The 70025-nt window shown below is 34.8% G+C and overlaps 8 protein-coding genes, 1 non-coding gene and 2 pseudogenes across 10 annotated transcripts; 6 read left to right on the top strand and 5 right to left on the bottom strand.

Annotated features, from left to right (window-relative positions):
• LOC148578736 (uncharacterized) overlaps positions 1-3518 on the top strand; it is a 4133-nt pseudogene extending 615 nt beyond the window's left edge.
• A 7527-nt stretch (positions 3519-11045) lies between these two features.
• On the top strand, positions 11046-11153 carry LOC148578735 (small nucleolar RNA R71). Its single transcript, XR_015903960.1, has one exon. It is a non-coding gene; the product is annotated as a small nucleolar RNA R71 (small nucleolar RNA).
• A 5342-nt stretch (positions 11154-16495) lies between these two features.
• LOC107614050 (transcription termination factor MTERF8, chloroplastic-like) lies at positions 16496-17760 on the top strand. Its single transcript, XM_016316278.2, has one exon. It carries the CDS (start codon positions 16584-16586, stop codon positions 17754-17756), a length of 1173 nt encoding a protein of 390 aa, XP_016171764.2. The 5' UTR covers positions 16496-16583; the 3' UTR covers positions 17757-17760.
• Positions 17761-18175: 415 nt separating this feature from the next.
• On the bottom strand, positions 18176-18815 carry LOC148578734 (uncharacterized; annotated as a pseudogene).
• A 5673-nt stretch (positions 18816-24488) lies between these two features.
• LOC107614038 (transcription termination factor MTERF8, chloroplastic-like) lies at positions 24489-25756 on the top strand. The gene has a single exon (XM_016316252.2). The coding sequence runs from the start codon at positions 24580-24582 to the stop codon at positions 25750-25752; it is 1173 nt and encodes a 390-aa protein (XP_016171738.1). The 5' UTR covers positions 24489-24579; the 3' UTR covers positions 25753-25756.
• A 142-nt stretch (positions 25757-25898) lies between these two features.
• LOC107638329 (acyl-CoA-binding domain-containing protein 5) lies at positions 25899-30130 on the bottom strand. Of its 2 annotated transcripts, none has more exons than XM_021104788.2 (17): positions 29692-30130; positions 29523-29601; positions 29296-29436; positions 29125-29202; positions 28916-29020; positions 28735-28801; positions 28594-28655; positions 28336-28475; positions 28131-28257; positions 27914-28028; positions 27731-27819; positions 27528-27611; positions 27382-27445; positions 27093-27295; positions 26479-26982; positions 26328-26387; positions 25899-26249 (listed from the first exon to the last, which is right to left on the bottom strand). In XM_021104788.2, the coding sequence occupies exons 1-17, from the start codon at positions 29727-29729 to the stop codon at positions 26166-26168; spliced, it is 2040 nt and encodes a 679-aa protein (XP_020960447.1). In that variant the 5' UTR covers positions 29730-30130; the 3' UTR covers positions 25899-26165. The 2 variants fall into 2 exon arrangements, with proteins under 2 accessions (XP_020960447.1, XP_088358175.1); XM_088502049.1 differs by having other exon boundaries at positions 27093-27289.
• Positions 30131-30923: 793 nt separating this feature from the next.
• On the top strand, positions 30924-32844 carry LOC107638321 (Tetratricopeptide repeat (TPR)-like superfamily protein). The gene is made up of 2 exons (XM_021104781.2): positions 30924-31341; positions 31420-32844. The coding sequence occupies exons 1-2, from the start codon at positions 30991-30993 to the stop codon at positions 32713-32715; spliced, it is 1647 nt and encodes a 548-aa protein (XP_020960440.1). The 5' UTR covers positions 30924-30990; the 3' UTR covers positions 32716-32844.
• A 966-nt stretch (positions 32845-33810) lies between these two features.
• LOC107620005 (monothiol glutaredoxin-S2) lies at positions 33811-34403 on the bottom strand. Its single transcript, XM_016322233.3, has one exon. It carries the CDS (start codon positions 34267-34269, stop codon positions 33961-33963), a length of 309 nt encoding a protein of 102 aa, XP_016177719.1. The 5' UTR covers positions 34270-34403; the 3' UTR covers positions 33811-33960.
• Positions 34404-47671: 13268 nt separating this feature from the next.
• Positions 47672-55477, bottom strand: LOC107638307 (ISWI chromatin-remodeling complex ATPase CHR11). Its single transcript, XM_088502048.1, has 25 exons — positions 55159-55477; positions 54790-54918; positions 54586-54692; positions 54389-54492; positions 53764-53861; positions 53464-53643; positions 53151-53372; positions 52441-52575; positions 52066-52348; positions 51892-51965; positions 51551-51771; positions 51368-51455; positions 50909-51002; positions 50630-50818; positions 50208-50239; positions 50004-50080; positions 49830-49919; positions 49679-49748; positions 49523-49577; positions 49380-49438; positions 49133-49298; positions 48738-48916; positions 48370-48585; positions 48181-48276; positions 47672-48069 (listed from the first exon to the last, which is right to left on the bottom strand). The coding sequence occupies exons 1-25, from the start codon at positions 55378-55380 to the stop codon at positions 48052-48054; spliced, it is 3204 nt and encodes a 1067-aa protein (XP_088358174.1). The 5' UTR covers positions 55381-55477; the 3' UTR covers positions 47672-48051.
• Positions 55478-57145: 1668 nt separating this feature from the next.
• On the bottom strand, positions 57146-58401 carry LOC107614029 (uncharacterized). The gene is made up of 2 exons (XM_016316239.3): positions 57759-58401; positions 57146-57490 (listed from the first exon to the last, which is right to left on the bottom strand). Exons 1-2 carry the CDS (start codon positions 58243-58245, stop codon positions 57309-57311), a joined length of 669 nt encoding a protein of 222 aa, XP_016171725.1. The 5' UTR covers positions 58246-58401; the 3' UTR covers positions 57146-57308.
• Positions 58402-61382: 2981 nt separating this feature from the next.
• LOC107638268 (uncharacterized) lies at positions 61383-64506 on the top strand. The gene is made up of 4 exons (XM_016341462.3): positions 61383-61544; positions 61683-61789; positions 64094-64150; positions 64410-64506. Exons 1-4 carry the CDS (start codon positions 61383-61385, stop codon positions 64504-64506), a joined length of 423 nt encoding a protein of 140 aa, XP_016196948.1.
• The last annotated feature ends 5519 nt before the right edge of the window (positions 64507-70025 follow it).

Here is a 70025-nt window from a genome sequence, read left to right as displayed (position 1 = left end):
GCATCCGCCTCATGGGTCGAGCTCGAGTTATGAACATACTCGGAATGCGCAACCGCATCGTAGGATGAACTTTGATCTTCCCAAGTTCGATGGCACAGACGCATTGGGATGGATATTCTCTGTTGATTAGTACTTTGAATTTTACCGTGTGCCAGAGGAGGAACAAATCGGGATTGCCGCGATTCACATGTCAGGGATGGCGATACCTTGGTTTCAAATGTCGCAATGTACCGCACCATTTCGCTCTTGGAATCAGCTGAAACGAGCGATTGAAATTGAGTTTGGGCCTTCTATGTTCGAATCTCCTCGCGAGATTTTGTTTAAGCTGCAGCAGAGTGGCTCGGTTACTGAATACTGTTCTGAATTTGTGGCTCTGGAAAATCACACCAACGTCGAGCCCCCGGATGCCCTACGGGACTGCTTCATCAGTGGGTTGAAACCTGATGTGCGACGAGAAGTTAAAGCACAGTGCCCTCCTTCATTAATGAGAGCTATCAGTTTAGCTCGCCTCTACGAGGATAAATTTGCCACCAACACTAAACCATCACATGGTCCATCAATCTCTCGTCCGCCACTCCAACCACAAACCTCAAACACTTCCAACAGAACCCCACCCAGACAACCTTTACCACCTCTATTACCTACACCGCCTCTGAGAACTCTACCAAACCCCAATCGTAACCAAGTCAAGCGACTCACTTCAGCTGAGATTCAAAATAGACGCGATAAAGGTCTGTGCTATTGGTGTGATGAAAATTTTTTTCCTGGCCACAAATGCCCACATAAGCATTTGATGTTGCTTCAGCTGGAGGAGGATGAGGAACAGGCTATAGAGGAACCTATGACTGCTATTGCTACAGTTCCAGAGTTGTTGCCACAATTGGATCAGCAGGTGGTTGATCACCATCTGTCTTACAATGCAATGAATGGCAATTCTGGCCCCGCTACTATTCGCATCAAAGCATTCATTAATGGGGTGGAAATCCAAGCTTTGATTGATGGTGGGAGTTCCCACAGTTTCATACAACCCAGAATCGCCCAATTTTTGAACTTACCAGTGCAGCCAGCACCTGGGTTTAGAGTTATGGTGGGTAATTTTGATATGATGACAGTGGAGGGGTGTATTCCTACTTTGGAGGTAACAATGCAATGTATTAAGGTGGATATTCCTAAAGTTTATGTACTACATGTTGCCGGCGGTGATTTGGTTATTGGCACGACTTGGTTAAAAACATTAAAGGCCCATATCGTCGACTATGATTCTTCATTTATCAGGTTTCTTCATGATGGAAAGTTTGTGACAGTTTTTGGGGACAAATCTCACATGCCAGCTCCGGCTCAATTCCATCATATTAAGCGAATGGTCCACACCAATGCAATTGCTGAAGCATTTACCATTCAAGTTCATAAGACAACAGCTACAGGTGGTGATTCTGTGCAACTACCCCAGGTAGGGGTGTCCATGGATCGGATCGTATCCGCAGATCCGCGGTAAATATCCGCATCCGATCCGAAAATTGCGGATACGATCCGATCTGCACCCTTTGTGGATCGGATCGCGGATATCTACTCTACATCCGCGTATCCGATCCGCGGATCCGCAGATCCGCACTATAATAATTAAAAAATAAATAAATATATATGTTTGGTATTATATTTACTTGTTTGTATGTTTTAGTTAGTAATTATTATTCATATATTGTATTATTTTATTTTTGTTATTTAGAGATAGTTTGATTAAAAATATTTTAGGAATAAATAAGTTTAAAAGTATGAAAGAAATATTTTTATTGAATTCTTTTACATAGAAATATGATTAAAAAGAGAAGGTTTAATTATGCGGATATATCCGATCCGATCCGATCCGCAAATGTGCGGATCGGATCGGATCGGATCCGGCACTAAAAAGTGCGGATATCATATCCGATCCGATCCGATGAAAATTGTGCGGATCGGATCAATTTTCGGCCATATCCGATCCGATCCGATCCGCGGACACCCCTAACCCCAGGATATCAGGCCAGATTTGGCTGCATTACTGCAGTCTTATTCGAAGGTGTTTGCTCAACCTACTGGCCTACCACCGTAGAGGGACCACGATCATTGCATTCCTCTAGTTGCAGAAGCCACTCCAGTTAAAGTTTATCTATATCGCTACCCACACAGTCAAAAGGCCCAAATTGAAGAGATGGTGCAGCAAATGTTGGATGACGGCATCATTCGACCTAGTAAGAGTCCTTTTTCTTCTCCGATATTATTAGTTAAAAAGAAAGATAGAACTTGGCGATTTTGTACGGATTTAGGGCTTTGAATAACATCACTACTAAGGACTGCTTTCCGATACCAACTGTTGATGAACTCTTGGATAAACTGTTTGGTGCTACTGTGTTTTCTAAATTGGACTTAAAGTCTGGTTATCATCAAATCTTGGTGCATCTTGCGGATAGATACAAGACGGCATTTAGGACCCACCAAGGGCACTATGAATGGCTAGTAATGCCATTTGGATTGACGAATGCGCCAGCTACATTTCAAGGCCTAATGAATGACGTTTTCCGCCCTTACTTGCGAAAGTTTGTTTTAGTGTTTTTCGATGATATTCTTGTTTATAGTCCTTCCTGGAATTCTCATCTCCAGCACCTTGAGACAGTATTGCAAGTGCTGCAAAGGGAAACTTTATTTGCCAAGTTGTCAAAATGTTTATTTGGTGTGACAGAGATTGATTACTTAGGCCACACGATCTTGGGTAATGGTGTCCATATGGAGAAGGACAAGGTGCAGGCGATCTTGGATTGGCAGCAGCCACAGAATCTGAAGCAGTTACGCGGATTCTTGGGCCTTACGGGGTATTATCGACGATTCATCAAAGGTTACGCTTCTATGGCAGCCCCCCTCACTGATTTATTAAAAAAGGACAGTTTTCAGTGGAGTGATAAGGCTGAAAGAGCATTGCAGGAACTCAAAGCTGCTGTTACTTCTAAACCTGTCCTGGCACTACCGAATTTTTTGTTACCATTTGTAATTGAATGTGATGCTTCAGGCGTGGGGATTGGAGCAGTTCTGTCCCAAGGGAAGTATCCAATTGCTTATTTCTCTAAGAAATTGGTTCCTACGATGCAGCGTCAGTCAACGTATACTAGAGAATTTATGCGATCACAGAGGCCGTAGCCAAGTTCCAGCACTACCTGTTGGGTAAGCGATTCATTATCAAAACAGATCAGCAAAGCCTTAAGGCATTATTGACCCAGAATTTACACACACCTGAACAGCAGAAATGGTTGCACAAATTACTTGGTTATGATTTTGAAATTCAGTACACATCGGGCAAAGAGAATGTTGTTACGGATGCGCTTTCTCGAAGTTTCTTTGCTGCTTGGTCGTCACTGAAATTAGAGTGGCTGCAACTCTTACAAAATGATATTGAGCAGGATGAACATTGGAATTCCATTAAGCAAAGGTGCCTTAATAACAACATGCAGGACAGCAACTACATTTGTCGAAATGGGATTCTTTTATGATGAAATAGAGTGGTTGTACCCTCTACGAGTAACCTAAAAAACATTATTTTAAAGGAGTACTATGATAGCTCCATTGGTGGTCATTCGGGCATTGCAAAGACAGTGGAGTGTATTTGCTCTAATTTTTATTGGCCCAATATGCAGAAGGATATCAAGAACTATGTTATGTGCTGTTCCATTTGTCAGCAAGCAAAAAATGAAACTAAATTGCCGGCAGGGTTGCTGAAGCCCTTACCAGTCCCTGCTCAAGTGTGGGATGATATTTGTATGGATTTTATTACTGCCTTGCCTCCATCACATGGATTCTTTGTTATCATGGTAGTCATAGATAGACTCACCAAGTTTGCCCACTTCCTACCTTTGAAATATGACTTTAACAGTCGTATTGTAGCAGAGGTTTTCGTCACTAATGTGGTTAAGTTGCATGGGTTCCCTAAATCCATCGTCTCCGATCGGGATAAGGTCTTTATTAGCAAGTTTTGGCAACAATTGTTCAAGCTGCAAGGCACAACCTTAGCGATGAGTTCTGCATATCATCCTGAGACCGATGGTCAAAGTGAGGTGCTTAACAAGACTCTAGAGATGTACTTGAGGTGCTATTGTTTTGACAATCCATGGAAATGGTTTGAGATGCTTCTGTGGGCACAGTATTGGTACAATACTTCTTTTCACAGCAGCATAAATATGTCTCCTTATAAAGCTCTATTTGGTAGGGACCCCCCCTCTCTTATTCGCTACGAGCTTTCCCCGCTGGATGAACCTTCATTACAAGAGTTGCTGATAGTGCGCGACAAACTGTTGGAACAACTAAAGACTAATATGACTAGATCACAGCAATTTATGAAGACATATGCAGATAGAAATCGAAGGGATTCAGAGTTGGCAGAAGGTGAATTGGTGTTAGTTAAGTTGCAACCGTATCGCCAGCATTCCGCAGCTTTGAGAAAACACCAGAAGCTGGGTATGAAATATTTTGGGCCATTTAAAATCTGTCAGAAGTTGAGTTCAGTAGCTTATAAGCTTGAGTTGCCTGCTGGTGCACGAAATTGTGATCATCAACAATGGTGCCAAAGACTTGGAGCTCTCAAACATGAATCACACTTTGTCACAATTCCGCACAACTAACCAGCAAGTGCACTGGGTCGTCCAAGTAATACCTTACGTGAGTAAGGGTCGATCCCACGAAGACTGTCGGCTTGAAGCAAGCTATGGTCATCTTGTAAATCTCAGTCAGGCGGATTCAAATGGTTATGGAGAATTGATAATTAAAGATAAATAAAACATAAAATAAAGATAGAGATAGAGATACTTATGTAATTCATTGGTAGGAATTTCAGATAAGCGTATAAAGATGCTTTGTTCCTTCTGAACCTCTGTTTTCCTATTGCCTTCTTCCAATCATTCATACTCCTTTCCATGGCAAGCTTTATGTTGGGCATCACCGTTCTCAATGGTTACTTCCCCTCCTCTCAGTGAAAATGTTCTACGCACGCTGTCACCGCACGGCTAATCATCTGTCGGTTCTCGATCATGTTGGAATAGGATCCATTGATCCTTTTGCGTCTGTCACACGCCCAACACTCGCGAGTTTGAAGTTCGTCACAGTCATCCCTTCCCAGATCCTACTCGGAATACCACAGACAAGGTTTAGACTTTCCGGATCTCAAGAATGACCGCCAATAATTCTAGCCTATACCACGAAGGTTCTAATCTTAGATTAGAAATCCAAGAGATACACATTCAAGCTTGTTTGCATGTAGAACGGAAGTGGTTGTCAGACACGCGTTCATAGGTGAGAATGGTGATAAGTGTCACATAATCATCACATTCATCATGTTCTTGTGTGCGAATGAATATCTTAGAGAAGAAGTAGGCGTGAATTGAATAGAAAAACAGTAGTACTTTGCATTAATTCAGGAAGAAAAACAGAGCTCCACACCTTAATCTATGGTGTGTAGAAACTCCACCATTGAAAATACAAAAGTGATAATGGTGGTCATTGGCTTTGGCCCCAGAGAGGGAACCTGAAGAACCAAGATGAAAATACAATAGTAAAAGGTCCTATTTATAGAGAACTAGTAGCCTAGGGTTTACAGAAATAAGTAATTAATGCAGAAATCTTCTTTCGGGCCCACTTGGTGTGTGCTTGGGCTGAGCATTGAAGCTTTCACATGTAGAGACTTTTCTTGGAGTTAAACGCCAGCTTTTGTGCCAGTTTGGGCGTTTAACTCCAGCTTTTGTGCCAGTTCTGGCGTTTTGATGCCAGAATTCTTAAGCTGACTTGGAACGCCGGTTTGGGCCATCAAATCTTGAAAAAAGTATGAACTATTATATATTGCTGGAAAGCCCAGGATGTCTACTTTCCAACGCAATTGAGAGCGTGCCAATTGGGTTTCTGTAGCTCCAGAAAATCATCTTCGAGTGCAGGGAGGTCAGAATCCAACAGCATCTGCAGTCCTTTTTTAGCCTCTGAATCAAATTTTTGCTCAGGTCCCTCAATTTCAGCCAGAAAATACCTGAAATCACAGAAAAACACACAAACTCATAGTAAATTCAAGAAATGTAATTTTTAAATAAAAACTAATAAAAGCATAATAAAAACTGACTAAAATATACTAAAAACATACTAAAAACAATGCCAAAAGCGTATAAATTATCCGCTCATCACAATACCAAACTTAAATTGTTGCTTGTCCCCAGGCAACTGAAAATCAAATAGGATAAAAAGAAGAGAATATACAATGAATTCCAAAAATATCTATGAAGATTAGTATTAATTAGATGAGCGGGGCTTTTAGCTTTTTGCTTCTGAACAGTTTTGCCATCCCACTTTATCCTTTGAAGTTCAAAATGATTGGCTTCTATAGGAACTCAGAATCCAGATAGTGTTATTGATTCTCCTAGTTAAGTATGTTGATTCTTGAACACAGCTACTTTATGAGTCTTGGCCGTGACCTAAAGCATTTTGTCTTCCAGTATTACCACCCGATACATAAATACCACAGACACATAACTGGGTGAACCTTTTCAGATTGTGACTCAGCTTTGCTAGAGTCCCCAATTAGAGGTGTCCAGAGCTCTTAAGCACACTCTTTTTGCTTTTGGACCACGACTTTAACCGCTCAGTCTCATGTTTTCACTTGACACCTTCACGCCACAAGCACATGGTTAGGGACAGCTTGGTTTAGCCGCTTAGGCCAGGAATTTATTCCTGTGGGCCCTCCTATCCACTGATGCTCAAAGCCTTGGATCCTTTTTATTTTACCTTGCCTTTTAGTTTAAAGGGCTATTGGTTTTTTCTGCTTGCTTTTTCTTTTTCTTTCTTTCTCTTTTTTTTTTCTTTTTTCGCATTTTTTTCGCATATATTTATTTTTTTCTGCAAGCTTTTCACTGCTTTTTCTTGCTTCAAGAATCAATTTTATGTTTTTTCAGATTATCAAATAACATTTCTCCTTTTCCATCATTCTTTCAAGAGCCAACAATTTTAACATTCATGAATCAACAAATTCAAAAAATATGCACTGTTCAAGCATTCATTCAGAAAAACAATAGCATTGCCACCACATCAAAATAACTAAACTGTTTTAAAATTTGAAATTCATGCACTTCTTTTTCTTTTTCAATTAAAAATATTTTTCATTTAAGAAATGTGATGGATTCATTTTCATAGCTTCAAGGCATAGACACTAAGACACTAATGATCATGTAATAAAGACACAAACATAGATAAACATAAAGCATAATTTTCGAAAAATAGAAAATAAAGAACAAGGAATTTAAAGAACGGGTCCACCTTAGTGATGGCGGCTTGTTCTTCCTCCTGAAGATCTAATGGAGTGCTTAAGCTCCTCAATGTCTCTTCCTTGCCTTTGTTGCTCCTCTCTCATGACTCTTTGGTCTTCTCTAATTTCATGGAGGAGGATGGAATGCTCTTGGTGCTCCACCCTTAGTTGTCCCATGTTAGAACTTAGTTCTCCTAGGGAGGTGTTGATTTGCTCCCAATAGTTTTGTGGAGGAAAATGCATCCCTTAAGGCATCTCAGGGATTTCATGATGAGGAATTTCCTCATGTCCATGAGTGGGATCTTTTGTTTGCTCCATCCTTTTCTTAGTGATGGGCTTATCCTCATCAATGAGGATGTCTTCCTCTATGTCAATTCCAGCTGAATTGCAGAGGTGACAAATGAGATGAGGGAAGGCTAACCTTGCCAAAGTAGAGGACTTGTCCGCCACCTTGTAGAGTTCTTGGGATATAACTTCATGAACTTCTACTTCCTCCTTAATCATGATGCTATGGATCATGATAGCCCGGTCTATAGTAACTTCAGACCGGTTACTAGTGGGAATAATTGAGTGTTGAATGAACTCCAACCATTCCCTAGCCACGGGCTTGAGGTCATGCCTTCATTGTTGAACCGGCTTCCCTCTTGAATCTCTCTTCCATTGAGCGCCCTCTTCACAGATGTCTATGAGGACTTGGTCCAACCTTTGATAAAAGTTGACCCTTCTAGTGTAGGGTGTGCATCTCCTTGCATCATGGGCAAGTTGAATGCCAACCTTACATTCTCCGGACTAAAATCTAAGCATTTCCCCCGAACTATTGTAAGCTAATTCTTTGGGTCCGGGTTCACACTTTGATCATGGTTCTTGGTGATCCATGCATTGGCATAGAACTCTTGAACCATTAAGATTCCGACTTGTTGAATGGGGTTGGTGAGAACTTCCCAACCTCTTCTTCGAATCTCATGTCGGATCTCCGGATATTCACCCTTTGTGAGTTTGAAAGAGACCTCGGGGATCACCTTCTTCTTGGCCACAACTTCATAGAAGTGGTCTTGGTGCACCCTTGAGATGAATCACTCCATCTCCCATGACTCGGAGGTGGAAGCTTTTGCCTTCCCTTTCCTCTTTCTAGAGGTTTCTCCGGCCTTAGGTGCCATAAATAGTTATGGAAAAACAAAAAGCAACACTTTTACCACACCAAACTTAGAAGGTTTGTTCGTCCTCGAGCAAAAGAAGAAAGAAGAGAGTAGAAGAAGAAGAAATAGAGGAGATGGAAGGGGCTTAGTGTTTCGACCAAGGGGGAGAAGTAGTGTGTATGTTGTGTGAAAATGAAGGAGTGAAGATGGGTTTATATAGGAGTGGAGAGGGGGGTATGGTTCGGCCATTATGGGTGGGTTTGGGTGGGAAAGTGGTTTGAATTTGAATGGTGAGGTAGGTGGGGTTTTATGAAGGATGGATGTGAGTGGTGAAGAGAATTGTGGGATTTGATAGGTGAGAGGTTTTTGGGGAAGAGGTATTGAGGTGATTGGTGAATGGGTAAAGAAGAGAGAGAGAGGTGGGGTAGGTGGGGATCCTGTGGGGTCCACAGATCCTGAGGTGTCAGGGATATCTCATCTCTGCACCAAGTGGCGTGCGAAAATGCCCCTTTCTGCCAGTCCTGGCGTTAAACGCCAGGCTGCTGCCCATTTCTGGCGCTTAACGCCAGCTTCTTGCCCATTTCTGGCGTTAAACGCCAGTCTGGTGCCCATTTCTGGCGTTAAACACCCAAAATGGTGCCAGACTGGGCGTTTAACGCCCATTCTGCTACCTTTACTGGCGTTTAAACGCCAATAAGTTTCTCCTCCAGGGTGTTCTATTTTTCATTCTGTTTTTCAGTCTGTTTTTTCTTTTTCAATTATTTTTGTGATTTCACACGATCATCAACCTACAAAAAACATAAAATAACAAAAGAAAATAGAAATTTAACATAGATAATTAAAGATTGGGTTGCCTCCCAACAAGCACTTCTTTAATGTCAATAGCTTGACAGTGGGCTCTCATGGAGCCTCACAGATGTTTAGAGCAATGTTGGAACCTCCCAACACCAAACTTTAGAGTTTGAATGTGGGGGTTCAACACCAAACTTAAAGTTTGGTTGTGGCCTCCCAACACCAAACTTAGAGTTTGACTGTGGAGGCTCTGTTTGTCTCTGTATTGAGAGAAGCTCTTCATGCTTCCTCTCCATGGTTACAGAGGGATATCCTTGAGCTTTAAACACAAGGGAGTCTTCATTCACTTGAATGATCAATTCTCCTCTGTTAACATCAATTATAGCTTTTGCTGTGGCTAGGAAGGGTCTACCAAGGATGATGGATTCATCCATACACTTCCCAGTCTCTAGGATTATGAAATCAGCAGGGATGTAGTGGTCTTCAACCTTTACCAAGACATCCTCTACAAGTCCATAAGCCTATTTCCTTGAATTGTCTGTCATCTCTAGTGAGATTCTTGCAGCTTGTACCTCAATGATCCCTAGCTTCTCCATTATAGAGAGAGGCATGAGGTTTATACTTGACCCTAGGTCACACAGAGCCTTCTCAAAGGTCATGGTGCCTATGGTACAAGGTATTGAGAACTTTCCAGGATCATGTCTCTTTTGAGGTAATCTCAGCCTAGTCAAGTCATTCAGTTCTTTGGTGAGCAAGGGAGGTTCATCCTCCCAAGTCTCATTACCAAATAACTTGGCATTTAGCTTCATGATTGCTCCAAGGTACTTAGCAACTTGCTCTTCAGTAACATCTTCATCCTCTTCAGAGGAAGAATACTCATCAGAGCTCATGAATGGCAGGAGTAAATTCAATGGAATCTCTATGGTCTCTATGTGAGCCTCAGATTCCCATGGTTTCTCATCAGGGAATTCCATGGAGGCCAGTGGACGTCCATTGAGGTCTTCCTCAGTGGAGATCATTGCCTCTTCCTCTTCTCCAGGTTCGGCCATGTGAGACGTGTTTAAGGCCTTGCACTCTCTCTTTGGATTTTCTTCTGTATTACTTGGAAGAGCACTAGGAGGGAGTTCAGTAATTTTCTTACTCAGCTGACCCACTTGTGCCTCCAAATTTCTAATGGAGGACCTTGTTTCAGTCATGAAACTTTGAGTGATTTTAATTAGATCAGAGACTATAGTTGCTAAGTCAGAGTGGCTCTGCTTAGAATCCTCTGTCTGTTGCTGAGAAGATGATGGAAAAGGCTTGCTATTGCTAAACCTGTTTCTTCCACCATTACTGTTGTTGAAACCTTGTTGAGGTCTCTGTTGATCCTTCCATGAGAGATTTGGATGATTTCTCCATGAAGGATTATAGGTGTTTCTATAGGGTTCTCCCATGTAATTCACCTCTTCCATTGCTGGGTTCTCAAGATCATAAGCTTCTTCTTCAGGGGAAGCTTCCTTAGTACTGCCTGGTGCCGCTTGCATTCCAGACAGACTTTGAGAAATCATATTGACTTGCTGAGTCAATATTTTATTCTGAGCCAGTATGGCATTCAGAGTATCAATCTCAAGAACTTCTTTCTTCTGATTTATCCCATTATTCACAGGGTTCCTTTCAGAAGTGTACATGAATTGGTTATTTGCAACCATTTCAATGAGTTCCTGAGCTTCTGCAGGCGTCTTCTTCAGATGAAGAGATCCTCCAGCAGAGCTGTCTAATGACATCTTGGACAGTTCAGATAGACCATCATATAAGATACCTATGATGCTCCATTCAGAAAGCATGTCAGAAGGACACCTTCTGATCAATTGCTTGTATCCTTCCCAAGCTTCATAGAGGGATTCTCCTTCCTTCTGTCTGAAGGTTTGGACTTCCATTCTAAGCTTGCTCAATTTTTGAGGTGGAAAGAACTTTGCCAAGAAGGCATTGACTAGCTTTTCCCAAGAGTTCAGGCTTTCTTTGGGTTGTGAGTCCAACCATGTCCTAGCTCTGTCTCTTACAGCAAAAGGGAAGAGCATAAGTCTGTAGACCTCAGGATCAACCCCATTGGTCTTGACAGTGTCACAAATTTGCAAGAATTCAGCTAAGAACTGATGAGGATCTTCCAATGAAAGTCCATGAAACTTGCAATTCTGTTGCATTAGAGAAACTAATTGAGGCTTAAGCTCAAAGTTGTTTGCTCCAATGGCAGGGATTGAGATACTTCTCCCATAGAAGTCGGGAGTAGGTGCAGTAAAGTCACCAAGCACCTTCCTTGCATTATTGGCATTGTTGTTTTCGGCTGCCATGGCTTCTTCCTCCTTGAAGAGCTCTGTTAGGCCCTCTAGAGAGATTTGTACTTTAGCTTCTCTTAGCTTTCTCTTCAAGGTCCTTTCAGATTCAGGATCAGCTTTAACAAGGATGCCTTTGTCTTTGCTCTTGCTCATATGAAAGAGAAGAGAATAAGAAAGTATGAATCCTCTATGTTACAGTATAGAGATTCCTTGAGGTGTCAGAGGAAAAGAAGAATAGAAGGAGAAGGTAGATAGAAGAGAATTCGAACTTATCAAGAAGGGTAGGGTTCGAATTGCACCTTGAGGAGGAGTGTTAGTCCCTTAAATAGAAGGATGTGAGAAGAGGGGAAGAATTTTCGAAATTAAAGTAAAAGATTTTTAAAATAATAAAAAAAATTTGAAAATTTGATTGAGATTTTCGAAAATTAAGATTGGGAAAGAAATTAAGTGATTTTGAAAAAGATTTTGAAATTAGAAATTAAAAAGATATGACTGAAAATTAATTTTGAAAAAGATGTGATTGAAAAGATATGATTGAGAAGATATGATTGAAAATCAAATTAAAAAAGAAAGTTTTAAAATTAAAGTTGATTACTTGACTAACAAGAAATTAAAAGATATGATTCTAAAATTTAAAATTTGATCCTTTCTTAATAGGCAAGTAACAACTTGAAAATTTTGAAGTAAATCATTAATTGTAGCAAGGATTTTCGAAAATAATAATAAATAAAAAATGGAAAGAAATTGATTTTGAAGAGATATGATTGAAAAGATATGATTTGAAAAAGATTTGATTTTGAAAAATTATGAAGATTTGAAAAAAATTTGAATTAAAAACAAAATCTTCTCTCTAGTGTCCTCCTGGCGTTAAACGCCCAGAATGGCATCCATTCTGGCGTTTAACGCCCAAAATGCTACCTTTTTAGGCGTTAAACGCCCAGCCAGGTACCCTGGCTGGCGTTTAAACGCCAGTTTTCCTTCTTCACTAGGCGTTTTGAATGCCCAGCTTTTTCTGTTTAATTCCTCTGCTGAATGTTCTGAATCTTCAATTCTCTGTATTATTGACTTGAAAAGACACAATTTTGAAAATATTTTTGAATTTTTAATGATGAGAAACAATAAAAAATGCAACTAAGATCAAATAAACAATGCATGCAAGACACCAAACTTAGAGGTTTGTATACTAAGGACTATAACAATTTGAAAATGCATGTAAGAAACAACAAAACACACAAAACAAGAGAATTTAAAGATCAGAGCTAGGAAATCATCAAGAGCAACTTGAAGATCAATGAAGAACATAATGCATATATTTGAAAAATGCAAGAAGAATAGAAACATGCAATTGACACCAAACTTAAAAATTAGACACTAGACTCAAACAAGAGACATAAAAATATTTTTGATTTTATGATTTTATAAAAAAAATTTTGTGATTTTTCGAAAATTATATGGAAAAGAGAATAAAGAGATTCAAAACTTTTAATAAGAATTCCAGGAATCATGCAATGTTAGTCTAAAGCTTCAGTCTAAAAAGATTAGACATGGTTAGCCAAGCTTCAGCAGGACATTACATTCAGCAGCTAAATTGATGAGAATCAATCAGCTTTTGTGATGATAAGAACATCACCTTGAAACTCTAGAATTCATTCTTAAAAATTCTTAAAAATAAAAAGTACCTAATCTAAGCAACAAGATGAACCGTCAGTTGTCCAAACTCGAACAATCCCCGACAACGGCGCCAAAAACTTGGTGCACGAAATTGTGATCATCAACAATGGCGCCAAAGACTTGGAGCTCTCAAACGTGAATTACACTTTGTCACAATTCCGCACAACTAACCAGCAAGTGCACTGGGTCGTCCAAGTAATACCTTACGTGAGTAAGGGTCGATCCCACGGAGACTGTCGGCTTGAAGCAAGCTATGGTCATCTTGTAAATCTCAGTCAGGCGGATTCAAATGGTTATGGAGAATTGATAATTAAAGATAAATAAAACATAAAATAAAGATATAGATAGAGATACTTATGTAATTCATTGGTAGGAATTTCAGATAAGCGTATGAAGATGCTTTGTTCCTCCTGAACCTCTGCTTTCCTATTGCCTTCTTCCAATCATTCATACTCCTTTCCATGGCAAGCTTTATGTTGGGCATCACCGTTGTCAATGGCTACTTCCCGTCCTCTCAGTAAAAATGTTCTACGCACGCTGTCACCGCACGGCTAATCATCTGTCGGTTCTCGATCATGTTGGAATAGGATCCATTGATCCTTTTGCGTCTGTCACACGCCCAACACTCGCGAGTTTGAAGGTCGTCACAGTCATCCCTTCCCAGATCCTACTCGGAATACCACAGACAAGGTTTAGACTTTCCGGATCTCAAGAATGACCACCAATAATTCTAGCCTATACCACGAAGGTTCTAATCTTAGATTAGAAACCCAAGAGATACACATTCAAGCTTGTTTGCATGTAGAATGGAAGTGGTTGTCAGACACGCGTTCATAGGTGAGAATTGTGATAAGTGTCACATAATCATCACATTCATCATGTTCTTGTGTGCGAATGAATATCTTAGAGAAGAAGTAGGCGTGAATTGAATAGAAAAACAGTAGTACTTTGCATTAATTCATGAAGAACAGCAGAGCTCCACACCTTAATCTATGGTGTGTAGAAACTCCACCGTTGAAAATACAAAAGTGATAATGGTGGTCATTGGCTTCGGCCCCAAAGAGGGAACCTGAAGAACCAAGATGAAAATACAATAGTAAAAGGTCTTATTTATAGAGAACTAGTAGCCTAGGGTTTACAAAAATAAGTAATTAATGCAGAAATCTTCTTCCGGGCCCACTTGGTGTGTACTTGGGCTGAGCATTGAAGCTTTCACATGTAGAGACTTTTCTTGGAGTTAAACGCCAGCTTTTGTGCCAATTTGGGCGTTTAACTCCAACTTTTGTGCCAGTTCTGGCGTTTTGACGCCAGAATTCTTAAGCTGACATGGAACGCCGGTTTGGGCCATCAAATCTTGAAAAAAGTATGGACTATTATATATTTCTGGAAATCCCAGAATGTCTACTTTCCAACGCAATTGAGAGCGCATCAATTGGGCTTTTGTAGCTCTAGAAAATCCACTTCGAGTGCAGGGAGGTCAGAATCCAACAGCATTTGCAGTCCTTTTTCAGCCTCTAAATCATATTTTTGCTCAGGTCCCTCAATTTCAGCCAGAAAATACCTGAAATCACAAAAAAACACACAAACTCATAGTAAAGTCCAGAAATGTGATTTTTAAATAAAAACTAATAAAAGCATAATAAAAACTTACTAAAATATACTAAAAACATACTAAAAACAATGCCAAAAAGCGTATAAATTATTCGCTCATCACCTGCCCACGCTAGAATTCACAACACCTCACAACACCTTTCACAACTCTGTGTTAAAAAAGTTTCGCGGTGACCAACAACAACAATATTTGCCACTTCCCCTGAGAAACAGCAGTTGAAAGTGCAATGGGGACAAGGTACAGCGGCTGAATTTACTTGGGAATTGGTTAGTGAATTCCTCAAGATGCATCCTCAATTCAACCTTGAGGGCAAGGTTGATGTTAATGGGGAGGGTAATGTAAGGGAGAAAAATAAAGCTACGACAATTAGGGAAATTAATGATGAATTAGTCTCCAATAATAAGGAGCAGCTGGCACTCAATGAAGAAAAGGAGTTAGTTATGCAGAGTGGACAGATGGCGTAAAATCCACCAATTCAGGAAGTGAGAAAAGGTAAGAGAAAAAGAACTTTTAATAGGAGGCTGGAGGAGTTTGTTGGGTAACGAACTTGTGGTAATTGGTCATCTCTCTCTTACTTTCTTTGACTCTCTCTGAACCTCTCTCTCTATACCTTCTCTGAAATCATTTTGAATTTTCTTTCTCCCTTTCCCAGGACATTGCTGAATCTTGGAAGCTATCCTGCGATTCTCTTCGATTATTATACCGCTTTATTATCTTTTGCTTACTTTTACAATGACTACCTTTTAATAGTTCCTTTTTGTACTGTTTCATTGAAGAGTTGCAGAACCATTTTTCATTGCTGTACTTTCATTTCTTTTTTTTAAGTCATTATAAAAGTCAGTTGCATCGTACCCTACCATAAGCATCATCACCAAGAGATTTGGTATCATAATTCATAGTTGTGGGAAGGCATCAGCACCAACAGCAACAGCTAATGTGTGTTGTCCACTCACTCCTATTGTTTATCGTAGGTATCCATGTTGTGACATCCCTCTTACCAATTGAAAATTAAGGGCAGCAACATTCTTACCAAGAGAATCAAGAGAGTCAAGTACCTTAACTCATGCCAAAAGATGGTGGCTTTATCATGTAGGAATGGACTAAGAGGTCCAACATGAATGTCGCCGCCTTTTCTTGTAGCTCACTCATTATCCATGGTTCAACCTGTTCTAGAATTTCCCTTTTCACAGCATCTTTTTTTGTTCCATTCTAAAAATTTAAACAGTTAAAGACTCATTGCATTGAGAGTAAGAATGTAACTGCAACTAAGAGTTGAAAATGAGAAAGGAGAAAAAGAGAAGCCTATGCATCCTGGCTCAAGACACCTTAAGGATGCATAATCAGGTTGTAGCCTTTGATTGTATATGCTACAAAATCCCAATTCCCAAATCATATCAGTCAATTGAATTGAATTGTTGTTAGCATACCTAGCACGCCATTGAAGTGCTTGCCGGAAGGTTCTGGAAGAGAGGGCACGCTCTGCGCACGTGACTCCAACGGCGGATGTAGTCGGTGCAGTACCGCAGCCAGATCGGTCAAACGTATTGGACAAGAATGCCCCTGGATAGCTTGCACCTTCGGACTTCATCTTGCCATCTTGGGCCTTAGGCTGTGGGCCCAACTCAATAAGTGCTAATTTCACACGATATTTTAACTATTAGATCGAGCCCGTCTTAATAGATCGTTTTTCTTCTCCTTCTGAATCCCTATTTAGGGTTTATCCCTTCTCCCATTTTACTCTGTCAAAAAAATAAGAACTCATGCTGGGATCTTGTCTCAAAAACCTGTTCTTGTACGACCTTACTGTCATCACAAGAACCCCATCAACCTCATTTCTGATCCCTTCACCTTCTTCCCCATTCCCTGCTCCCAATTACGCTACAGTCACAAAAACCCTGGAAAAACAATCCTTTACGGTGAATTACCTCGTGGAAAATTGTGGGTTCCTCCCAGATTCCGCTCTTCGTGCTTCCAAATACGTCCTTTTAAAGAGTCCCGAGAAACCCGACTCAGTCATCGCACTCTTCAGGAGCTTCGGTTTCACAGATTTGCAGTTTCACAATGTCATTCGGAGATCACCCAAGGTTCTCGTCAGCAAACCCAAAGAGACCATCTTGCCCAAGCTCGAGTTCCTCATCTCCAAAGGTGCTTCAAAATCCCAACTTGCCCGCATCATTGAGCTCAACCCTCTAATCTTGAAAAGAAGCTTAGAGAAACACCTGATCCCCACTTTCGATTTTTTGAACAATTTCATTCGTTCTGAAGAAAGGACCGTTGCTTCTATCTTACGCGCTGTCCGAATTTTAACTTATTCTAAGACGCTTCGAAATATTAACTTGTTGGTTGATTTAGGAGTCCGTGAGATAAGCATGTCATGGCTAATTCGCCAGTGGCCTTGCTTGCTTGTATTCAATTCTGAAGTTCGCCTCAAGAGTATAGTAGATGAAGTCATTAAAATGGGGGTTGATCCCAACAAGGCTAATTTTGTTGCTGCATTGTATGCTAAGTTTCTTCCAAAGTCCATGTGGGATAAGAAAGTTGAGTTGTACAAGAGTTTTGGATTAACTGATGACAACATTCGTGAGGCTTTTGTGAAGCACCCTTTCTGTATGCTGAAATCTGTGCAGAAAATTGAGGCCTGCGTTGGATTCTTTGTCAAAGAACTCGGTTGGGAGCCTGCTGAAGTAACCAATAATCCGGTTCTTCTCTCGCTGGATTTGGACAAAAGGATTGTTCCGAGGGCTGCTGTCATGAAGATTCTTATCTCCAATGGTGTCATTAAGAGTGGCAGGCATGCTTCTGCATATTTTGTTTCTGAAGAGGAGTTTTTTAAGAAGTATGTTAATCGTGACAAGGATCATGCTCCCGACTTATTGACGCTGTATAATGAGAAAATGAATCTTCCAGTAATGGATAGTAAATTGATGTCTTGATGCCTATGAGTTCTCCTTTGATATTTTGCATTCATTTTGCTGGTTATAGTTCATTAGTTTTTCAATATTCAGGAGCAATAAACAATATCAGAACTTTTAAGGTGGCAACTGGAATTGGATTTTTAGTTAAATAAAATAAGAGAAAAGGACAAACAGATTTCTAATTTATTAAGTCAAAGACAAATAACTCCTGTCTTCGAATTAAAAAGTCAAAGATTTATTTATCGTTAAATAAGAGAAAAAGACAAATACCATTTTTACATTCCTCTACCTGTTAGTTTATTCCCCTTAACATAATGGCAGTTACCATTACCCACTATATCACTAGATCACAAATTGTTAAAAATAAAATAAAATAAAGATCACATTAACTGATTTAAATGGTTATTAGTAACTACTCTTCAACTACCCACTTCACTTCACTGCAGATCAAAAGGTTTCCTTGGAGTAGGTTCTCGATTCTCCACTGATTGCAATCTCTGTTTGAGATGAAATACTTCGTACTGTGTGTACAACAAGAAAGTGATGTTATGAATGATACAGCTAAGGCTAGTAATCAATACAAATAGTTATATTTATACCTGTAGTTGGAATGCCCTGGCTCTCTCTCCAGCAATCACACCTCTGGTTGAGTGCAGCTCCTACAACAAAAACTCAATCAGCCGATTACATTATTGTATAAAATGATTGATCCAAATGCTTTTTTCCATCAAAGTGTGTTAATGTTATGTACCTTTTGTGTATCATCTAAAACAGCCTTGAGGAAGGCCACATCGTGTTCGAGCCGTACATTATCCGAATGGACCATGCTTGATAGGTTGTTGGCCTCTTCTTGTGCTAACTCTAAAACCCCAGCTTTTCTCTCAGTGATTCCATCTCCTTCACTGCCTCACCTAGTTTTGTCTCCATTTCGTTCCGGCTTTTAATAGCAGATGCTAAGCTTTTCTCTGCGGCTTCTTTGTTTGCGAGGGAAGCCGCCAGTTGTCCCTCTAGAATTCCATTTTTCCTTATCAGAGCCGCCATTTTACTTTCATAGTAATGGTACAAACTTGAAGTAGACACAGATCAGAATTTATTGCTTTCAAGAAATGAAGCATCATCGCCTTCTAGTCTGATGTTTTCAAATCCTTGGTTTTGCTGATTTAAAATTTCAGATGGCAATAACTGTTTTTCCTCCACATTCATCTTTGCTCCATGATTACCATAATCAACTTCATTTCTTCTCTGATCTGCTGCCTGAAATGTATGACAAATTAAACTACTATCGTGTTTCATCTACCCCCGCCCCACTTTTATCAGACATATTTTGGAATAATAAATACTAATGATATTTAGATGTGTTTTACCGGAGGGAAAGAACCTTGATCAGAGTTCTTGTCAATCTTGACATCTGTATTGTATTCTTTGTCGAGCTTGAATTGCTTGGGAAGGGAAGAGAGATTGGTATGTGGGAAATTAGAATCTTGAACCAGGGACTCTGACAAAGATTTCCTACCAGAACCATGTTCAATTGCAGATGCTAGATTTATCATGTCCATGCACAAAGATTTATCAGCTTGGCTACACAAATTACCATTTAATAGAGATGCTACAGTCGATGTGCATAAATATTATTTACAAGGCTGGTCTTTTTACACCAACACACCTTGAACTAATTACATTTGACATCGTAGGAAACGGATTGAATTGGACGTGAATCAGCAACACATGTTCTTTTTAAATGTTTGACAGTATTATTATTATCATACAAATGTTGTACACTTGTTCGGATGCTACTGAAAGTTTGCAACATGCACCAACACCAACAAGGAACACGAATAAGCATCATCACCAAGAGATTTGGTATCATAATTCATAGTTGTGGGAAGGCATCATCACCAACAGTAATTGTTCATCGTAGGTATCCATGTTGTGACAACCCTCTTACCAATTGAAAATTAAGGGCAACAACATTCTTACCAACAGAATCAAGAGAGTCAAGTACCTTAGCTCATGCCAAAAGATGCTGGCTTTATCATGTAGGAATGGACTAAGAGGTCCAACATGAATTGTTGAAGGTGTGTGAGGGAAGAGGTAAGCAAGTTCAGATTCAGAGCCAATGAAGAGAATGAGCTAAAAATGTTAACTTTCATTATGACTTCCCTCAAGAAATGTTTACAGCAACTAACTGCATATGTATATATACTACGCTAACCTGCACTAACAAAACTAGGGAGAACTAACTAAGGCTAACTCATTATAAATACAACAAACAGCAATATGTTATATCAGGTAATACCCTCCCTCAAGCTGGGAGGGTTGGGCATAAAAATGTCCAACAACCCAAGCTTGCTACACAATATGTTGAACGGTCCTGGTGCCAGAGGCTTAGTCATGATGTCTGCGACTTGTTCATGTGTAGAAATTGGTAAAAGATGAATTAAGCCTTCTTGCAATTTATCCCTCACAATGTGACAATCAGCCTCGATATGCTTTGTACGCTCGTGAAATACTGGGTTAGTAGCAATATAAATGGCAGATTTACTATCACAGTACAAATTCACAGGTTTACCAAGAGGTGCTCCTAAGTCTTTCAACACATAACTAAGCCATTGAGCCTCTCTGGTGGCCAGTGCAAGAGCCTGATATTCTGCCTCAGAGGAAGAAGCTGCGACGGTTACTTGCTTCTTGCTCTTCCAAGTGACAAGGGAGGAACCCATATAGAAGCAATAGGCTGAAACCGATCGTCACGAGTCGGGGCATCCAGCCCAGTCAGAATCAGAAAATCCAGTGAGAGATATATCGGAATTGGCCGAGAAGAACAGCCCCGCTGCCGGAGAGTTCTTTATGTACCTGAGGATCCTATGTGCTGCTTGCAAGTGATTAGTTGTGGGACAATCCAAGAATTGGCTGAGCTTGCCAATTGCAAAGCTTATATCCGGCCTTGTGTTTGAGAGATACAACAGTTTTCCAATGATTTTCCTATAATAAGAGGAATCAGGCAAACTATCTCCATTATCCTTGCTCAATTTCGCCCCATAGTCCATGGGAGTGGAGACAGGCTTACAATGCTCAAATCCAGTGTCCCGCAAGAGATCTAGAACATATTTTCGCTGATATAAAGCTATGCCTCTTGAAGACCTAGCAACCTCTAAGCCAAGGAAGAACTTGAGATCACCTATGTCCTTAATCCGAAATCTGTCATGCAAAGTCTGTTTCACCCTTCCAATTTCAAACAAATCGTCCCCTGCCAACACTAAATCGTCAACATAAACCAAAATGACTGTAAAACCAGTACTTTGGGATTTAGTAAACATGCTGTAATCAGATTTTCCCTGATTATATCCTAACTCTAGCAGAACAGATTTCAGTTTGAAGTTCCATTGTCTACTAGCTTGTTTAAGCCCATATAGAGACTTTTCAAGCTTGCAAACCTGACCCGGAGCTATCGCAAGACCTTCGGGGGGTTTCATGTACACTTCCTCATCAAGCTCACCATGCAGAAAGGCAGTATTAACATCAATTTGCTTCAAATGCAATCCCTTGACAGCAGCCAGTGCCAAAACAACCGGCAGTGTTCCTAGCTTGATAACGGGACTAAACGTGTCTTTATAGTCAATTCCGGGGACTTGAGTGAACCCCTTTGCCACGAGACGAGCCTTGTGTCGCTCAACACTACCATCAGGGTGATATTTGACCTTAAAGATCCACTTACAACCAATCGCCTTCTTACCACTCGGAAAGGAAGTCAATGTCCAGGTTTTGTTCTCATTCAGAGCATCCAATTCAGCTCGGATGGCCTCTCGCCAACAAGGTTCAAGTATGGCATCTTCATAGCATTTAGGCTCAATGTTCAAGATAGCTAATGAGTATGCACTATGCATGGGTGAAAGAGATTTGTATGATAAAAACTTTGAGATGTGATATCGTTGATTGGAAGAAGTTTCTCTGTTGTGATTATCAGTAATATTCATGCATTTATAATCTTTTAAGTATGTTGGTGGTTTACTAATGCGTGATGATCTTCTCGGTGTGGGGTGAGAAGATGGTAATACATTGTGATGTTGAATGTTTGAATGAGTGGGTTGTGCATGCAATGCTGGACTCGAGGATTCAATATCTGTGGGTTGTGTGGCAGTGTGTATGTGTGGTGTAGGTTGACTAGTGTGGAGTGGATTGGAAGCAGGGGTGTGCAGATCGGTTATGTGGTGGTCAAACAAATCATAATCATGCATGACGTGGGGTGTATTATGTTGCTGAAAAGCTGGTTCTTGGTGAGAATCAATAGGCAACTGAGATGAAGCAATATATGGAAAATGATTTTCATAGAATTTGACATCTCGAGACAAAAATTTCTTTTGAAATCAGATCAAGAAGCATATAACCTTTGGTACCTTCCTTGAAACCGAGGTGAACACATTTTCTTGAACGAGGGTCCAATTTTGTTCTGCTATTCTTGATCGTGCTTGCATATGCTAAACAACCAAATACTCTAAGGTGAGAGATATGGGGGAGTGATTTATGCAATACTTCAAATGGAGATTTTTCATGTAAACGAGGTGTGAGAATTCGATTTATCAAATAGACTGCGTGGATCACTCCAAAACTCCAATAATACTTAGGTATTTGGGCGTGGAACATAATGACCCTTGCCACAGCCAAAATGTGTTGATGCTTTCGTTCAACAACACCATTTTGCTGTGACGTCTCAATGCATGACCTTTGGTGCAAAATTCCAAATGAAGCATAAAAGGTTGGCATTAAAAATTCAGGACCATTTTCAGTCCGAATAATTTTTACAGATTTTTCAAATTGGTTTTTGACAAGTTTAACAAAATTTTGCACCAAAGATGCTGCTTCAGCCTTAGACTTCATCAAATTTATCCAAGTAAATCTGGACTTGTCGTCCACTATAGTGAGAAAGTATCTATGGCCATCAATAGACGAAATAGCAAGTGGTCCCCAAATATCAATGTGAAGCAAATCAAGATTATTATCAGAAACAGTATCACTTTGAGAAAAAGGCAATCTTCTTTGTTTTCCTAATTGACAAGAGTCACAAGGATTTTCATTTATTGTACAATCAATGAAATTGAAAGTTTGCTTCATAACAGCTAGTCTATTATTAGGAATATGACCTAATCTATCATGCCATAAATGCTGCATGTGTGCTCTTTGTGTGGGTGCTGTGATATGGTGTGCAGTATAGTGTTCGCCAAGAGGGGCAATGCTGTGCTTATTTAGTATGTATAGACCATCAACAGAGTTAGCAATACCAATCATCTTCTTTGTGTGTTTGTCCTGTATCTCACAGTTTATATCAGAAAAAGTCATTTTACAATGCAACGATGCAGTTAGCTTCGACACTGATATGAGTTTAAAGTTAAAGGAAGGAATGTACAATGCATTGGTAAGATAAAGATTTTCTGAAAACTTAATGGTTCCCACAATGCAGCTCACAGTGGAAGTACCATTAGGGAGTTTGACAATGATCGGATCAATTTCAAATGTTTTAGAAAAATCCCTGAGGCAATATGACACATGATCAGTGGCACCAGTGTCTATTACCCAAGATTTATACTTTTGTATGCAAACATTAAGAGCCTTTATGTGAGATTTAAAATGCAGAATATGTGTCACCTTACCATGAGAAGGTGGCTGAGGTTGAGTTAAGATGTGGTTCACGCTATGAATATGTTGCACTTCTTGCTTATTGAGTAAGGCCAGCAAAGCTTCCTTTTGTTCTGGAGTGAAATCGCTCCCTGTAGTCTTCTTCTCCTCCAACTGGGGGTGATTGAAACCGAGATCATCATTGCTGGGGCAGAGTTTAGTGTTTCTTTGCCTTAGATGAGGAGGAAGTCCGTATTTCTTGTAACATGTATCTACTATGTGTCCAGTTTTGTTACAAAACGAACATTGCATCCTTGAAGGTGTGTGAGGGAAGAGGTAAGCAAGTTCAGATTCAGAGCCAATGAAGAGAATGAGCCAAAAATGTTAACTTTCATTATGACTTCCCTCAAGAAATGTTTACAGCAACTAATATAGCAACTAACTGCATATGTATATATACTACACTAACCTGCACTAACAAAACTAGGGAGAACTAACTAAGGCTAACTCATTATAAATACAACAAACAGCAATATGTTATATCAGGTAATATGAATGTCGCCGCCTTCTCTTGTAGCTCCCTCATTATCCATGGTTCAATCCGTTCTAGAATTTCCCTTTTCACAGCATATTTTCTTGTTCCATTCTGAAAATTTAAACACTTAAAAGACTCATTGCATTGAGAGTAAGAATGTAACTGCAACTAAGAGTTGAAAATGAGAAAGGAGAAAAAGAGAAGCCTTCGCATCCTGGCTCAAGAAACCTTAGGGATGCATAATCAGGTTGCAGCCTTTGATTGTATATGCTACAAAACGGCAAAACCCCAATTCCCAAATCATATCAGTCAGTTGAATTGAATTGTATTGTTGTTAGCATACCTAGCACGCCATTGAAGTGCTTGCCGGAAGGTTCTGGAAGAGAGGGCACGCTCTGCGCACGTGACTCCAACGGCGGATGCAGTCGGTGCAGTAAGCGTGGTAGCAGCGGGTCAGAACCGCAGCCAGATCGGTCAAACATATTGGACAAGAATGCCCCTGGATAGCTTGCACCTTCGGACTTCATCTTGCCATATTGGGCCTTAGGCTGTGGGCCCAACTCAATAAGTGCTAATTTCACACGATATTTTAACTATTAGATCGAGCCCGTCTTAATAAATCGTTTTTCTTCTCCTCCTGAATCCCTATTTAGGGGTTATCCCTTCTCCCATTTTACTCCGTCAAAAAAATTAGAACTCATGCGGGGATCTTGTCTCAAAAACCTGTTCTTGTACCACCTTACAGTCATCACAAGAACCCCATCAACCTCATTTCTGATCCCTTCACCTTCTTCCCCATTCCCTGCTCCCAATTACGCTACAGTCACCAAAACCCTGGAAAAACAATCCTTTACGGTGAGTTACCTCGTCAACAATTGTGGGTTCCTCCCAGATTCCGCTCTTCGAGCTTCGAAATACGTCCTTTTAAAGAGTCCCGAGAAACCCGACTCAGTCATTGCACTCTTCAGGAGCTTCGGTTTCTCAGATTTGCAGATTCACAATGTCATTCGGAGATCACCCAAGGTTCTCGTCAGCAAACCCAAAGAGACCATCTTACCCAAGCTCGAGTTCCTCATCTCCAAAGGTGCTTCAAAATCGCAACTTGCCCGCCTCATCGAGCTCAACCCTCTAATCTTGCAAAGAAGCTTAGAGAAACACCTGATCCCCACTTTCGATTTTTTGAACAATTTCATTCGTTCTGAAGAAAGGACCGTTGCTTCTATCTTACGCGCTGTCCCAATTTTAACTTGTTCTAAGACGCTTCGAAATATTAACATGTTGGTTGATTTAGGAGTCCGTGAGATAAGCATGTCATGGCTGATTCGCCAGTGGCCTTGGTTGATTCTATACGCTTCTGAAGTTCGCCTTAAGAGTATAGTAGATGAAGTCATTAAAATGGGGGTTGATCCCAACAAGGCTAATTTTGTTGCTGCATTGTATGCTAAGTTTCTTCCAAAGTCCATGTGGGATAAGAAAGTTGAGTTGTACAAGAGTTTTGGATTAACTGATGACAACATTCGTGAGGCTTTTGTGAAGCACCCTTTCTGTATGCTGAAATCTGTGCAGAAAATTGAGGCCTGCGTTGGATTCTTTGTCAAAGAACTCGGTTGGGAGCCTGCTGAAGTAACCAATAATCCGGTTCTTCTCTCGCTGGATTTGGACAAAAGGATTGTTCCGAGGGCTGCTGTCATGAAGATTCTTATCTCCAATGGTGTCATTAAGAGTGGCAGGCATGCTTCTGCATATTATGTTTCTGAAGAGGAGTTTTTTAAGAAGTATGTTAATCGTGACAAGGATCATGCTCCCGACTTATTGACGCTGTATCATGAGAAAATGAATCTTCCAGTAATGGATAGTAAATTGATGTCTTGATGCCTATGAGTTCTCCTTTGATATTTTGCATTCATTTTGCTGGTTATAGTTCATTAGTTTTTCAATATTCAGGAGCAATAAACAATATCAGAACTTTTAAGGTGGCAACTGGAATTGGATTTTTAGTTAAATAAAATAAGAGAAAAGGACAAACAGATTTCTGATTTATTAAGTCAAAGACAAATAACTCGTCTTCGAATTAAAAAGTCAAAGATTTATTTGTCGTTAAATAAGAGAAAAAGACAAATACCATTTTTACATTCCTCTACCTGTTAGTTTATTCCCCTTAACATAATGGCAGTTACCATTACCCACTATATCACTAGATCACAAATTGTTAAAAAAAAAATAAAGATCACATTAACTGATTTAAATGGTTAACTAGTAACTACTCTTCAACTACCCACTTCACTTCACTGCAGATGAAAAGGTTTCCTTGGAGTAGGTTCTCGATTCTCCACTGATTGCAATCTCTGTTTGAGATGAAATACTTCATACTGTGTGTACAACAAGAAAGTTATGTTATGAATGACACAGCTAAGGCTAGTAATCAATACAAATAGTTATATTTATACCTGTAGTTGGAATGCCCTGGCTCTCTCTCCAGCAATCACACCTCTGGTTGAGTGCAGCTCCTACAACAAAAACTCAATCAGCCGATTACATTATTGTATAAAATGATTGATCCAAGTGCTTTTTCCATCAAAGTGTGTTAATGTTATGTACCTTTTGTGTATCATCTAAAACAGCCTTGAGGAAGGCCACATCGTGTTCGAGCCGTACATTATCCGAATGGACCATGCTTGATAGGTTGTTAGCCTCTTCTTGTGCTAACTCTAAACCCCCCAGCTTTTCTCTCAGTGATTCCATCTCCTTCAGTGCCTCGCCTAGTTTTGTCTCCATTTCGTTCCGGCTTTTAATAGCAGATGCTAAGCTTTTCTCTGCGGCTTCTTTGTTTGCGAGGGATGCCGCCAGTTGTCCCTCTAGAATTCCATTTTTCCTTATCAGAGCCGCCATTTTACTTTCATAGTAATGGTACAAACTTGAAGTAGACAGAGATCCAAATTTATTGCTATCAAGAAACGAAGCATCATCGCCTTCTAGTCTGATGTTTTCAAATCCTTGGTTTTGCTGATTTAAAATTTCAGATAGCAATAACTGTTTTTCCTCCACATTCATCTTCGCTCCATGATTACCATAATCAACTTCATTTCTTCTCTGATCTGCTGCCTGAAATGTATGACAAATTAAACTACTATCGTGTTTCATCTACCCCCGCCCCACTTTTATCAGACATATTTTGGAATAATAAATACTAATGATATTTAGATGTGTTTTACCTGAGGGAAAGAACCTTGATCAGAGTTCTTGTCAATCTTGACATCTGTATTGTATTCTTTGTCGAGCTCGAATTGCTTGGGAAGGGAAGAGAGATTGGTATGTGGGAAATTAGAATCTTGAACCAGGGACTCTGACAAAGATTTCCTACCAGAACCATGTTCAATTGCAGATGCTAGATTTTGTCTAGCAGAGTCAACTAAACCTTGTCAAAAAAAAAGAGGTATCATCAGTTTGAGGGGCCAATCTATCTATTGGATGATGAATACTTTTCCAATATAGATGCTAGACCTTTACTCAGACTTGATCGTCTTCCCTGCGCCAATTCATTCTTTTCCATTATCAGCACTTCCACCTGTTAAATTAAGAAGAAAAAAGGTTATTAGGTTCAACAAAATTGAAATCAAACACTAACTTCCTAATACTTTTTGACAGACCTGATTTGTTGGATCTTTTTTGGACCCTCCAAATGCAACAAGAAAGTCCTTTTCCTTGTGCTGCACATATACCAGACTGAAACCCTGCTATACAAAGTTCTTATAAGCACAATGTTAAATTATCAATCGCAAAACAAGGATTTCAATATGACAGAGCAATGATAACATGGCATGGGAAATTGGGAACAATATATGTAACCCACCCTGCTGGTAATGATTGAAGATGGAGGTGCTGTAAATGCCACAGACCATTCACTTTTAACGATATCAAATATCAAAGTCTCTCCATCTCCTGCAAAATGTAGAGAATAACAAATTATCTAAAATGTGTTATGATTTAGTTTCGTATTATGAAGAACGAATACCTGTTCCAGAATTATACATACGTTTTTTCTTGCTTCCACCCCCTGTAATATACCATTTAGTACCACAGAGAACTCCACAACAACCAGCTCTAGGTGATGGATGGAAACCTTGAATCTTCACTCTTGACCATGCCATCTGAAGAAGCATTCATTTTCATCAAATTATATAGTGGATGAGATTTAATCTGCACTTGCAGAAATCAAGCAATTCCATTTGAGACTTGGACATTCGACTCACTGTTTCAAAGTTGAGTGAATATAAGTCATTTAAGGTTCTGGATTTTGATGATCCTCCAAATATGTATAAAATTTTGTCATCATGAAGAGAAGCTACATGGTTGAATCTTGGACAAGGAGCGGCTCCGCTGCAAGTAACATTTATACAAAGTGATTATGACTATATAATCACATTTAAGTCCAAGAGTAGCCTGAAACACACTTACGTGTAGTGAAGAGGAAGCCATGTCAAGGACTTGAGATCAAACATATGTAGATCATTCAGTTTCCTTCTTTTCGCATCTTCGCCGCCGAACAATATTAAAACAGTGTTTGCCATAACAACACTATGACCACTTCGAGCAACCTACAAGGAACAAAATCTTTATCAGTACTGCCTAGTGTTATTTCTGTGAAGATATTTATTCAATCATGAATCATGATATTCACAGGGTATTTGCATAATTATTAGTAGAAATTGGTACCGGTATGTCTCCCTTTGCCTCCATTAGTGACCAGCACTCAATCTCTGTATCAAATGCCCATACTACAAACATCAAAAATATAATTAGATCAATAATACAACATGAACAGATCAATTGGATGTAAAGGGCACAAAGCTGAACCTGAAATCTTGTCACTTTCTGGATCTGTCTTCCCTCCAATTAGAAGTACCTTTTTTCCCCAAGAAACCTGCCCAAATTATCATCAACTATGAGAGAATTGATGCAGCAAGAAAATTTTAATGATATATCCATTCAATGCAGAACACTTAGTGAGAATATGCTGCTAACAGGGCATATTTACCAAACAATGACCCTTGCATGCTGGAATCTTCAGCGGCAGACTGCTTGGCGACAAGTAAAGCTTCGACGATGCTGTGGTCCACGAAAATGTGTCGAAATTCAGCACCTGATAATGGAGATGAATAGCAATAAAAAACAGAGTTATATGAAGAAACCAACAAACAACCCATTAACTAGCCAATGTTGATCAACAATCTCCAAGACTCACACCTGCACATCATCTAAGAATCCATTTCCAGATTCGCCACCAACCACTATCATCTTGTTCCCAACCACAGCTGCTGCATGCTATTCACAATGAATAATAACACCTCAATTCAGTTAGTACCTAACAACAAAAATTCCACAAAATACACTAAGAAGAAGAAGAAGAATACAAACATTGGATCTAGGAGTTGGTTTATCCCCTGCAATTGACAAGACCATCCAATTATCTGAGGTGGTTGATTGTGGTTGAGATGAAGTGTGGCAATAATTCTCATCAGAATGACCACTTGTTCCTTCTTCTCCTTCACCTTCACCCTGAAATGAATAAAAGCAAACAAGCTTAAGACTTTATATATTGCTGCCATTTCTTATACAAGAAAAGGTAAAAGGAAAATTACTACATTGGTGGTTCCATTTCGTTTGGGGTTCCTGACGGGACTCCTAATTCCCTGAGTTGAGTCAGAAAGCTGCACCTTCAATCTACATTACAGTACACGTTCAAGTTCAACACATTAATTAATTGAAGCAAACTTCAAAAGAATCAAAGAGAAAAAAAAAGAGGGGTTTTACCGGGCAAGTTTAGTACGGCGACGAGAGAAACCGAACATTTCGATAAAGAATTTGTTTCTTCTGATGAGGCAAGTGGCAACCAGCAAGTGAAGAAGGAAAACAAAGAGAAAATGATTGCTGGTTGTTAAGGGTTATGGTTATGGTTATGGTGGATGAACAACATTGTTTAATTTAATGAATGAGTATTAATTGATAAAGCAAGTGGCATGATGAGACAAAAACTCATAGCAGTGAGGTCACTATTTTCTTCCGCACAATATGGATTCGATTCTCTTCACTTCACTTCACTTCCTAATCAATAATTGTATATTAATCATGTGGGACACAAAAACAAATGCACCAGTAAACAATAAACGATTTTTTGTGTATTTTTATGAAAGATCATCTGATGAGTAATAAAAAATAAATGATAAAATATTTTTTTTTCATTTAAAACGATATTACTTTTTGTGAAAAACTGAGGTTTTTTAATACTTAAAATCAATAAATTGTTCCTCTTTGCCACTATCAACTTTTCTCCGGGTTTGTAAGTATTGTATTCTGCTGAGTCATTGTCATGGGCATGGTTACTATTTGCTTGCTCTATAATTGGAGCTGTCCTTTCCTCTCATCATTCAATTTTAGGGCTAATAACGTTGGATATATTTCCATATTAGTTTGCACTGCATTGCAAAAAAAACCGAAATTGGTTATTAAAGCCATAAAATTAAGACTTTAAATGTTTAAGTGAAATTTAACCAGAATTAAAATGAATATAATATATATTAAAAAATATATTTTTTTATACTTTATTATTATAAATTAATTAATCACTAAAAAATTATACCAATTCCATCCATTAATCAATTTATTGTCAACTAATTCTTTTATTTAAATTGGTCAATTTTATCCAATTCTCATGATTATGATGTTAATATATTTTTTCTTTTTCTATTTTATGAGATAGGTTAAAGACTAGTCTATAGACAACAAAAAAACTTGTCTATTAAGAATTTTTAATTTATTTAAATACTTTACTAACCAATAACTTACTGTATATTAAAAAAATTAAAATACATAACTTTTTATTATAATAATATATACAAAAGTACTTAAAGAGTACTGTATCTATAATTAATTATAAAAATATTATATATATATATATATATATATATATATATATATATATTTCTCTTTTTTTTTAGTTTTTCTTCTTCCCCATGACATAAAATTCATCTCAATAATTGCATCACTAATCAAGGGGTGCCTAAAGTTTCATTCTTTTCTTACTTCTCTAGCAACATAATTTAGAAAAGTTTAATGGTGGGAGCTCCCAAATTAATAACCTTATTGAAAAAATGTTCAACTCTGAAACAAGCAAAAGAGATCCATGCTCACATACTGATCAATGGACTTTTCCATCTTGAACAACTCCTCATCCATCACATTCTTCTCTGGAATGTAACCAACTACAAAACTATGGCACACTATGTCTACCTTATTCTTCACCGTATGCGCAACCCTGATTCCTTCTCTTGGGGATGTATGATTCGCTTCTTCTCTCAAAACTGTCAATTCATGGAAGCAATTTCTCTCTATGTTCAAATGCAGAGGATTGGCTTGTGTCCAACTTCACATGCTCTGTCCTCTGCGCTTAAGTCATGTGCTAAGGTTCAGGATGGGTTTCATGGTGTATCTATTCATGGACAGGTTCATGTTCTTGGGTTTAATGCTTGTGTTTATGTGCAGACAGCCCTTCTTGACTTGTACTCGAAAATCGGTGATGTGGGGACTGCACGCAAACTGTTTGATGAAATGTCTGACAGAAATGTAGTTTCTTGGAACTCTATGCTGTCTGGGTATCTGAAAGCTGGTAACTTAGGCAAGGCTCAGGAATTTTTTGAAGAGATTCCTAAGAAAGATGTTATATCTTGGAATTCTATGGTCTCAGGATATGCCAAATCCGGAGATATGGATTCGGCCTATTCTTTGTTTCAACAAATGCCAGAGAGAAACTTGGCCTCCTGGAACACAATGATCGGTGGTTATGTTGACTGTGGAAGCATAGTGTCAGCAAGAGAATTTTTCAATGCAATGCCGATGCGAAACAATGTGTCTTGGATAACAATGATTGCTGGTTATTCAAAGAGTGGGGATGTTGAGTCTGCTCGAAAGCTCTTTGATAAGATGAATAAAAAGGATTTGCTTTTGTATAATGCTATGATAGCCTGTTATGCTCAAAACAGTAGACCCAAGGAGGCCCTTGAACTTTTCAGTGAGATGATTAAACCAGAAATCTATGTGAATCCAGATAAGATGACTTTGGCCAGTGCCATATCAGCATGTTCACAATTGGCAGATCTAGAATATTGGTGTTGGATTGAGTTACACATGAGTGACTTTGGAATTGTATTGGATGATCACTTGATTACTGCTTTAATTGACTTGTATGCGAAGTGTGGAAGCATCGACCGGGCATATGAGCTATTTCATGGTCTGAAACAGAGGGACTTGGTTGCATACTCTGCAATGATCTACGGATGTGGAATCAATGGAAGGTCATCTGATGCAATCAAGTTATATGAACAGATGCTTGAGGACTGTATTCGGCCGAATTTAGCGATTTACACTGGACTCCTTACCGCTTATAATCATGCCGGTTTGGTCGAAGAAGGTTACCGGTGCTTTAACTCCATGAAGGAAAATGGAGTTGTGCCTTCACTTGATCATTATGGAATCATGGTTGATCTATTAGGGAGAGCAGGATGGTTGAATGAAGCTTATAATCTTATAACAAACATGCCAATGCAACCAAATGCTAGTGTTTGGGGAGCTCTTCTTCTTGCATGCAAAGTACATAACAATGTGGAGCTTGGGGAAATAGCTGTTCAGCACTGCATTAAGCTGGAAAGTGATGTATCTGGTTATTGTTCTCTCCTTTCTAGCATATATGCTGCTGTTGGAAAATGGGATGATGCCAAGAAGTTTAGAATGAGCGAGGAAGGAAAGATCACTAAGGTACCTGGTTGTAGTTGGAAAATCTAATTTTACTTACATAATTAGCTGTTTCTGTTTTTTTACATGCCATTTTTTTTCCATTAGTAAATATGTACATGTAAATCATATATTAAATTAATCCTAATTAATCAGATACTGATTATGGTTTTTTTTCCATTTTCTTTTTCATCCCTTGGAAATCAAATTTATTTGGAAGAAAACCAGTTATTGAAATGATGACTAGCTAGGTTGGAAAGATTTTTTGTTTTTTGGAACTTGTTGTATTGCATGCATTGAAAAGTAAGTAAAAATAAAAACCAGAGTCCATGGTGCTACATGAGTAGGTATCGCATAAGAAAAGGGATTTCTTACGTAGACATGGCAAATCTCTTGAATATATAGTGAAGTGAGAAAGAGTAGTAGTGATGATGATGACTCACAAAGTTAAAGTATTAGACTATAAATAGAACTGATAAGCATTACTTTTTTAACTTTATCACCAATGTTCTTGCCTATCCTTTTCATAGAGATAGTGTATTCACCAGATTACAATTCCTAAAGATATTTAGCATACAGTGTTCAATCTCTGATCAAACTACATTTTCCTCTTTTAACTTGATGACATATTGACATGCGCTCCATAGTGTTAGCTGCTTTATTTTAATAAAAAAAAATAATCTCTTTTGTCTTCTATTCTTTTATCTAAGTTCTATATTATTTTATTATTTGATGATGTGACAGAAAAGGATCATGTTACATTTATGTCACTCTCACTTTTGCATATGAGATATCAGCAAGCAATGCAAGTTTGTTTATTTATTCCTTTTACTTTTTTTGCATTTGTCCCTCATCAAAGTGCTGAGAAAAGACACCGTCTGGCAGAATCAAATACGCCAACAGTTTTGTCTATATCAACACATTACAATATTCAATTCCAGTTGCATTATTATTCTTTTAAGAACTTAAGTACCTTGATTTACAGACTCAACAAAAGTGCTTAATTATATTTGTGATTACTGATACTAATAAACATAGGCTGCAAACTCCATGTATTAGTTTATTATAATCATCAAAAAGATAATTACATCATTCTTTTAGCAAGCATCTAGTGCCATATATATATGAACTCTATATTATATGAATATATGACACTGCCTCTCTCTCTCTCTCTATATATATATATATATTTTACTATGACCAAAACAGACTTATTAGTAAGTGCATGTGTGTGCATGGTGAGTAGATAGTGATAGCAATAAGATGATGATGTGAAAATGAAAATGAAATGAAAATTCAAACCCAAAGAGCACCAGCTTTCTTGAGCATAGGGATCAAGGATCGGTTAAGGTGAAGGCTCATGACTTCATTGGTTCCACCAACAAGCTCACCACCAATGAAAACTGCAGGCACAGAAGGGTTGCAACCAAGCCTTGAAAGAGCTTGCTCTATGTCTCTTCCTCTTTGTATCTCATCCAACTCATGAACCGCTGGGTTCACACCAAAATCACAGAACAGTGTCTTTATGGTGTGGCACATGCAGCATGTACTCCTACTAAATATCACCACTGGCCTCTCTGAAACCAACTTTGTCACTCTATCCATTATACAATACAATATAATGGTGTATACCCTCAATTCCTAGATGGGTTTGATTTAATTATTTAATGCAGTTATATAGAAAACAACTACCTTAGCTTGGGGGAATTTTGTGATCAATGTGTAATAATGTATCTGGGTTTGTGATGTTGATGAGAAGCAGCAAGTTAAGCAGACTTATATATATAGGGGTTGGTGGACTATTATCAATTGGAATCTCTCTAATAAGGAAAAAGGAAAAGATAGGTGATAATTAAAGAGATGATGAGAATAATGGATAGAGATAATTTAATATTTTAAATTATTATTAGATATTTGGGTCGGTTTTTTTTTATTTTGCTTTGATCAGTTCAGGCATGATAGTGATTGATGATGGAAAAAGTATTCTTTTTATTTACTGCTGAACGAATATATATATCCATAATTGATCCATGCATGCATGCATATACGGAAAATATAATAAGATAGTGTCCTTTGTACGGCTTTAAAGGGAAAAAAAGAAATGAAAAAAAAAAATAGAAAAAGGAACTTTGTGCATATATACCATCATGTTAATTGATTAAAATTAAATTGTCATGTGGTGTTATTTGATTGGTAGAAAAATCAAACAGTGTTGTTTTCGTGTTTTGCTTTTACACGATTGCATATATACGACTTCCAATTGTGGAATGAGGAGAATTATTATTGAATTAATTAAGCTATTTGACATGAATAAATTCGCTAATTATGTTGTAATGATAATATCAACAGCAACAACAGTAATAATAATTTGATCACTTATAAATAGTAATTAATATCAACAACAATCATGTTTCTTTTTTTTTTCCTTTTTCCTTTTTATTTTTTCCACCTAAAACTAGAGAGAGTTTCCACCTTATCTATCTTAGAGGCATCTGCTGCGTTGGAACGAAAGTTGAAATTATCCAATTGGGACCTCGATCTTTTTTGTTTCTCTTATTAAGATTCGCATCTAATTCTAGAAAAGGAAATATATGGTTAAAGCAATAATATTGCGAGTTGAAATTTTAAAAAATATTAGTTTAAGATGACAACTAGCTGGAAGTAGATTGATCATTTTAAAAAGATGAAATGTATTGTGTATGTAAAAGTTTATATATATCCCACATTTGTATTTTCACTTATCCAAAGATTTTAATTTCAATTGTAAAACTGTTTTACACGTGCATCTAATCTCATAACACCATATTAACAAAAATAATTATTTTTTATATTGATTGCCTGAATGGTCGTCCAAGAGAATGGTTGTGATTTCACAACTGTGTAAAACGTTTTACACTATTAATATATTAAAATTAAATTCTTATAAAAAATAATTGTAATAATTATCTTAAAAATTATATATACAAAAGGATATAAGATAACTAGTTGATAACGTGGAACATTTTACTTCATTATAAGTAATAGTTCATCAAACTTAATTTTTTTAAAAAATATATATATATATTTCGCTTAAATTTCATTTATTATGTAAACTTGGTATTGTGTATTTAGAGAATTAGAGCAACTCTAATAAAATATATTTAGAGTATGATTTTTTATGCTTTTAAAAAATAAATGATTTAGAATTAAAATCTATATTAAAATTGATATATAAAATAAAATTGGTCTCACTTTAAACAAACAAAGATCACCTTAATTGAAAATTAATAAAATTTTATTATTTGTATAATTATTTTAGTGAAATAATTAAAAATAATATAAAATGTTAATTGAATTAGTGAAATCAAATATTAAAATAATAAATTTTATTTTTAATTTTAAATTACTGTTTATGATATATGATTATTCTACAAATATTAATATATCATTTAGTGAGATCCAAAATAAAATTGAATTTAAGAATAGCAGGATTGGAGATGCTCTTACCTCTATATAGCACTGACAACACAACATTTTTTTATTTTGTTAATCATCCTTATTATTACTGTGTAGTCTATATTCTTATTTTACTAACTAGTTAGTAAAATAAGAATAGAGCCAAATTTTAGAATGATATAGGTTTAGTTTATATAGTTGATACATGAGTCACTTTGACGAGTATTCTGTAAATTTTTTTTTATAAACTCTCAAAAAACCTTACAAGTAAACTTTTGTTCATAAATAAAAGAAAATAAATTATCAATATTATAAAGAGTTAAATTGATTAAGCTAGCACGAAAATTAAAGTAAAATTTCCTCAATGACTATTTTTTTTATTAAAAAAAAAAAGTTATGTGATACTCTAAATAGTAGAAGTCTCTATATACATGCCATCATCAAATTATTAAGGTATATGCATACAGTAATAGTAACAAGAGAATGTTATGAAATTGAGTAAATGGATAAAGTTGCACATCAAAAAGTATAGAGAGGACAAAAGAATACCCTTAAATATTAGAAAATAGTCCAATATATTGTAAAGATTGTTTTAACAAAATTATTTCCATAGGGAGCAAATTTCTTTTTTTCTTTTTGCCAATATTTCTCTTTTCATTTAAATTATTCTTTCTCCTTAATTTTTGCTCATCTAGTATTTTATTAGTTGATTATTAGTTAAAAAAAAATAATTCTCTAACAAAACCCTTATTTTGTTTTTAGGAACAAAGAGTTGGAAAGACGAGAGAAATTGAGAAACACCGATTAAAATTACAATAATATTTGAGAGATAAAAAAAAATCAATTAAAATAATTTAAATTTATTTTATTTAACATTTATTAATTATCGTTACAATGCAAGGCAAGAAATTGGTTGGGTTTGTGTCCCACGTGAATACGATGATAATATGATATATCTGGAAAAATCCATTTAATTTGAATCAAAAAATAATCTACTTGCATTGCATTTCTTGTTGGGGAATCTGGCTGGTGCAATGGATGTTCACGTCCAAAACTAGGGTTTACGTTCTTTCACTTTCACATATATGCATCATATATCCGATACAGATAAAGTTAAACCTTTATATATGTCTCTATCTGCTCTTAAAATTAGGGGAATTTATTACTTCTAATTTGATATTTCAACTTAGGTTGCTTGTCTAATTACTAAAATAAGTGAGATTATGTCTCACTTGCTTAAATAACACTAAAATAAAAAGGCATACAGTTGTCTTTATATAAAATTGTTAATTAAAAATTATTATATGATTTTCACGTACAATTGTCTTTATATAAAGTTATTAATTAAAAATTATTATATAATTTGATATATTTGACAAAATTATTATTTTATGATTTTCAACTAATACTTTATATAAAGACAACTGGATGCACGTGAATTTCCCAATACAAAAATCACTTATAAGGGTTAAGCAACATTATTATTGATTCTTTTATGAATTACGTATGTCTAAATTCTACATTTAATAAACTCATTTAAAATCTTTTTAGATAGAAAAAGTATAAGGTATTAATATACTAATTTGTCAATTTATTGCCAACAATAATTAATTATTGAAATTATATGAAACTAAGAGGTGATCAGCCAAAAAGTAAATAACTTAACTAATTTATAATTATATTTAATTAATTTTATTTATTTTTAATTTATAATATTTGATATTAGTTACTTTTCACCCTAAATTAAAATTCTAAATGATACGTTGGAGAAATAAGAGCGGAGATCACGAAACTTCTAACAATTTCGATTCTTAGTATATAACAAAATTTATAAAATATACAAAAGAACATCCATTTATTATGAAAAAGAAAACATTCTGATACTTAGTAGAAGAAACATCCTAATGCCTAGCATAAGCACCATCCACGTAAAGATTTTGGATTCATCCAGAGGCATTTGGCTGGTACCCTCTTGATTTCCTAGCATTGTTGTTAATTATTATATTTTAAACACATGTATAAGAAGACACATTTAGAAAATATATCTATAAAGATACTTTTATTAGACATAGTCATAAAAAAGATATTTTATTAGACACATCCATAAAGACACTTCTATTAAATACAATCATAAATAAGAGTTGACAGAAATTGACAGAAATACTATTAATAACATAGCAGAATTATTTTAGATATTATTTTACCTCTTATAAATTATTAAAGTATTTATAATATGATCTACCATTTTAACTGAATATTTTTCAAATCTACAACCCCACAAGATAAAATTCAATCATGCATATATATTTTTAACAATAGACACCAATCAAAAATTTTCTCTCGTATCCTAAATCTTATTCCAACAAATCACATATTATATTTAGAGAATATAATAATATCAAATAAAATTTTATAGAATATAACAGCGAATAATTTTCCATTTTCTTTTTCCGATATATATGTCTATTGTGGCATGGCGCCACGTTTTGGGATAACAACCTGACATATTGATCCACAAAATTGAGAAATTCTTACATTTTATTATAGGTGGCTGCAAGTGCATGCATGATAAGAGATTTAAGTGGCTCTAACTAAAAGCCAAGAGCCACTTATAATCTTCTTCAATTCCTTGTTGCTTCATCATGTGAGTGTGACTAAACTTAACAACTAGCATGTAATGCATGTACGTATATAAGTACTTACTCATACTCAGCATATACTCAATTGCATTTTCATGCATGCCTAAGTCTCCACAGCATATATGCGTTCACATTAAAATATAGTAGAAACTTACTTGCAGTTAACTTTATGTAATATTGATAATTAAAAGTCAATAAATAATTTAACAGATTTAATTAAATTATTATTTAACCGTTCTCAATGATAATCTTTGTGTACTATGTAAGAAAGAAATAGAGTCGGTGGAGCATTTGTTTCTCCTCTGTGAGTTAACATGGCAGTTGTAGTGCAGTTGGTTGAAGTCTTTTGAGGAGGTGTGGCATATTCCTGGAACCATAAAGAAATTGTTTAAGTGGTGGACCGGTAGGTATAAGCAGAAACAAGATCAGAAAAAATGGTTGTCGGGATTCTTTGCAGTTATTTGAAACATTTGGGTGGAACGCAATGCTAGAATTTTTCAGAATCAGAAAACAGGTGTAGAGTTCGTAATAAGAAAGACGATACTGAGTTACCACAAATGGACTGAGAGTGATTCTTTTGGTGGTTGATGACGTTGCCGGAAGTTACAGAAATTTTATGTTTTTTATGAAATATTTGTTGTTTCTTTCGTTGCTCTACCTTAATGTGTTGAGCTTATTTTGTCTCAAAAAAATTCAAGTAAAATTAGTTGTACTTCAATTTTCACTTTAATATATATATACTGTAATTAAGTGGCTTGTGTTATGCTCATTTTCTTCATCATTACTTTACAATAAATTGGCTTCTCTTTATAGTTGTTAGAATATATTTAAAACAAAAATATTAGAGAACTAATTTATTTTAAACTACATCAAGTTAATTTTTTAAAATTATTTTATTTATATTAAATTTTAGATTGTAAATCATAAATTTTTAATCTTAAATCTTAAATTATAAATTTTAAATTCTAAATCTTTTAAAAAATTAGAATTTTAGAATTAAAAAAATATTAATGTTGACTAACTAAAAATTAGTTTTTTTATACTTTTTCATTAAAAATATTAATTAGAGTAGTGTTTGTATTTAAATTTATATTTTACTTTAAATTAAATAATTAATTTTTGTTATTATTTTGTATTTGTTTGATACCTATAAATAAATCGTACCTTACATCATATGAAATTCATAGATTATTTTCTCTAATTTCTTTCTCTTGGTTTCTAAGTTCTAACAATAGTTACGCACATAAATTGGTTGGGTGTAATAAACTAATAATTAATATGAATAATGTTTCTAGATTAATAAATCACTGGTTGTTTAATTTATGTATTTAATTTATTTTAATTTTAAATACTTCTCAATTCATAAATTAATAAACAAAAGTCAAGATTCATGAAAGGACCGGACGGATGCATGCATGGTTGGAGAAAGAATGTCAGCTTAATTTTTTTTTGTATATGTTAGAAATAAAAAATATTTAAAACAAAAAATTCAGTGATGAATGTGGCATGACACACATACAAAATTGGGATTTCGTTGGTTGGCGAAGTACATAACTGTACAAATTGCTATTTGAGAGATGATGATGAGGGTCCTATCATTATCAAAAGAACCATAATAATAATATTAATAAATTTACACTTTGCATTTTCCATTGCTTTTTAAGATACGAGACAAAGAGAATTGAATAGCTTAGCCTATCATGAAGTATCCAAAACCCTCTCAAAGCACAATCTAAAAGGAAAATTCCCTCAATTTTTATTTTATTTTCACCATTTTTTCCCATTAATATAATAATATTGTTCCATCATGAAAATATTCCAAGATTTTATTAAGATTGCCTCTTCATGCCTATGATTCCCACTAGCATTATGATTTATCTCTTTTTGCGGCAGGCATGGCCGTTGTTCATCTCTATCTTTAATTACCTGAATTGAACTTCTTTCTTATAGTCCATACATATGCAAATTACTTTAATCTAGAAACATTATCTAAAATTCTAAGAATTTAATTTTTCATGGACTGAGAATCGTATAAAAGACTTTTACATAATTACACGTGCTTCGTCTAACTATGGAACGCCACATAGCAAAAATAATTATTTTTTATATTGAATTTGTAAATGATCATCTAAAATAACGAATGTAATGTAAAACGTTTTATATATTGTCATTACATCAAAATTAAACTCATATATTCAATCATAATTTGTTATATCAGTAAAAGTAACTAATTTTTAAAATAATTATAATTAAAAATTCATCTACATTCAATAATTTAATTGAAAAAATATATAAACTTTTTATATTATAAATGCATCAAAATTAAACTCAAATTCTAAACATGAAAATCACTTTTGAACAGGAGCAAAGCCACATATAGTAAAAAGGAGCAATCGCCCCTCCCAAATTTTAAATTTTCTTTATAAATTGTGTATAAATTTTACTTTAGTCTCCCTTAAAAATTTTATTTTACTCTTTTTCTATTATAAGATTAATTTTTGGCCCTTCTTAAACTTCAACCTAGCTTCATCACCCCTGCTTTTGAAACTTAATTTGGCCCTAGCACACATTTCATTTTTCCAACTTTTTTTTTAATAATTTAATAAATCAAATCTATACCAATATATAAAGCCAATACCAGAGTTTGGTGTCCAATTTTTATAGACATCATTTATCCCAAATAATTTATTTTACAAATCAAATTTATGGACAAAATAGTAATAATATATTTTTGTTTCTTAATTTAAAAAAAAGTCATTAACCCACGATAGAGTTAAATAACTACTGCAATCGTGAGAAAATTAAATAACTGCTCCACTTACAAACATTCCTCACTGTTGTGGATTCTTTTTTCTGCGTCTTGCTATCTTTTAGTTCTGACATGCATTTGTTAAGAAAGGAAGAATTCAACAAATTAATAATTAGGTGCAAATGATCGCGATATGATTTGACAAGGGAATTGATACAGTTCATAAGCCAACTTCATTGCCAAACACAGGTATCTATATTCTACCTTTTGAAAAATAGAGAAATAAAAACACACGATAATGGAACTGGTCCAAATAATAGACTTCATGATAATATAAGTGATTGGAATTTTATATTCACGGTTTATTTTATTTTTGAGTACTAATTTTTAATTTTTAAAAGAAAATTCAAAGACAAGTACTCTTTATCTTATTTCATTTTTAAATTTAAAGTTTGTATTTTTTATATAACTGCAGATCGATAATATCCGCCTTCTCCTTTTTTTCAACACCCTCAATTGTATCGCCTCCATCGTCATCCATCCACTCTAGTTGCAAATTTCATTTGGCTTCACCGCATAACTTCCATTTACATTTTTTCTACTCTTCAATTTACTTATTTAATTTATATTTTTAGTCATTCTTCTATTTTTTTTAATTCATTCCCAACTTTTTAGATAAAAAATAGTTCTGTCTTTTTTTTTATCAATTTGATGTAAACAAATTGTTTTTTTTATCTTATCAATTTGATGTAAAAAGCAACCTCTTATTTGTTTACATGTCTTTACCTATCAATGATGAAATAAAGAAGTTTCATAAATATTTTGTTAACTTATTATTTTTAGATTGCTTTGCAATAATATTTTTTTTAATTATTGATTATGTAGAGTATTATATTTAAAATTTGAGTACATACATATTTTTTTTAAAATAAAATAAAATCATTAATTTTATCTATCACAGTATCATTTATCTTACATATTGGCTAAATTATTTAATTGTCATGTATGAAGGGCGCAAGAAAGTTCGCACCTATCAAAAATTTGTTAAAAGCATTAATATGTTATTTTTTAAAACTATCTAAATTATTAATTAGGTAGAGTATTGAATTTGACATTAAATTATAAAAAGTACTAAAATTGACATTTATTAATTTTTTAAATAATTATAAAAAAATTAATTAATTAAATATTATTCGTCTGTCATATAATTTGTATATAAAAATGTAAAAAAATTTTATACCTACCAATGATAAAGTGAAAAATCTCTACGTATATTTTGTTAATTTTTTTTATTTTAAATATGTTTTATATTTAAAAATATTATTTTTTTTATTAATTATTAGATTGACATATAACATAATAAACATAGGAAGATAAAAATTTTGTTAATTGATTTTTTAAATAATCTAGCAACTTAAGATAAGAACTTTGTTAGTTGATTTTATTAATTTTTTTTTAATCTATTTTATATTGGATAATATTATTTTTTATTAATTATTAGATTGACATATAACATTTAAATGTGTCAAGTTAAGAACTGTGTTATATATTTTTCATTATTTTAACTTTTATGATTATTTTCTTCTCTTTATTTTTCTATGTCATAGGTTATGTAAGTTTTAATTTATTATTTTTATTATATATATATATATATATTAAAAACTATTTTATTTTTTAGGTTTTCTAATTTGTTTTATTGTATTTTTGTTTTAGTTTAAAAATTTTATGGTCTAAAAATCTTCCGTTAAATGATTCTAACCGTATGATCAAGGAAGAAGTTTAAGATAATATGTTTAAATTTTGGTAATTTAATGAGTCTAATCAAAATAAATACATTGAAATACAATAAATTGAATCCTTAATTCAACATTTATTAATGGATAACTACTAAAAAAAAATATTACATAAATAATAGAAATAAGTTGATAATATACAAACTAATTTAGAGAGGAAAAAAAAACTTAACAAAAAAAAATATAGATTTTTACCTTTTCTTATATGGAAAAATGATTGTATATAATATAATAAATAGTACATGTTCTCAATATAAGAACATGATATGACGACTCTTTCATGGAGTTTCTCTGCCTTAATAAAAGAACTAATATCATTTAGACTTAAAATGTTTATTTTTGTACTTAATAAAAAATCTAATATCATTTAACTATTTTTAACTTTCAAGATACATAAAAGATAATTTAAAAAATATTTATTATATAGGAAGTTAAAAATATTCTAAATTTAAAAAATTATTTAATAACAAAATTAAGTTTGTTCAAAATTGTAGGGAGAATTAGAAAGAGAAAGAGAAAGTTGAAACTTTTTAACTAATTACAAAGAATCACCACCATCAAAGCTATTAAATTTGAGTATATTAAGTGAGGTTGAAGAAGCAAACCATGACGATAAATCTAAAAATTTTCTGTCTTTTTTTATATTTTTTCACTTTAAGTAACTTTTTGTATGGATAGTATTTAAATGACGAACAAAATAATAAAAAGATTCGTATTAGACTATGAAAATTAATCTAATCCTTATAATATGATGGCATTATTTCAAAACATGTAAAATAAAATCATAAAGTAAAGTTTAATTGATGTGCACAATAAAATAAATATGAAACTTATAAAATAGCAGTCAGATGTAGATAGCAATGGTTGCCTTCCGTCCTAAGCTAAGGTACTATATTAAACTACGACTTAAATTTATAATGATTAGTTAAAAACTTACAATTATAGTACTATTTTTTATTATTTTAGTTGAAAATAATTAGGACTACTAACATCAAATTTTGACAATTTGAGAAAATTTTAAATGCTCTGTCTTAATTCTTTTAACAAAATTTCAACAACTTATAAAAGTTAACACAATAAATGGTTATAAATCAAAGTAATAGATAAGAATAAACATTGCGATAATGATACTTGGTGATAATTAATAACGATCCGATAAACGTGGAAGGAGAAGAAAAAAATGAAAAAGGAGAACAAGGTAATATAATAGTGGCAATAAGACAATAGCAGGTATGTATATATAGAATAATATATAGTAAGAGAAAGAATAGTGTTTGATATAGTGAGTGAATATAATAAAAATATAAATTAATAATTTTGACAAAAATAATAAAATTAAACATAATTTAAAAAAATAAATATTAAATTAAAAAAATATCTTTTATCAATTAAAATTATGCATGAAGATAAAGAGTATTTTGAATATAAAATTTTATCTTTGTTTTAAATTAAATATTATTAAAAATAAATAAATAAACTTAATAACGTTTTTAAATAGTTAATTGTAAATAATATTTTTAAATCTTTATTTTCATTTTTTTACACATAATAATAACATAATAAATTTATTTAATATCTTATTTAATTTAAATTTATAAATTTTATACATTCTAAAAGTTAAATAATTTATAAAATTTTTAGTTTTGTTTTTAAATTTTTTTATTTTTAATATTTAGATTAATTTATTAAGTTTATAATTTTAAAATAAAATTATAAAAATTAATCGATTTAAAATAATAGAAAAGCGGCTAAACAGCGTGAATGTTGAGCCGCTAGTATTAATTAAATTATTCAGTCCAAGAAGAAGTTAGTCCAAAGTTTTTCATTTATTACTAGATATGTATAAATAGTCATTATCATTATGTCTTACAAAAATTAATACACTTAACTGATTAATCTTTTACTTCTCTCTTTGAGGGTATAAAAACCTATAAATAGATTTATCAAATAATAGATAACATGGTTGAATTATTGGATTATCCGTGGAGATTTAAATTTGGAAAATGTGATGGTACTTCCATCATATTCTATGATAATTTTGCTTTGGTCACAGTGATACATCATCTTGTTTTCAACGTGGATTCTTTACGCGGAGAGAGTACTTGTAAAATGACCCAAAAGCAAACTCCATATTCGTTCTGAGTAAACAACATTTCGATAAGATAGGATTTGATTGGTACTTTGCCCAATTGAAATTGGTTAAATTGGATGTGAATATATAGCTTTAATTTTGTTTTTGGAGAAGCTACTTTCATTTTATTCCTTTTTATTTCAGTTACTTGAAATGACTTAATTGGAATGTCAAAAAGCAAATGAGTTAAAGCTAATTAAGGGCTCCCTCAAAATGATTACTATAATTTCTCTAGGTATGAACTTCGGTTTTCTCTTAATTAGTTTTTACTAATTTCTTGGAATATTATTATTAGCTTATTAATATTACACTTGGCTTGCTTGCTTCGATAATAATCAATGAAACACAGACACTTCGTTGAGTTGTTGTGTTTACGTATTGGACACATTTTATGACACTCGTTCGACACACGTATTTATTGTTGTATGCTTGTGTTTATTGTCCAACTATATCTTAATAAAAAATAAAAAATTATTTTCCAAACACGCTTAAATATATCTAAATCACGTGTCAGCGTGTCCAATTTTATTCTTAACGTATATTCTTTAAATAAATTAAAAAATAATATATATTATTATTTATTAAAACAAAAAATATTTTAAATACTTTATATAATCAAAATAAAATATTAAAAATTAATTTATATTTTAATATTAATAAAATATCAAAATATTATTATGATTTATCTAAAAAATATTTTATATTTTATATGTATAAGTGTCTCGTATCTTATAAGATTTTAAAATTTATGTATCAGCGTATTTCGTGTCATGTCAGTATCGATATCCGTATCCATATTCGTGTCCGTGCATCATAGATAATAATATACATATAAAAAATGTTTTTATTTTCCTTCTCAACGTACGTACATACGTTAATTATTTCTTTTAAATGTCAAAAAAACAAGTATTCTAATATCTGTAAAAAAAATTAAATAAGGAAGTCAAAAAGAATATATGAATGTGTCATGCATTAATTTATATTGCATATGGAGTCAATGCAAAAAATCTTCATCTTGTGAACTAGTCAACGTTAGTTAACATTATTGGGTAACCTAGCTAATAGCCATCACTATACGGAACTATATGGAAAACTAACCTTTCACAGTTTGTCATTATATTCCGGAGAACCATTTACAAACTAATTAAATAGAATTGAAATACATTATTCTAATGAGTTCCTACGCCAAAGTGCAATATTTCATGACAATTCATGAATACATGCACGTTAGTTGGTCAAAGTTAAGTTGTAATTTGCTTAATTTGTTCATTATATTGCTTCAACGTCGTTATCTATGGCTGCAAGAATATTTACAGATGTTATTTCTAAACATTTATTATTAATTTATGCTTAATTAAGCGATCCAAGGCGGGACAAAGATTACATTACCAGAAAAACAAAAGAGTGTGTGTGTGTGTGTGTGTGTGTGTGTGTGTGAGAGAGAGAGAGAGAGAGAGAGAGAGAGAGAGAGAGAGAATATGACACTATACATATGAAAAAAGATAATTCCCGTGGATTTTTGGTAGAATAATTTAGACGCAGATATGCATATACCATTTCTGCACATCAGCCATGGTTATAGCTTTGGCCACCAGTTTTCCCTTTTTACCTTCATTCCCTTCTTTTTTGCCAGTTTGCCACGCAGAAACAAAAGTTGGTAAAAGGAAAGGAGAACAGATAGATCAAGCATGTGTTACTAAAATTTGTTTAGAAAAAGCTCAGATTAGCCAAAATTCACCCACCCTGTCGATGTCTAATTTGAGTGATGGAATAGATTCCAATCTATCTCATAATAATGCACTAAGAAACCTTTGCCATCTCAACTATTAACACCAGTACCAGATCTGCGAACCCTCAATGAGTAATCAAAGATGGCCCATCACCTACTTTATTTTTTCAGTGTGTAGTTTTATTTACTATTTAGGCGGTTTGAGTATGCAGTGGTATTACTAAGAACAGGCTAAACTTTAATTATATATATTCAGACAGTAGACCGTTCAAGTATGTACAGATTATTTTATCGTGCCTTATTGTATTGTTAGACTTAATTGGTTCCTTGTACTGAGGCTTTGTTTAATGAAATTCATTATTTTCAACTTAAAAAAGGATGATATTAATTTGAGAAATGCTAAAACATCACAATTTATTATTTTTAGCCATTATTTTTAACTGTCAACCCAATTTTTAGTCTAATAATCTAACATACTTTAGCTTATACTTTTGAACATTAATGATTAACTGATAATCACAAACAATAAAATTCTGATAATCTTCTAACATTCCTCAAATATTAATAAACTGCGGGTAAAGACACATTAAGGTTTGTATCTCTTGCGTTTGTAAACACGTTAGATAACATAATACAATAGGGTGAATACTATATTAGGCTTAGTATCTGACTAGTGACTAGTGTTCAAATACAATGGACATTCAATCTAATGGTTTGTGGATAGATTTACAAAATTTCAACAATATATTTCATCTAGATTCCCTAACTAATAAATGCGCTCTCAGGTTTATCTTTCGGGCATTTAATACCGACCAAAGTTGGCATGTGAAAATAGGACACCAAAATTAGCGAGGCCAGATCCCGGCCCACGCCTCACTCAGCCAAAATAAAATTTCGGTTTTCCTCTTAATTTATTTTTTCTTCTTCCCCTGCCAATTAAAACAGTCAGCTTCAGTAAAATCACGACGGGATACTTGTAATTAGGATCATGGGATATAATACATGCTTAAGGTATATAGGATTCAAGCAAAGAAACGTACCGAGCTTACAAAGTTATCCATGGTCAGCTGCTTGCGCTTCTTCGAAGATGGAGACTCCGTCTGTCGTGGCATGGTACGCTTTGATGGGGTACTACTCTGAAAGATTTGTCAAACTTGCATAAGATGACAACCTGATATTGATTGATATTTAATTAGTAATGTATGGCGTTGATAAAAGGATATACAAACCTTTGCAAGTTTCTTCTCCTTACGAGCCTGTCTCTCTCTTTCGTCATATTCTTGGTTTTCCTTCTCAACAAGGCGAATGAGGGTGTCACACCTCCTTGTTAGTTCTTGCGTTGTGCGAGACTTAACAAACCAATCAAAACGAAACAAAGGTGACATTCGAAATGCTGCCTTCAGTTCATCCCAATTCCCATAGCCAAGTTTGTGAATCATGCATATCTGCGAATTTCGAAGCCAACATAAACGGCAAAAAAACTCCCCTTGTAAGCGAAAAAAGAAAAGTAAAAACACATGAAGAAACTGGACATAAATTTAGACAAAACGAAAAAATTCAAATATGGACAGAACCAAGATTAACAAGCAAACAATACCATGAATCGATCACATTCTTCATTGTATAACTTCCCTTTGTTTTGCCCATATTGTATCTTTAGTTCTAACCATGGATTCTTGTAGCGGTCCAACTTCTTCCCAATAGCTTTCATAATCTCATCTTTCCGGGATATTCTAGCTTCCCCTCTTTCGATGTTTTTAATAATTCTATCATAATCTGCGGACAATAAAACACATGTCAAAATGCAAAAATTAGACTCAGCATATAGTAATACAGCGAAACAAACTTCAAGCAAAATTCAATGACCAGATGAAACAAAAATCAATGACAGCATCAGTTTGCATATCAACCCAAGAAGAAAAACAAGGCAATACTGTAGTACCACAAAAGATCCCCCATTTCTTTTTTCTTTACATGGCCATCATCACTAACCGTTTAATTCCTTGTATCTTTCTTTGAAGACCACCGCATATCTCTCAACTTCCTCTTCTGTTTTTCCTTCCATCTCAGAAGCAATACCTTTAATATCATTTCGGCCATATTTTTCACAGGCCCTAACGAAAGTATTAAAATCCCTCCTGCTCCATGATGAGAAACCCTAAGTGTACAAAAAACCAAAATTAAAACCAAAATAAAATAGATCCGTATCAAAGCCAGGCCTGAAATGAAATTAGCTCACCTCCTCTAGCAGCTGCTCCTTTTCTTCCAACTCTTCAGCAGTCAGTGGATCTCCCACCTCTAAATTCAACATATATGTCATTGTCACATTAATCATTCACATGCCAAGATGGGAAAGGGCTAAACTGGATAGTAATTATGTACCTTCTGGTTCATCCACCTCTATGGAGTCTTTTACTTGATTCTTCTGATGCGTTTGCTGAAATTTTGTTAAATAACATGAACATCAAAATATGTACACTTCCTTTTAACCAAACATGAAAAATACATTATGTATGTCACTAGGCTCATGTTACCCACCATGAGATAGCGTACTTCCTTTTCATACAGCTCACTCAACCTTTGTGTGTTGAAAAACTGGAAATCATGCCTGAAGACAACAGAGTAGACACAATAAATCAAGACAGAACTACCATATTAAAAGGGAAACCTTGTTTAGCGAGAAGATTACAGTTGAGGCATCCTGGGAATACGGGGCTCCTTCGGTTTAGTAGGACCTCCTTGGCGCAATGTTTGCTTGAAGTATTCAGACTCCGAGTAACTAAGAAACCAATAGAATAATCATACATCAGATTTTTTTTTTTGTTTTTGGGGTTCAATGTATAGCATATAGACTGGTGTTTACTTGCGCTTCCGCTCTCTTCTCGGTGGCTCAATCCAGTTTTCACTCACAATCTTTTTGAAATCAAATTTGTTCTCATCCTTCATTCAAAGAAAAAGCAGTCAGATATTGGTTAGAATGAGGAGTGCAGTTCAATAGACTGATGCAAAACTGAGCAATAAAAGAGTCCATCACAGTTAGCAAAGAAATTATAAAATGTTGACTTACCTTGTCATCATCAAAATCATAAAGCTCAGCATCTACAAATAACATTTAAAAAAAAAATTAGTAACTTCAAACAACCATACAACTTAAAAGGCAATATCAATGCTACACAGGAGCAAAATGCTTGCAGTTGTATCTTGATAAAAATGATGCTTCATTTAGAACAAAAGCAAATGACTTGTAGGCCATTGCTTCAAAGACCAAAAAACTAATTTATGAAATAAGCAAAGCATAAATGCATGCCAATTATTTCATTCTTTCAAAGAGGATAAAATTAATGCTCCATTTGGAGAGCACAGATAAGAAAAAGAAAAGCTTGAAACTTGAAAAGGGGTAAACAAGAATTCAAACAATGCAACAGATCAACAGTAACACTCAAACAATTGTCTATTCCATAGCCAGATTTATATTAAAAAGTTACATACTGTCATCCATCTTAAATTTGATGGCATCTTCAGTAAATTTCTTCATCTTAGCATCAAGCTCAGCTGTAGCTTCCTCTCCTTTGGCAATAATTCTGTCAATATCCTCATCTGTAATTGTACTGTCCTTGGAACTAAAAACCATTTCAGCACCAAATCTAACCATTTGAAGCAACTCATCTTTATTTACAGCTGTACACATAAACCAATTGTACCACATAAGACAATCATAAAAGTTTAAAGAGATAAAAGAATACTAAGAGTTCAGATGAAAACCCTTACTCTTCTGCTCAGCTAATCGGCCTTGCTGAATCACTAGAGCATCAAGTGCAAGCTTTTTGTAAGCCCTTTCAATTACTTTCTCTTCAATTGTATACTGTGGATTTTCATTGTACAAGATATTAGGACCAACCAAAAGTATAAATTCAGTGCTTCAAATTGGTTGTCGTGCCAGAGTTGGATATATATCTTGTCGGATATTTATTGAAACTTTGTGCCAATACATGTGAGATATCGCACTTACTATATAATGACTAATGCTGACAATGGCATTCATTCTAGATTAATATCAATAGGTTTTATCTTGATATTGTAATAATTTTATAAGTTGCATCATAGACATCATGTGTTGCAATTTTTTTAAAATTAGATATATCCAGTTAGGTGTCTTACATGTATGCTGCCTATATAGAAAAGCATAGATAATAGTGAACATAGTAATAATGCACAACAATTACAAACCTCCGTGCAAAATCGGAAAACTTGTACTTCTTTCTTCTGTCCAATCCTATGAGCACGATCCTGAGCTTGCAGGTCAACTTGTGGGTTCCTGGTATAACACCACCAAATATCAATAAGCAGCAAGTTATGGTAACCAATGCAATTCAGAAGACTGATGACACAATCAACTGACAACTAACTAACCAGTCACTATCATAAAGAATTACAACATCAGCAGTAGCAAGATTGATGCCGAGACCTCCAGCCCGAGTAGATAACAAGAAGACAAATTTCTCACTTCCTGGTTTGTTGAAAGCTTCAATGGAAGCATCACGATCTTCTCCACCGGTGTTTCCATCTATACGACAATATTGATATCCCCGAAACATCAAATAATCTTCAAGTATGTCCAGCAGCCTAGTCATCTGCAGAAGGGCCACAATTAAGCAAGGATGGGAAGCAAGACATTAGATTGCATAAATTTAAGACCTTCAAAGTCAATCAGTGACAACAAAGTGACAAACCCGTTCTTACAGAAAACTAACCTGTGAAAATATCAGGACCCGGGAGTCACGCTCTTTTAATTTAGGAAGTAACTTATCCAATAGAACCATTTTACCTACAAAAGAAATATTTAGAAACATTTGACAATGTCAAGTCATTAAATGATCAGTCTACAAAGAACTTCCAGAATATCTCTTTATGTAAAGAAATTTTACCAGCATTTGTGACGAGATGGTCTCCTGTAGTATAGGGAGGACCGGGTTCAGCACCTTGGAAGAGATATGGGTGATTACAGCATTTACGCAGTTGCATTGCTATGTTGAGGAGTCGCTTTCGTTCTCCACCAGCATTGACAACCTCTAGATCTTTCTGTAGTAATGCCCTATAGTACTGCTTCTGCATTTGTGACATGCCTACTTTGAGTATAGTTTCCTTTTTCGGTGGCAACCCTTTCTCGACATCTGACTTCAACCTCCGAAGGAGAAATGGGCGAAGGACCTAAGATATAGATACAAAGTAAAAATATTACTCAAGTGTCGGATTAAGTGATTAAAACAACACTCAACAAACAAAGGAGGTTCATGTCTAACCTTGTGTAATTGTTGAACAACTTCCTGCTGATCATTTTCACCTGATATTTGGAACCATTCATCAAAAGTTTCAGCAGAGCTAAAAATTTCAGGCAGAAGAAAATTGAGAAGAGCCCAGAGTTCATGAAGATTGTTCTGCAATCACAAAATAAGAAACCACAGTAAATATCCAACTTTGTTAGATGATGCATGCTACAAGGGAAAGTGAACTAGAATCAGAGTTTTAAAAGTTACATCAGTCTATGAACAGATAATGCTGCGGGGAGGTACAGAAAATAAACAAAAACACAAAACAGCAATGCTACCAAGTTAACCCAAATTATGAGTAATTCAACTCCTTCGTGCTCGTCAACTGCAATTTGACTATGGACAGAAATTCTCAGCAAAAATTATTGGAAGATAAAACAGTCAGATTTAGAGACTAAACAAGCCATGCCGCCCATCATTGGTAGCATATGCAACAGTCTAATTTTTTAAAGCTAAACTGCAAATGATAATACACGCAAGGTCATACTAAACTTTAAATTCATTCAAAGTGAGATGAATTGACACAATGATGCTTCCCTGTTCAGCAAAGCCCATGAACTCCATAAAAGAAAAGGGCTGTCCTAAGGAATTTAACTACATGGATCAACAAAATAAAGAAAAAAACAAAATACTAGTTTCAAGATTACATTGCAGCATTGTTGTGCATAATAAACAAGACATACTTGGAGTGGTGTGCCAGTTATAAGGAGTCGGTAGTTTGTATTATAGAGCCTCATCGTCTTGGAAAGGAGGGAGTTCTCATTCTTGATTCTGTGGGCCTCATCAATAATTATGTAGCGCCAACTAAATCGACGCAATGCAGACTTCTCCTTGATAACCATTTCAAAACTTGTAACACATACATCAAACTTCCCGGCAACCAATAACTCCTCTCTTATATGCCTCTGCAGTTATTTGAAACCAACAGACAAGTGTCAAAAGTATCCACCAATGTAACCTTTGAAAAATAATTCGCAACAGCAAAGCTATTCTTACCCTTTCATCCGGGTTGCCAAGGAACTTTACTGCTCGTAAAACAGGACAAAAGCGCCGAATCTCATTCATCCAATTTCCAAGAGTAGACTTTGGGGCCACAACCATATGAGGACCCTTTATACCTCTGAACTCATATAAATACCCTAGCAAAGATATAGTTTGTAATGTTTTCCCAAGTCCCTGCAAATCAACAGCATAATTAATTTAATACTTAAGAAAATCAATTTATACATCACATATTAATTATGTTCTTGAACTTATTTGCGCAGAGACTTAACTCTAAGCGCCTACCATACCTACCATTTCATCTGCCAGAATTCCATTTATACCATTCTCATACAATCGTATGAGCCAGTTTAACCCAGCAAGTTGATAATCCCTCATCTTCCCTTGGATACCTGTTGGAAAAGAAGAAATTTCACATGAACCAATAGCTTTAAAGATGTTGAATATGATCATATGACTAGAAAGAAACTGCATATTAGTAAATATGCTTCCATAAAAACAAATTATGATAGTAACAAGAAGAAATCAACTAGTGAACAGAGGGAAAAGAAATGAGAGAGAGAAAGGGGGGGCGGGGTGTCCAACACATAATCAATGTCATACACATGCCCTATGAGAAGTCCAGGAACCAGGCCTCCTAACACCAATAGTAAGTAAAAAGAATTTAGCCAAAAAAAGAAAAACAAAACAAGGAATGGAGTATAGACAATTTAACCAAAACAATGCTATAGATGAATCACTGACCAATATAACAACATAAAATAGAAATGGAATATCCAAATATTTTCTCCACAAAGTGACTAGTGGGAAGAAAGAAGGACATGGAGTACACAATGAATGAAGAACTAAGAATGGAGCACTCCAACGCAAGCACAGATACTACATACAAAAATAAATTTAAAGTAAGGAAAACGCTCACATGATGGTTGTGTTACCAGCCGCGTGCTTGCCAAACCATCTTCTTCTTCTTTAAGATACTCTTCATCTTCCTCTTCTTCAGTCACTTTCGATGCATGGCGTCCCCTAAAGTAGAAAACAATAAATTCACAATAAGTAACGAAGTCATAGGCAGAAGAATCACAACTCTTTGTTGTCCTTCTTGACTTCTGAAATTACCTTCCCTTTGACTTCTTCTGAGAAGAAGATTGAGCACCTTTGGCAAAATGAGCAAAAATCTCAGTTTGCTGCAACAGATACTTCAATCGGCCCTTTCCTTTATTGTTCTGCATCAAAAGGTAACAATATCGATTCATTTAACAATCAATTCAAATTTTATATAACGAAGTGAAAAGCCATCCCATGTATCATGTATATACGCACCATATCAGCATCAATAGCTGCATTTTGTTCATCCAGAATCTCCTGAATCTTCTGCTTCTTCAATTTCTGCATTTCTTTCAACCTCGCCTTCTCGCGCTTGCTAACTTCAGTGTCAGCATTATTTTCCTCCTACAATGAAACAGTTTCGAAAACAAAACATGAGGAAAAGTCTGTTCATGCGTGAACGAAATGCAATAACAAGAAGCACTGTCGATTGAAGTTGACATCTGCTACACAACAACCGTATAGCTTCACTTGCAAATATTTTAGCATCGCAAAACGATAATGCGTTATACGAAGTTAAAGCCCTAGCTCAGCGAAGTCCAAACGACAAAACGCAGGCGCATGAAACAATGGTTTTACGTTTACCTGTTCATCGTCGTCGGCGTCTCCGGCAGGTTCATCCGGCGCAGTATCGTCATCGCCAGAGCTAGCGGAGCGAGCCACCTCTTCGAGCTCCTCGTCATCTTCTTGTTCGTTGATCTGATCGTTGGGAAGTTGCTCCTCCGAACCGGAATCGGAATCGGAGTCAGAGGCATTCGACGGCGCTTCGTCGTCTGAAGAAGGCTGAGATTTGGAGGGCCTCCCCATGGCTTGGTTCTCTTTTCAGATCTGGGAGGGTTTCTTTCGGAAGAAAAAAGAGAGCGCGAGAGGGACACAGTGATGAATAACCAAAACCGAAGGGAACGAATAAATGCGTAGTTAGTGAGGCATTTATGGCCGTCAGATTTATTTGCGGTTTGATCGAGTGGCTCTACGCCGTCGAAGAAAGTGAACCGAATATTTCGCGCCATTTACGTGGAAATTAGATTTTCCCGCTTACTTGGATTTGGGTCTCCTTCGTTTTTTATTGGCCACAGTATGGGCCCACTTTTGATTTCTCCACAGGCTTTATTATGGGCCTTACTTCTTTTAACTGGTTATGGACTTATGGATCATTCACTGTTGCCATTGCCTGCTTATCCCTGTACACTGCATGGTCTAGTGGCATAAAAGTATGCCTTGCTCCTGTCCAAAAAAAAAAAAACGTATGCCTTGCTTGTTGCGGGCATTAGGCAACGCTTTAGGGCTGTTTGAAAAACTCTAAGAAGTAGCTTTTTTTTAATTTTTGACTTATGAAAAGTAGTAGTATTAATGTCTGGTACAATTTTTAAAATCAAATTGTAACTTTTTAAGAAGCTATTTTGGAGCTTATAGAAAAGTTAAAAAAAATGACTTCTCTCATAATACTTCTACTTTTCATTACATTTCTATAAAATAAGCACTTTTAGAATTAAAAATCCAAACACAAAATAACTTATTTATAAGTTACTTTTAACAAAATTATTTATTATTTGAGTTATTTTATTAAAAATAGCTTAATTAAGTTAGTTACCCAAACTGAGCCTTAGTGTAAGGTTCATCTTCTATGTGTTGCAATGAATGCACGGGGATTCAAAATTTGGCTGATGTGAAATAATAGATAGAGCCTTAATATTATGTATGTGTGTGAGTGTGGTGTGTGAGTTTATAATATTTAGGATTAGGACTATCCAATTCATATTAATTTTTCTTTTATTTATTTTTATTAGACTTAGTTTAGTAAAAAAAATTAAAATGCTTGTATCTTTTAAAAGTACAAGTATTTTGTTTTAAATTTTGTAAAATATCATATAATATTTATAGTTTTTAAAAGTTAGAAAGTACTTTTAAAAATATTTAAAAATAAATTTAACTTGTGTTTATTAAAATTTAAAATATAATATAATCGTATATATTAATAAATATTAAAATTTATTCTTATGTTTATGTCTATTATGATTTTAAATGATTTATTAAATGTAAGTATTATAACTTTTAAAAAATTATTTTTTTAAACACCAATCTTAATAAGTTATATTTGAAAAATAAAAACTTTAACAAATCAGTACTTAGACTATTAATTATATTGGCTTAAATAAATTGTTAGATTTAAATTTGTATGATTGAATAAAAGGAATTGCTTATTGCTTACTGGTTTAGCCACTTGCTAACTCATTTCTGATTTGAAGTATAATTTTCGTCATTTATTTTTTCTTCGCTATTTTTCTGTCAATTGGAGCTTATACAGGCACATCCCATAAACACGTACGGCTAGGTCAAATTGGATGATACAATAATAATGAATCTAGTTTAAAATGGTGTTTGGCCATGTTAGCAAATCATATTTGCTTGCTTCAATTAGTCTATTATAATTTCTTCAGCTAATCATGCAAAATTAAACAAGTTTGACAATTAACAAATTATGGCGTCATTTCGTTTGCTCAATTAATTTTGTAACTGGTCAAATTAAATCATCTTCTTTGATTCACCAAAGGCATAATAATACATCGTGAGACACTTATAAATATGAGTTAATTCCAACTTAGCATTGTGATTGAAAAATCTTGCTCTTACAATAATAGCCTCTTTTGTAATCTATCTCTTCATGAGCTGAACATTAATAATGAACTTAATTATAGTTCGTGGCATACAATAATCCAAATACTTCATCTCAGCTTTCAATTCTTTTGGTCTTGGCCTTCTTCAGAGGTTGAAACTACCGTTGTTGTGTCTTTGCTTTCTCCATCTTCTTTTGCCGGAGACTCTTCGCTTTTCTCTGTTTCTTTGCTGCTTGGAGCCTCTTCCTGTTTCTCTGTTTCTTTGCTTGTTAATACTTCTTCCTTGACTACAACACTCTCTTCTAATAAACATACAACACCAAGTTAATTAATAATGTTAATAAGATTTTAGAATTTTAAGGTAAAACATTTTATACAATTATTTTCATATAAAAATTGATAATTAAAAATTATTAGATAATAATATAATTAAATATGACAAAATTATCTAACAGTTATTAAATATTATTATATAAAAAAATTAATTTTTAAATTAATGTAATTAAATAATTGTAAAAAATTCTTTATCGGTTATCTTAATTTATTTCATATAAACCCTAAAATTCAGACCTTGTTGTTCTTTCTTTTCTGCATCATTCTTTTCATCTGCAGTAACAGGAGCAGGAACAAAATCCACCTTATTATTATTATCCTCTTCAACATTATTCTCTTTCTTCAACGAATCATCCTCCTCCTTCTTCTTCTCATCAGCAATAACTTGAATAACAGCTTCCTTTGTTTTCTCTTCCTCTACAGCAGCAGCAGCATCACCTTCCTTGCTCTTGTTCTCCAATTTCTCCTCTTGTTGCACCTTTTTACTATCTTCATTCTTGTTTTTGGACTCATCAGCAGCAGGAGTAGCTCCATTATTTTTCTCCTTCTCCTCCTTGACATCATTCTTCTCTGCTTGATTCTTTTCAACAGTGTTGTTGCTGATTTTGTGGTCCTTAATGGTTTCTTTCACATCTGCCGTGGGTACGCTTGGATTCTTCTTGCGCTGGACGGTAGTTGTGTTTCCAGAAGCAACATCTGCGGGTTTTGATTTCCCACAACCCATTGTGTTTGTGTGTAATGAATTATTGATTGTGGGAAAGAAACAGAGAGTAAGAAATGTGAATTAGGGTTGATGATGATGAATTAGGTTAGAATAATGGGAATAATATATGAAGAATAAAGAGGGATAGCATTTTTGTTTTTGTTGTTATGGAACAATGGCCTGCATGCATGGGTGTAATAATTTGGTGTCATTAGAAACCAACCGGCCTTTTTTAAGCTCTCTCATCATCTTCTCTAAATATAGGTTTCATCGAACACAATTATTTTAATCCAGAAAGGGACAACTAATGTTTTGGACTAATTTAATTATTCTTTTATTATAATCACCAAAAAACCATCAATCTTGCCAACAAATCAAGAGATGGCATAGTTGTAAAAATGGCAACTTCGGTATATGGAGAGTTGTAAAAGTAAGATGGTTAGAGTAGTTTCTTGTAAAGATGATAGATGAGATGTATGTAGACACTTGTTATATCAAGCACCGTTAATTTAGTTAATACCAATTACAAAATTAATTTTGAGTTTCTTAAGTAGTGTTTGTTTTGAGGTATTAGGATAGAGATGGAGAAATTGAAACTCAGTATCGTGTTTATTGGTACAGACTGATACTAAAATTTTAGTCTCTGTTCTGAATAGCGTTTGTTTTGAAGTACTGAGACAGAAACGGAGAGACAGAGACTCAATATCATGTTTGTTGGTTCAGATACTGGTGTTAAAATTTCTGTCTCTATCTCCAAAATTTCAGTATTTCAGTACCTCCAAAAAGTAGGGACACAGGGGACTAAAATTTTTAGAGATAGAGACTGAAACGTTAATAACATTTTATACCTAAAATACTATCATTTCAATTAATTAATTCCAATTTTACTCTGTGTAAATTAAATTAGAGTTTTATTCTTGTTTTAATTTCTGTCTTCCATTTTGCATCAAACTACTGAGATTTATTTCAATCTCTGTCTCTTAGCCTCTGTCTCTCAGTCTCTATATTTCCGTCTCTGTCTCTTCACCAAACGCTACCAAAATGTCAGTATTTCAGTACTTTCAAAAAGTAGAAATAAAGGGGACTGAAATTTTTGGAGACGGAGACTAAAATTTTAATAATATTTTATACCTAAAATACCCCATTTCAATTAATTAATTTAACGTTATCTTTTGTGTAAATTCAATTAGAACTTTATTTTTGTTTAAGTCTCTGTCTCCCACTTTACACCAAATACAATAGAGACTTATTTCAGTCTCTGTCTCTCAGTTTCAGTCTCTCAATATTTGTCTATCTCCAAACGCTACCAATAAATTATAATAGGTGAACATTCAAGTGCAATTGGCTTTATATAAAGTTGATAGACGAAAAACATTAAATAAAAATTTAGTAAAACATGTAAAAATATTTAACAGTTCTCAACTAGCAATTTCAGATAAAAACAACTGCATGTGAATTTTTACCATTATAATATCTCTCTATCTTGTTATAATTTATTTTTAATATAAAAAAAATATACACAAATTGATAGAGTAACAGAAAATTTTTCTATTCAACTTTACCTTGCTTAATTTCTCCAATGATATTATGAAGACACCATTGCTTGACTTAGTTTAAATGTGCCTCAATTAGGTGCGAAAGGAAATTGGAAGCAAGTTAAACTCATATCAACGAGTTTAAACTCCGATCCCATTTCTCATCACGTCGTCTTAGTTTATATATACCATTAGAGCTAGTTTAGCTAAGCAAATAGGGATATCATTTACGTTATTTACGTCACCTGATCCACCAAGATGGCAACGTGAACAAGGAAAAAACAAAATCCCACCAAGCTAGCTACATGTGGAAAGCGGTAACAATGCAATATCGATTTAGAAGAGTGATATGAATCAGCAGATTTTGTAATTTGTAATTATCAATTAGTTATTATTAGTGTTTTTAATTGTGTGAAATTATATTTAATGATATAAAATTACATATTTTTTTAATTAATAAATGTTGACTAAATTTTAATAAAGAAAAGTCTAGAAGACCAACAATTTTTGTGTTTTATGGCCAACACTTAACCATCAAAAGAAAAATGAGTCATATCTCACCATTGAATGCAATCTCATACCATTAAAAAAATTATTGATAGCCAATTGATGGTTACAAAACACAAAAGTTATTGACCCCTAACACTCCTCTTTTAATAAAAGTGCTAATCCTCTAAACTTTTTTATAAATTTATTTAGTATTAAGTATTATTTAAACTTAGTATTTAGATATTTGGATTAGTCTTTTCAGTTTTTCATTTATATGTATTATCTTACACATTTAAATAACTAGTATATATGAATAGATATTTATTGAATATGTGTAAAATTGATAAAAACAAAATTAACTAGTTAAAATGATAAGTTATTTTTAGTTTAATTGTAAGAGGTTTTTATTAAGTTTTAGAAACAATTAAAAAATATCTTTTATAAATTATATATAATAAAATATATTTAAAAATAAAAAAATTGTACACTAAATATTCTCATATTTCTACTATATCTGCCTTCTGGTATATAAATATAGATATAGAAAAAAATATTTTAATTCATAAAATTTGAACCCAAAATCGTAAGAAGTCAAAATATTTACACTATTTAACCAAACTTACATATGGTGCTGTCGTTGATGGCTATATACGATTGGTGGCTAAAATGGCTAAGTTATTGGGACCAACTAAAATTTGACATGTGCAAAATTTTAAGTTGGAAGACTTAGGTTTTTTTTTTTTTGGGTCAAGAATCCAGGCCAGTTACCTGGTCCAAATTCTAAACAATGATTCTTTCTACCTAATCCGACTTGGAAGACAGCGATGATCCCCTCTCTTTGCACGTAAGGCGAGCACGGCGCTTCTCCCAGCAGCTGCTCCCTCTCGTTGAATCGGCCGAGTGATCATAAACTAAATCTGCGACGACGCTACCAACTTTCAGTTGTAGCCCATTTATGTCAGCATCGTCAACCACCTTCCTTGGTCAAAACTGCCGCTGAAGCCCTCCAACGTTTGACCGGATCCACAGTCCGACTTCGCCATGCCCAGCTCTCCCTCTCGAAGCTCCTTACCTCGCAGAGGATGACCGCACTGCGAACGATTCTTTCTTCCTCCCTGGTTTCATTTCCAAAACATGGGCAACAAATCCAGTGACGGTCCTATGTTGGACTGCATGGAGAACCTCTGCCTTAGATTGTTAAAGATCTGGATTGAAGATCTCGATTTCTACTTCAGCTTGTATGGTTCTGTCATCACTTTTGCTGTTCACGGCTATCTGTACAACATTCTAGCTGATGTAATCTGCCATTTTTTTCCTACTTTCTCTTAATAATATTTTCTCATTTTCTTTATTCCTTTTTACCTTTTAATTAACCCGTAGATCTATGACTTCACCTTTGCGTTTTTCTTCTAATAGTTTCTTGTATTTCTGCAGGTGAAAATGTGCTCCAATTCAATCGCAGGTTCCCTATTATCGTGGTCTTCACCACTGCATGAGCTAGACAATTTCATTCTTGGGAGTCCAAGGCACTCCTTTCTCAAGTAGATTCTCCATCAAAATTTGAATATCCTGCAGAATTGCAAAAAATTCTCCAATTGTAGTTCTGGATTTAATTGCTTGAATGAGCTTTAAATTGTCTGATTCTATTATAGTTCTCCCTGTAAATTGTTCACTATGATTAAAGATTGACTAATTGCTTGTGCCTCTACTCTAATGCTTGTGTTAGCTTTAATTTTTTATAACAATCCTAATACTATCCTTCCTTTGTTGTCCCTACCGGATCCATTCTCTTTGTTGAAAGCAGCATCCACATTCACTTTCAGCCAATCTCCCCAGGGGAGATCTCCACCACACCGTGTTAGTTCTTCTTCTCATTACTTCTATCTTTTTTATCTGTTGTCTTTCTACTGAGTTCCAATAAATATTTTATAGAATTCTTGCTTTGTTGATTGTCCAATATAAATTAACCTCTTGTTGTTTAAAATCTTGTCATTCCTAATTTTTCACACCTCCCACATTAGAAATTCCAGCTTGCTAATCATTTTCTTTTGTTTCTCTCCATCAGCTGCTCTGATTTTTCTTATGCTTTCCATTATCCAGTTTCCAATTGATTTTACTGTCTCTAATTTTGGTGTACATTAACATTCCACCTTGAACCATGTTACCCTTGCCCAGTCACGTAGCAATAATGCATGTTCTATTGTTTCCAACTCTTTAGAACATATTTAGCAAACTGAATCTGGTACCATTTTTCTCTTATGCAAATTAAAGTTTACTGGTAATATATCTTCCAAGCTTTTCATAGAAATATTTTAATTTTTTGTGGGACCTCCATTCTCCATATTTCCTTCTATAAATCCTTCCTATCTTCACTTGTGGATGGGTTTTCGTGTCTCTTATCCAGTCTAGCCGCTCTAGCCATATAATACCTTGTTCTGATCGTGTAGCTCCCATCCTCTCTCCATGGCCAATACAAAAAACTTCATTGTTTACAACACTAATGGGAGTGCTCAAAATTGCTTTACTAATATCCTAGGTAAACATATTTTCAGAATTGCTTTCCATAGATTCATCCGTGCTTTCTGCATTAAGAGGCTTGCTCCTTCCCGCAATCCAGTTGTCTTTCCAAATACTAACCTTAAAGTCATCGCCTATTCTCCACTTGGCTCTCTCCCTCAATATATCTCTTCCATGCAGAATACTTTTCCATACCCATGAGAAATCCTTTTTACATGTTGCTGACTATAACTCACCGTCCGAAAAATAAAGCGATTTTAAAATCTGCACCCAGCTTGAATTTGGATTTTTTATTACCCTCCATGCTTGTTTAGCAAGATAGGTTGTATTCTGTGTTTCAATGTCCTTAAACTACAGCCCCCCCCCCTCGCTTTTGCTTCTTGTAATAGTGTCCCAGTTTCTCCAATAGATATCTCATTCCTTTTTCTAGTGCTGCCAACCAGAACTTATGCGATTTTTGTGCATATTCTCCTAAAAAACCTTTAGGAAACTTTATAATGGTCATTGTAAGACTCCGAATTTTTAAAAATTAAATAATAAGTTATTTATGATCTATTATATTTATTTAAGATTATACTTTTAGAGATTTTTATATATAAATCGAGCAATTTCTTATTTAGAATTTAAAGCTTTAGTAATAAAAAAATAATGAGAATTTTATATGCTTTAACTTGAATATTTAGATTTTGAACCTTATTTTATGAATAAAGGAAAATCCTATTTGATTACTTCTAATCTTGAATTAGAATAGTTATTTCGAAAATAATTTTTGTAAGTGAAAATAAGTAGTACTCTCAGAAAAAAAATTATATGGAATTATATTTAGTTTTCAATTATTACTCTATACTTTAATTTTAATATTTGTTCCCAAACGAAACCCTAATTCCCAAATTTACCCACACTACTCCAAACCCAAACACACACTACACTCACCCTTCCTTTCCTCCTCAGTAGCCACCAGCCCCCTTCCCAAAACTCACACACAAACACACACACCTACACGAACAAAGAGAGATGATATCCGAGTTAGCTACCGGATGTGTCAGGTTCTGACAGTTTAACCGACATGTGAACTCATGGTCAGTAGGACAGGCATGCATCATATGCATTTATGTGACATTGTTTGGGTGTGCATATTGTACTTAATTTGCCTATGTGAATATTTCTGTTTAAATACTTATTGCCATACTTGTTGTAATTGCTCTTGATTGTGTTTGAACTTCATTACTTGTGTTTGTGGTTGGTTGGTTCAGACTATGATGGTTGAGTGTTGATTGATTGTGTTTTGGGTCGTGGTTGACTATGTTACCGTGTTTGATTATGTTTAGGCCGGAGGCCGTGATTGTTGGGGCGGGGGCCATATTTTGGGTATGTTATATGTCTTGGTAAGTTTGATTGGAATGGTTCTTTGGCAAGTAGTGAAATATTATGGTATATTATGTTTGGTTTGGAGTTTTTACAAATAAAATATGAATTTGGAGTTTTGGATAATTAACCGTTGATTTTACAAAAGATTCATAAGACGAGCGATGATCACTGCAGTTGAAAACAGTTTTCTTTTATATAACTTCTTAGGACAATTTTGAAACTCCTATAGTGAGAGTGTATTGTTAGGTTCTCACCCCTACAGATTTTTCTTTTCAGGACGGAGAGGAGTTTAAGGAGTTTCTTCTACGCATCTGATTGTGTTATATATATCTTAGTTATTGTTTTTTCCTCGTATTGTTATATATTTTTGTAAGAGAGATAGGAGTCGTTATTTGTAATGATATGTATGTCTGGTATATTTGTAAGTTACTTGTGTAAGAAATCTTGTATATATATATATATATGAAGATTGTGATTGAATTTTTTTATATATGCATGTTTGTAAAACACCAAAGAAAAAGAACTTTCGGTTTTTTAAAAAAAAACAGCGATACGCTTTCGAGTTAAAGGCTTCTATCTTATTAGTAAGTATATAGAAGTTGTCGTAATATCCTCGCAATTAGAGTGGCACAGGCGGAAGCATGACATTCTGACAATAAGGGTGTTACATTCATGGCATATGCTGGCATTACTTGAACTACTAATTTTATAAGTATTTCCTAGCTCGTGTGGTTTAAAAGTTTTTCATTCCATCCATCTAATTTTTTTAATTTTTTTCTTCAATCCAACTTAAAGCTTTGTTCTGAGACCTTCCCCGTATAGTCGGCAATCCCAGGTATTTTCTGGGTGTATCCCATGCCACCATTCCTAAAATCTCTTCAATATCCACCCTTCTTTTTATCAGCACTTGGCTTCCAAAAGTGATGCCTGACTTGCTCAAATTTAATCTTTGTCTGGACGCTTCTGTGTATTCATTGAGGATATTAATGACTTGAAATACCTCGTCCTGCTTTTCTTCCATGAATATAATGCAGTCATCTGCAAACAACAGGTGAGTAATTACCGGGGTTGTTAGAGTTATCCTTAGACCCGATATATAACCATTTCCTTGGCCCTCTTACATCAAAATGGTAAATACTTTTGCTGCCAAAGAGGTAAGGTGAATATGGGTCTCCTTGGCAAAGATCTCTTTGTGGCTTGATCCTTCTAGACAACTCACCAATAACCTTGAGCCTATAACTTGCACTTCTCACACATCCCATTACTAGTTTAACCCATTTTTCATTGAACCCAAGTCTCCCGAGTACATTCTCAAGAAAGTCCCACTTTAGTCTGTCATATGCCTTGTTTATATCTAACTTGATTGCCATGTTATGGGATCCTTCTCTTCCTTTCTTGTTCAAGCTGTGATAAATTTTTTGGACTATTACTACGTTATCTTGCATAAACCTCCCTCCTATAAACGCACTTTGAATTGGTGAAACTATTTCTTCCAGTATTCCTTTTAATCTTATCACTAACACCCTGGATATAATCTTGTAAATAAAATTATAGCAGCTAATCGGCCTTAATTGATTAAGCTCTACCAGATTCTCGATCTTTGGAATTAAGACCACTATTGTTTTACTGAATTCTTCTGGTAAAATTTTACTATTAAAAAACTCTTTGACAACTCCATAAACCTCGTTCTTAACCACCTCCCAGTGTTTTTGGTAAAATAGTCCATTCAAACCATCTGGCCTCGGAGCCTTCAGGCTACCCATACTAAAAACAGTTTTCTAATCTCATTTTCTTTGTAGCTCTCACTGGAATCTTATTGAGGGTGCTTTCAAAATTCTGCCTACTGTTTGAGGTAAACAATCCTTCAAAATATTCCTCAATATGCTTCATAATTTTCCTTCTATCATACAACCAGGAGCCTGCTTCATTCTTCAGCTTTACTATGTGTTTCTTTTCCCTTCTTTAAATAGTCATGAAAAAAAGATGTGTTTTTGTTACCCTATTTCAGCCACTTTAACCTAGCTCTCTGCCCCTAATATTTTTCTTCCTGTCTCCACAGTGCAACTATGTTCTCCTTTAACACCTATATCTGCTCTCGCTCCTCCTTTGTGGCATTTGACTGTTGTAGCCTTTTTCAATTTCACTTTCAATCTCTGAATTTTCTTATCTGTACGCTTGAAAGTTGCCTTGCTCCATTTATTCAGCTCCTCTTTGCAATTGTTCATTTTTCTTTTTATTCTTGTCCAAATGTAGCCTTGAACAACTTTCTTATTCCATTCCTCTTTTACAATATTATCGCAATCCTCATTATCAGCCCATAATGCCTCAAATCTGAAACTCTTTCCAATCCTTTAAACTAGATTTGTTTAAAATTAGGGGACAATGATCAGAACTAATTGCCCGCAAAGTCGAGAGTGATGCATGTTGGTGCAGAATCGTCCACTCCCAATTAGCTAATGCCCTGTCAATTCTCTCCCTAGTAACAAATTTGTTCCTAGGGTTGCTAAATCAAGTGAATCTTCTCCCCTTCATGTCTAAATCCATAAGAGATTTATTGTCTACAAACTGTCTAAACTCTCTCACCTGGCTCAGTGGCTTTGGGTGAAGTCCAATTTTTTTCTCTTGGCTCATCACATCATTAAAGTCTCTAATGAATAGTTGAGGTTCATTTAGATTGCAATTAGTTGTTGTGATCGTCCTCTATTGTTCTTTTCTTCTTCTTCTTCCAAAATTTGGATTTTCATAGATGAAATTACATGTCTAGATGTTCCCTTTTTTATCTTCAATTTTAGTCTTTATGTAATTATCACACACAAAAATAAATATTAATATTGTAACTTTCATTCCACAAAAGGCATAGCCCTTCGGACTAACTCCGGAGTTCTACGTAAAATATATTCTCAAAATATAACATTTTCTTTATCCTCCTAATAGTTATTTCTTTAGCTCTAGTTTCAATTAGGAATACTATTGCTAGCTTAATTTGCTTGCACATGTTGTGTTCCAAAACTGTTGCGTGTGCCGCTAACCCGCGACAGTTCCAACTTATGACATTTATAGTTGAGTTGGGGGCATATTTAGTCCCGTTTCCTCAGCCATTGAGTCTTTCATAGTATCTTTTTTTATGTGCAAGTCTTTTCCATGAGATATTTTTCCAGCTGAACCTTTGACTAGCTTGCATTTTTTGTTTGTCTTCCAATTATGTGCAGTTGTTTCTTTTCCTTCCCGCTATTCTACCCCTGTTAGTCTTCTTTTCTTCCTCTTTTGATTTTCAATTTTTTCTCCATTCTTTGGGCAAGTTCAGTTTCTAATTCTCTGGCCACCACAATATTTTTACTATTTTATGGCTCCATCTCCTCTTCTTCTTCTACTATCTCCACATAATAGAATCCTTCATCGTTTCTAGTCACCAATTGCTTGCTGTTTTGATCTGGCTTGCTATTTTGATTTAGCTTCCATTCTTCCGTCCTATGCTGCTTGATCATTCCTTCAATGTCCATAGTGTTTATATCGTGGGCTTCACCTTCAAATTCTTCTCCTATGTTTCTTTTTCCTTTCTCTTCAGCCATGATTTTATTGAACTTCTTCAATAATTTTCTAATAGTGAAATTCTTCTCTTATTCAATTGGCCCAATTTTGAGTTATTATATAGTTCTATTAGGCCTATGGTTAAAGGCAGTCCATGACTCATTTGTTTTACTATTTTCTCTTTTCTTACCTAGTCCATCCTTTTTTTCATTCTTCCTATGGATCATGCTAGTATGCTACTATCTTTTTAATTTTCTATTGTCTTTTCTATCCCCCTATCAGCTCTTTCATTCCTCTCTGATTCTGACCCTCTGACTTGATGATTTTTTTAAGTAACCTCCCCCCACCCCTGGGTTTTTCCTTTTTTTTCTTGATTAGTTGTACCATCTCCAAGCTCCAAGACATTGGTATTTTTATCACTGTTCACTTTTTCAAGATCAATCCCTTCAACTTGGCCTTGAATTTTCTGCATTACCACTTGTCTCTCTCCTATTTACTCATGTGAATTTGTTGGTTTGTCCTAAGATTTTGCTGAAACACTAACTTGGAGCTTACAATTCCTTCTTGACTAGACACTTCTTCTTCTCTCTTGTTGTCTTTTCAGTCACACTTTTTCCTGAAGTCTTCTTTCATGCGTCTCCCATAACTCCTCCACCCACCAATTATGTTGCTCTTCTTTTCTTCTCTTGATATCAGCCCTTCTTATTGCCTTATTGTCAATTGACCTAAACCCTGGAGTTGTGAGATCTGGACCATATCTGGAGATACTTGGGTTAACTATGGACACAGCTATCTCCTCCATATAGCTTTTTTTATCATGACCTATTCTCCCACATTTATAACAATAATCATATAATTTTTCATACTTAAAATCTGCAAATGAGTGACTTCCATCATTTCTTTTGCACCAAAGACTATTCTTTAATGGTAAAAAGGACATTTAATTCCACTCTGACTCTCAAAAATGATTAAAGCATATTTCCTTCAACAAATGGATTTTCAACACTTATCACCTTTTCCGCTATGGCTTCCATTTTCTTTGCATTACTTAATTGGATTTTATCATAAGGTAACCCATGTATTTGTACCCAAATAGGAAGTTGATTATAGTTTACCTCATCTATGGATAGGTTAGGGCTCCACCATTGAAGACTCAACATGTGGCCCTCCATCCTTCATGGTCCACCATCATACGCTCTCCTTGCTTCATCCTGATTTTTAAAATTCAATATGAAAGAGTTTGGTCCCGCATTGGTGACCACCAATCCATATGGATCCCCCCACATTTGGAGAATTATTTTGCGCACTGTGATAATTTACTCGACCTACTAATTTCTAATTCGTTGCTTCTTCTTGTTGAGCTGGAGAGACTCTTCCAGATCAAGAACATCTCCTCCCATGTCACCAAAAGATATGTCTTCCATGCCTAGCTTTGTAGATAACGATCTTCTCTTTTTACCGTTTCTTTACACCTTATAAACTGCTGATTATTGTAGTGTTTGAAGATATCTAGATTTGAGACTATAACGAGAATATAGCTTTGCTTTACGAAAAAGTAAGGCTCCACTTATTTGGAGAGTGTTAGGATCCACTATTGGAGAAGTTACAACTTAAAAGTTTAGAAATATGATAAGACAGGTATATTGAGCCGCTAATAATAATAACTGTCTTATATATCTTTTTACCAAGCACTAAGGGGTTTATGGTCTGGATCTTGGCCGGGTTTAAGTAGATACGGACTTGGTCCTAAAAGGTTATCGGGTCTATTTTGACCCGACTCGAAGGGAACCGAAAATAAACCAAGTTGACCCGATATAAAATTAGTATATACAAATTTGTAAATTTTATATATTAAAATAATAAAATTTTATTTTTAAAAATTAAATTTAATAAATGTTATATCATATTTATACCAAAATAAATATTAATTGAAGTATAAAAGTATAATATAATATTACTAATTTCACTCAAAAATATATATTTTTATTGTAAAATACAACTTCAGGCCACCCCGAGTGACCCGAAGCATAACTCAAACCCGACAAAAAAAAAACACCCGGTAGAAATGACAAATCCGAACCCGACAAAAATATGCCTCGAGCCTGGGCCGGATCTTGAACACCCCTACTAAGCACAGCAACGAAACTAATCAGTTGCGGTAAATTAGGGACCCTACAATAATAAAACTAAGAGCAACTCAAGTGAGATATTTTTTGGGTATCAATTTTGACTTTATAGTAATTGAACTGATTTGAATTTAAACTCGTATTGGATACAATATTTGAAATGATACTGGTATTAATAAGAAGATACAGTGTCATTTTAAAGAAAGACTAGTAAAATGCTGTTATTTATATATCTATT

Source organism: Arachis ipaensis, chromosome B1 (assembly GCF_059453495.1).
Source record: "Arachis ipaensis isolate K30076 ecotype BB chromosome B1, ASM5945349v1, whole genome shotgun sequence".
In the NCBI taxonomy this organism is placed as follows: Eukaryota; Viridiplantae; Streptophyta; class Magnoliopsida; order Fabales; family Fabaceae; genus Arachis; species Arachis ipaensis.
Note: the sequence above shows the minus strand (reverse complement) of the source record. Positions and strands in the feature narration are given on the sequence as shown.

What these genes read in the sequence shown, in the direction of transcription:
- LOC107614038 (XM_016316252.2), top strand. Translation starts at nt 24,580, where the DNA reads ATGCGGGGATCTTGTCTCAAAAACCTGTTCTTGTACCACCTTACAGTC.
- LOC107614029 (XM_016316239.3), bottom strand. Translation starts at nt 58,245, where the DNA reads ATGGGTTGTGGGAAATCAAAACCCGCAGATGTTGCTTCTGGAAACACA. An exon ending in AGAAAAGAAAGAACAACAAG is followed by an intron (nt 57,491 to 57,758) that starts GTCTGAATTTTA and finishes TATGTTTATTAG; the next exon opens with AAGAGAGTGTTGTAGTCAAG.
- LOC107638321 (XM_021104781.2), top strand. Translation starts at nt 30,991, where the DNA reads ATGGTGGGAGCTCCCAAATTAATAACCTTATTGAAAAAATGTTCAACT. An exon ending in CGCTTAAGTCATGTGCTAAG is followed by an intron (nt 31,342 to 31,419) that starts GTTCAGGATGGG and finishes GTTTATGTGCAG; the next exon opens with ACAGCCCTTCTTGACTTGTA.
- LOC107620005 (XM_016322233.3), bottom strand. Translation starts at nt 34,269, where the DNA reads ATGGATAGAGTGACAAAGTTGGTTTCAGAGAGGCCAGTGGTGATATTT.
- LOC107638329 (XM_021104788.2), bottom strand. Translation starts at nt 29,729, where the DNA reads ATGTTCGGTTTCTCTCGTCGCCGTACTAAACTTGCCCG. An exon ending in AGAAAGTGACAAGATTTCAG is followed by an intron (nt 28,656 to 28,734) that starts GTTCAGCTTTGT and finishes TGATGTTTGTAG; the next exon opens with TATGGGCATTTGATACAGAG. An exon ending in TGGCTTCCTCTTCACTACAC is followed by an intron (nt 28,258 to 28,335) that starts GTAAGTGTGTTT and finishes TGTTACTTGCAG; the next exon opens with CGGAGCCGCTCCTTGTCCAA.
- LOC107614050 (XM_016316278.2), top strand. Translation starts at nt 16,584, where the DNA reads ATGCTGGGATCTTGTCTCAAAAACCTGTTCTTGTACGACCTTACTGTC.
- LOC107638307 (XM_088502048.1), bottom strand. Translation starts at nt 55,380, where the DNA reads ATGGGGAGGCCCTCCAAATCTCAGCCTTCTTCAGACGACGAAGCGCCG. An exon ending in AGGAGCAGCTGCTAGAGGAG is followed by an intron (nt 49,299 to 49,379) that starts GTGAGCTAATTT and finishes TTGTACACTTAG; the next exon opens with GGTTTCTCATCATGGAGCAG. An exon ending in AAGATACAAGGAATTAAACG is followed by an intron (nt 48,917 to 49,132) that starts GTTAGTGATGAT and finishes TATTGTCCGCAG; the next exon opens with ATTATGATAGAATTATTAAA.
- LOC107638268 (XM_016341462.3), top strand. Translation starts at nt 61,383, where the DNA reads ATGGGCAACAAATCCAGTGACGGTCCTATGTTGGACTGCATGGAGAAC. An exon ending in TGTACAACATTCTAGCTGAT is followed by an intron (nt 61,545 to 61,682) that starts GTAATCTGCCAT and finishes GTATTTCTGCAG; the next exon opens with GTGAAAATGTGCTCCAATTC. An exon ending in CCAAGGCACTCCTTTCTCAA is followed by an intron (nt 61,790 to 64,093) that starts GTAGATTCTCCA and finishes GATTATGTTTAG; the next exon opens with GCCGGAGGCCGTGATTGTTG.